Source organism: Chenopodium album, chromosome 11 (assembly GCF_948465745.1).
Source record: "Chenopodium album chromosome 11, dcCheAlbu1.1, whole genome shotgun sequence".
Classification (NCBI taxonomy): Eukaryota; Viridiplantae; Streptophyta; class Magnoliopsida; order Caryophyllales; family Amaranthaceae; genus Chenopodium; species Chenopodium album.
Genome location: NC_137844.1, coordinates 59,603,452 through 59,675,540, shown reverse-complemented (window position 1 = coordinate 59,675,540; position 72,089 = coordinate 59,603,452). Strand labels below are relative to the sequence as shown.

Genomic DNA, 72,089 nt, shown 5'->3' with positions numbered 1-72,089 from the left:
TGTATTTGTTACTTGTATTGGTTACTTGTATTTAGAGTTAATTATATTGATTACTTGTATTTATTTATGTTTTATTATATTTACTTGTATTGATCACTTGTATGGGATTACTGTATTACAGTACCTTTTATAGATTATAATGGGGTTACTTGTATGTATAGTTACTTGATTTATGTATTAAAGTGATGTTACTTGTTTTAATTTGAGTTACTTGTATATATTGTTACTTGTTTTAGGTATTCAGTGGTATTACTTGTTTTAATTTATGAATCTATTTTATTTGTAGGATGTGGAAAAAAATTACATGCTAATGCAGAGGGACATGAAGTTAATGTCTTTTCAATTTGAGCATTACGTTGAGTCAATGAAACAACAATGGAAAGCTGTTGAAGTTAATTCTCAATTACCCGAAAAGGAGAAATCTCCTATGCTTTCTCAGCTAGATCCGATATATAATGATCAGGCATTTTGGGATCAAATTGATAAGATTGTGAAATAGAATCTTGAAATGAAGAAAGTTGTTGATGAAATGCCAATATTTAATCTCTTTTCTTCAACTGATCCTCAACTTGGTACATATGAAAATCTGTTACCTGTTAATAATTTTCAGAATACTATGAAAAATGTTGGTGCTGAACAAATTCCAGTTGAAGAGGATTCTGTTCTTGATAATTCATTGGGTGCTAATAGTGCAAAATTAGTTGTTGAAGATGTTTTAAAAAGTATTAATCTTCAAGAGATTAATGATAGTGAACCAACTAATGATGCACAAGATTTGAATGCAGAAGACGGAACTTCAGATATGCAAGTTGATACAGATTCTGTTGTTCCTAAATCAGATGTTCCTGAATCTTCTTCTGTTCTTGTTGAAGAAAAATCTGTTGTTGCTTCTGTTCCTGCAGTTAATTTAATGGCAATAGTTCCCTTCAGTCCCATTGTCTCAAGCCAGAATCTTGTATCAACTAGCCAAGTTGAGATAAGTCAAGATATTTTTCAGAGTCTTGAAACATTTGCTACCCTTCCAAGTCAAGACATAACTTCAACTAAGATTATTTTGTCAAGCCAGGATGTTTTTCCAACTGAGATTATTGGCGTGTCTAGCCAGGAGTTTAATCCATCTACTCAGGATCTTTCAGAAGTTATTCCTATTTCAACTCAAGATAATAGTCAACAAAATGCTGAAGAAGTGGTTCATATGACAACTGAACAATATCTTGATGAAATTAGGGAAATAAAGAAAAGTGACAAATCTGATTCTCTTCAGAAAAAGGTGTCTGCCAAACCTGCTACTTCTTCTGATGATGCTCCTCAGAAAATGAATACTCAGAAGAATAATCCTCAGACAAAGGCTTCTGATGAAGCTGGGGTGCCTGATGTTGAGGAGATGAGAAGTACTTCTGATGATAGTGCAGTACAATCTGCTGAGATAATTAGCTGTGATATTGACTGTGGTGCACATGGTGCTTATAAATTACAGTTAATATCAAAATTTGCAAGGCTTAACTGCAAGAGATTATCAACTATGAGGAACCTACGGTTGACGGTTGCAGATTATTGTTTTGCTCAGAATTATTCCGGAGTAGATATGTCGTAAGTCATTTTATCATTTTTTCTTTAAATATTGCACTAGGGGTTAGTTGTATATTTTACTAATGTTACTTGTTGAATTAGTGGTTACTTGTATATTTTATTAATGTTACTTGATATATTCCACTAGTATTACTTGTTATAGTTCACTAAGGTTACTTGTTACAGTACCTTAGGATTACTAGTTATATTGCCTTAGGGATACTTGTTATAGTTTTAAGGGTTACTTGTTATAGTTCAGTAGGGTTACTTGTTATAGGTCTTTAAGGTTAGTGCCTTATGGTTACTTGTTATAGTTCACTAAGGTTATTTGTTAAAGTACCTTAGGATTACTAGTTAAATTGCCTTAGGAATACTTGTTATAGTTTTAAGGGTTACTTGTTATAGTTCAGTAGGGTTACTTGTTATAGGTCTTTAAGGTTAGTGCCTTATGGTTACTTGTTATAGTTCACTAAGTTTAGTGACCTACGTTTACTTGTAAGTTTTAGGTGTTACTTTTAATCCTAGAACCCCTTGAGTACTTGTTATGATATTCTAATGCCACTTGTAAGGTTACTTGTAAGAATTTACTAATTACTTGTAATAATTTACTAATTACTTGTAAGAATTTACTAATGTTACTTGTAAGAGTTACTTGTTATAGTTCACTAAGGTTATTGCTCTAGGGTTACTTCTAAGATTTAGGAGTTACTTGTTATTCTAGAATCACTTGTATATTTGTTATGAATACTACTTTTACTTGTAATGTTACTTGTAATAATTTAATAGTTACTGGTTTAAGTATTCATTTATTAGGAGTTACTTGTTATTTCCCTTACTTATTTATTGTTTATGTTGAAACAGGGAGATTCTCGTGTATTATAATGAATTTTACAGTTTGCCTAGAGAAGAATTTTTGACATTGTTCCAGAAGGAATTGATTTCAAGTCGAATTTTGGATTGTTTTTTTATCTTGCTGAACTATGTTGAGGTTAAACAAGATAATGAAAAACCAAGATTCTTTTTTGGTGGTGAACATATGGTAATTTTATATTACTTTGATATAATTTTTTTTTTTTATTTATGTTTCTATTTCAAAGTTTTATATATTTTTTTTTATACAGTTGCCCCTTTTGCGTTGTATCTATAATGGAGAAGGCAACATCTATGATAATGAAATATTTGGGGCATGGGATACGTGGATTGAATCAGTTCAATGTTGTGAACTAGTAGATGCATTGTTGGTATGTTTTCTCTTTTTACTGTTTTCTCACTTGATTGAATTTTGTTTATATTGTTGTATAGGATACTTAAGTTGTGCTGTTTTTTCTTGTGTAGATATTCATACCAATCTACTACGACAATCATTATTCAGTTGTTTGTATAAATTTCTACACTCAAACTGTTGATTACTTGGACAATCAAACATATTCAATGCATGTAGAAGTTGAAAATAAGGAAAAGAAAGGGAAATGTGCAAACACAGTGGGTGCCAAAAAATTCAGAATTTCAACAAATTTTGATGAATTTCACACTGCTTTTTATACTCTCACATGGCACTTGGTAAGATTTTAAAGTAATACTTGAATACTTGTGTTTGGAATTACTGTGGTTACTTGTTCTGGGTATTACTAGTATAATTTTTTTTTTTTTGAGGGATATTACTAGTATGTGTTACTTGTATGGTTTACTTGTCCTGTGTTTAAATAACTGTAGTTACTTGTATTGGGAATTACTATGGTTATTTATACTGGGGATTAGTTATATCTGTTATAGGTTTAGGTGTTACTTGTACTGGGGATTACTTGTATCAGTCATAATTTTATATATGTATTACTTGTCATATGTTTGAATAACTGGGGTTACTTGTACTGGGGATTACTTGTATTTGTTATAGGTTTAGGGGTTACTTATATTTGGAATTACAGTGGTTACTTGTATTTGGATTACTTGTAGCAGTTATAGAACTTATTACATGTATGTGTTATTTGTATCAGTCATAGGTTTAAGAATGTGTTACTTGTATCAGTCATAGGTTTATGTATGTGTTACATATATGGTTTACTTAAAGGGTTACTTGTACTGTGGATTACTTAGTTTGCATCAGTTTTACCAAAACTGTAGTTAATATATATTTTTTTTTTCAGAGACTTTATATGTCAAAATATTTGGTTTCAAAAGGCCATGATAATGGAGAATTTGTCAAGGATTTCGAGATTCGTATGATTCCCCTTGATTCTCAAAAGTGTGCTTCTGAAACAAATGACTGTGGAATTTTTTGTTTGTACCATTGTGCCACTTATGAAGGGAAACCTTTTAAATGTAAAAGTTTGACTCAGGTAAAATATTTATCTTTTACTTTTTGTTTTATTTTATTTTGTTTTATTTGCATTAATACTTATTTATTCTAAATGTATATTGTTTTATAGGCATTGGAGAGACGTCGTTTTAGAGCAGAAATATGTGCATCTCTGGTTTTATGTAATTTGAATTTGTGTCGAATTGATGTTTTGAAAAGTGTGGATGGTTTTTGCGACAACAATCAAGAGATTTATGCTGAAGTCATTCTGAATGAGGAAATTGCAAAAGCTAAGAAGGTTTCTCAGCAAAGTTTGAAGGCTAAGAAGGCTACTCAGAGTAAAAGCAGGAGGAGGAGTTTAATGGCAAAGATGGCTAAACAGGGGAATGTAGCAGAAAAGGAAAAAGAAATCAGAGCCAAAGAGAAGAGAGAAGAAGCAGTTTTGATTGCTGCAACTATAGGTGGAGAGAAAATGGCAAAGAAGATTAAAGATGCTGCTGCAAGAAAGAAGTAAGAACTTCTGAAAAAAAAAATTCAGTTACTAATATTGAACAATTTTTTTTTTATATGTTGAAAACTTTATTTTTAAATTTTTTATAGTAAAGTTTGTAATTACATTATTAAAACTACATTATTTTATGTATATATATAGTTATGGTTACATGTTATGGTTACTTATATTTTTTATTGGTTACATGTTGTGGTTACTTAAATATTTTTAAATTTTTGATTACTGGTATTTTGGTTACTTGTAGATATTTGTATTTTTGGTTACTTGTATTGTTACTTGTTTTCTTTTATTGGTTACTTGTATTGGCTAATAGTATTAGAAGTTACTTTATTACTTGTATTAATGGTTACTTATTTTGCATCATGACTTGTATTATTGGTTACTTGTTTTGCATCATTACTTGTATTATTGGTTACTTGTTTTTCTATTTTATTCTTTTGTTTCTCTCTTTTGTGTTTGCTTTTTCTGTATCCATGAATGCAGGAATTTCTGAATCTGGTAAAGCTTCTTGATGATCATTTGAAGTTTGCTGTTGATTACTTGTTGCTTCCTAATGATCAGATAAGATTTCCTTTCCTTGTTCTTTTGCAATTACTTGTTATAAAATACTTGACTTGTGGTTACTTGTTTTGGGGTAATTGTTCTGTGGTTTCTTTTGTGTATTACTTGTTTGGGTTTACTTGATTTTGGGTTTACTTTTTCAATTTTAGTTAACTTTCTCATGATTTTTGTTGTTTTTGTATAACTTTTTCAGCAATTATTTATTCTTTTCAGATCTATAATTGAATTTTTTCAGAAATAATTTATTTTCCTGACAAATTTGATGTTATTGCTGACAAACAACATGTGCAATAGTATTTATTTTTCAGCAATTGAGGTTACTTGTTTTGTTGTTACTTGTTTTGGGGTTACTTGTTTTGGAATTACTTGTTTTGGGGATACTTGTTTTGGGTGTTACGTTTTTTGGAAGTTACTTGTTTTATGGGTTACTTGTTTTGAGGGTTACTTGTTATGAGTTACTTGTTTTAGGGTTACTTGTTATGAGTTACTCGTTTTTTATTTACATATATAATATGAATAATAGTAGAGTTACTTGTATGTATTAGTTACTTGTATAAGTTATGAATGAGAAATGTTACTTGTAAAAGTTTTGTTAATAGGTTACTTGTATTTAAATAGGATTGAAGTTAGTTACCTGTGATACATATGATTCAAATAATGAAGTTTACTCAATAATTCAAAATGTCTATAATATAAAAATTGAACAAAAACCTGTAAGTCAGTAATTAGAAATATTACATCAGTAGGAGTCTAAAATAACTTTGGATTTTGAATTGGAGTTATTGTTCCAAATTCTCTAGTATTTCCTTTGGCTTGCATAGCTTTTGTTTTTTTTGCTTTAGGTTGTTTGCCCTTCTCAAAGTGCCCCTTTATTCTTTTGCTTCTTCCCTTTGTGTTTGCTTTTTCAGGATCCATGACTGTAGGAATTTCTTCCTCATTTTGCTGATCAGTTGAAGTGTTCTGTGGATTACTTGTAGCTTCCTGTTGAGCAGATAAAGTTTCTTTCTCTTTCTTCTTTTGCAATTCCTTTTTGAATTCATCTGCCTTCTCTATTATCATTCTGAAATGTGCTTCAACCAATTGTCGCGTTTCTTTGTGCTCTTGACATTGTAAAAGTATATTGTAGCTTCTTCTAGCCATTGTATGTCTCCAAGGCATTAATTTGTCTGAGTGAGATTATTTTCCTGCTGCATCATCATCTTTCTTTTTCCAAACATTGCTTTTGCCATTTTACACCATCTTGATGAAATGTATATGCTAGGAATTCTTGTCACATTATGATGATGCAAAATCTTTATACAATGATAACAAAGCCATCCAATTTCTTCAAAATTCTTGCAAGAGCATCCTATTTTGTTTTCAGCTCTGTTAAATGTAACATATTGCCTGCTACTGTCATCATACTCAATCTGCACCTGATAAAGATAAAAATCTCCCACAGTACCATGATGATAGGTTATGCATCCAATTGAGTACATGAATTCTGTTTCAAAATATCTGAAAATAGTTTGTGTGTATACTTCAGAAGCATGTTTAAGTAATCCAATAAAAGGAATACTTGAAGTTGGGTTTGAATTTGAACATTTAAAATCAGCATCAGACTCATTCTTTCTCCACCTCTTCACTGTTTGATTGAAAATTTTGAAGAAATCTGTCAGGCTTGTGTTTTTGTTGGCCTTAAACCCAACTGCATTATTTGCACTTTCACTTCTTTGTGATGATAGTATACCAGCAGAAAAAAAGTCTTTACTTAATGCTGTACACCATTTTTCTCTCAGACCATACAACCTTTTAAACCATTTATTGTTTTCAAGTTTGTATTTGGCAATCATAGAATCCCAGCATATCTGTAAATTCAGATTTATAAGTAATGGTTTAGAATACAAATAATTAAGAATAAAAGTATAATTATGGTTACTGGTTAAAAGTATATAAGTAATAGGTACTTGTTAAAGTTTATGGTTACTTGTTAAATTTATAAGTAATGGTCAGGTCTAAACTATACAAGTAACCATAAAACTATTGTTAAAATTTGTAAGTGTACATCTTACAAGTAACCATAAAACCATTACATGTAACCTCAAAATTATAATGGTTACTTGTATTATGTTACATGTAATAGTTACTTGTTACTTGTAATAGATGGTTACTTGTATTGAAGTTACTTGTATTATATAATTTCTAGTAAGGTTACTTGTATTATATGTGTTGTATTATATTGTTACTTGTATTGAGGTTACTTTTATTATAGTTTCAAGTGAAGTTACCTGTATAATATGATTACTTGTATTGATGTTACTTGTATTATTTATTATATGATTACTTGTATTAAGATTATTATATATGTTACTTATATTAGGAAGATAGTTATAAAATTACCTGAAATTCTTCCTCTGTCACACATCCTGAAAGACATTTGTTGAATGCATCTTTGAATGAGATATCTCTTTTCAGTGCTCCAAATCTTGATACAACATTCTTTATAAGATGCCAAATACATAATCTGTGTCTTGAGTGAGGAAAAACCTACAAAATTGAAATTAAATTATTCTTCTATAATTTTGTTGTCTTTTTTATAAGAATTGATATTGGTGAAATTATAAATTAGTTTATAAATCACCTTTTCAATTGCTTTAGACATTGCCAAGTCTTGATCTGTAAATATTGAAGCAGGTTCACTACCACCCATTGACTTTTTAAATGTGTCTAATACCCATTCAAAAGTTTCTTTTTTCTCATCAGCAATAAAAGCACAGCCAAACATTACATTTAGCCAGTGATTATTGAGACCAACAATAGGGGCACAAATAAGATTATATTTGTTTGTCCTATATGTGGTATCAAACACAACAATATCTCCATAAATTTGAAAATCTTCCTTCATTTCAGAATCTCTCCAAAAAATAGCATTCAATTTATTTTCATTTTCACCACCTCCTAACTTAAATCTGAAAAAGAAATTCAGAAGTTACTTGTTTTTGTAATAGAAGTTACTGGTATAACTTAAATCTGAAAAAGAAATTCAGAAGTTTCTGGTAATAGAAGTTACTGGTTTACTTATTACTATAAAAAGTAGGAGTTACCTGAAGAAGAAATCTTCATCTTCTGCTTGCTTTTTGTATAATTTATCTATTACAGTTTGTGCATCACCTCCTTGAATTTCTTTCATCTTCTTCCTTGAAATGTAATTGTAGTGGTCTGTAAGAGTGTGTCCTACAAGTTCTTCTCCTCCTGCTTCACTACTAATTAATCTATATGCATCTGTTGGTCTTAGTCCACTGTCTGCCATTAAATCAATGACTTTTCCCTTTTCTTCTGTTATCTTTCTCTCTGATCTATGTAAATGCTGCCAAACACTTCTTGTCAACTCATGGTTATGTGCTATAACATGCTGTTCAACTACAAACATTCCTTCTTTGTTTTTTTTTTTGCTCTAATGAATGCATGACATCCTGTCCTAGTTTCAGGAACTTGATGAGTTCTTTTTTTTTTTTGTTATCACTTGGTGGAGGGGGTATTTTTTTTTTTTTGGTACACATCTGAACCCTTCTTTAGAACAAACAAAATCCTTTCCTTTGATTTCTCTGTTTTGTCCTTGTGTATATCTTGTTGTTGAATGTCTTATACTAAATCCTACAACCATAGCATGAAGCCTATATTGCTCATATATTTCATCCAAAGTTGAGGCTGTAAAACCTTGTAGACTTCCTGCGAAATCATTCAATTGTTGTTCAGCTTGATTTCCACTTTCTTCTGTCAATGTACTATGACTTGTTTCTGCAGGACTTGTATTCAATTCTGCATATTGTAAATTGAAGTTAGGAATATACAGCTGGATATTGATACAATACATAGGATTAATAATATGCAGGGTTACTTGTTGCAATGCTTATATGTTATATACAGGATTACTTGTTGCAGTAGTGGATTACTTGTATAATATGAGGTTACTTGTTATTATGCACTAGGGTTACTTGTTGCACTAGGATTACTTGTAAGCTTTTTAAATTAGTGAATTACTTGTTTTTCAATGATTACTTATATATAATCAGGGGTTACTTGTTAGAAAGCACTAGGGTTAATCATAAGTTTTTAAAGTAGAGTTACTTGTTCTTAGTTATTAATGACATTATATGAAGTTACTTGTTAGAGTACACTAGGGTTACTTGTAAGGTTTTTCAAGAACTGCATTACTTGTTATCCAATGGTTATGTGTATATAATCAAGGGTTACTTGTAAAAATTTTCAAGTAAAATTACTAGTTAGTTTTAATCAAGGGTTATATTGATATGAGGGTTACTTCTTTCAAAAAAAAAAAATAAAAATATGAGGGTTACTTATAATCAAGAGTTACTTGTTTTTACTAGTATATAATACGGGTTACTTGTTTTTTACTAGTATATTATACGGGTTACTTGTTTTTAGTTATTATACATTTATTATAAGGGTTACTTGTAATTATAGTTTATTATATATACTAGTTACTTGTACTCCTAGTGTATTATAGAGGTTACTTATTTTCTGTTATTACACACTTATTATAGGGGTTACTTGAAATCCTTGTTTATTATAGGGGGATTACATGTTTTTTTTTCTATTTATTATAGGGATTACTTGAAATCCTAATGTTTTATATGGGTTTATCATGGTCTTGCAGGTGTTACTTGTGACCACACTATATTATAGTGATTACTTGTTAAAGTAGAGTTACTTAAAAACCCTATTTTATTTCTGGTTTACTTATTCATTCATATTTTTTACTTATTATATGATAAACACAATGTAGATTTTACCTTGTATGTCGTTGTTGAAATCAATTTCTTCAATTTGTTTGTATCTGTTTTCATCTTCCAGATCCAATACCTGATTATTGGTTTGGATTTCGAGATTCATCAATGAATCCTCAATTTGCTCCATCTCTATTGATTCCTGCGAATCAGGTAATTGTTCGAATTCTTCTTCCATTGTTATTCTTCAATTTCTGGAATAAAAATGGATCTAGTTTTCAGCTTGATTTTTCTTCGTTTTTATCGATTTTTCTGGAAAAATGAGTGCGCCGCAAATTGCATTGGATGTTTTTTCTGGGTTTTAGGTTTTTAGGGATTTTTGCGCGTCTTTCTTATAGTGCGTGTTTCTTATAGCGCGTGTTGTTCAATCCCGTTATGCGCGATTGGACTCCGTTATTTGGCTGACATGGCAGCAGGCCGCACCATGTGGCCTGCTGCACCAAAAAGGCGCCGTAATTTAAAAGTCTCTTCTTATGATTAACTTTTTAGTGTGGTAGCACTAGGGTTAATCATAAGTTTTTAAAGTAGAGTTACTTGTTCTTAGTTATTAATGACATTATATGAAGTTACTTGTTAGAGTACACTAGGGTTACTTGTAAGGTTTTTCAAGAACTGCATTACTTGTTATCCAATGGTTATGTGTATATAATCAAGGGTTACTTGTAAAAATTTTCAAGTAAAATTACTAGTTAGTTTTAATCAAGGGTTATATTGATATGAGGGTTACTTCTTTCAAAAAAAAAAAAAAAAAAATATGAGGGTTACTTATAATCAAGAGTTACTTGTTTTTACTAGTATATAATACGGGTTACTTGTTTTTTACTAGTATATTATACGGGTTACTTGTTTTTAGTTATTATACATTTATTATAAGGGTTACTTGTAATTATAGTTTATTATATATACTAGTTACTTGTACTCCTAGTGTATTATAGAGGTTACTTATTTTCTGTTATTACACACTTATTATAGGGGTTACTTGAAATCCTTGTTTATTATAGGGGGATTACATGTTTTTTTTTCTATTTATTATAGGGATTACTTGAAATCCTAATGTTTTATATGGGTTTATCATGGTCTTGCAGGTGTTACTTGTGACCACACTATATTATAGTGATTACTTGTTAAAGTAGAGTTACTTAAAAACCCTATTTTATTTCTGGTTTACTTATTCATTCATATTTTTTACTTATTATATGATAAACACAATGTAGATTTTACCTTGTATGTCGTTGTTGAAATCAATTTCTTCAATTTGTTTGTATCTGTTTTCATCTTCCAGATCCAATACCTGATTATTGGTTTGGATTTCGAGATTCATCAATGAATCCTCAATTTGCTCCATCTCTATTGATTCCTGCGAATCAGGTAATTGTTCGAATTCTTCTTCCATTGTTATTCTTCAATTTCTGGAATAAAAATGGATCTAGTTTTCAGCTTGATTTTTCTTCGTTTTTATCGATTTTTCTGGAAAAATGAGTGCGCCGCAAATTGCATTGGATGTTTTTTCTGGGTTTTAGGTTTTTAGGGATTTTTGCGCGTCTTTCTTATAGTGCGTGTTTCTTATAGCGCGTGTTGTTCAATCCCGTTATGCGCGATTGGACTCCGTTATTTGGCTGACATGGCAGCAGGCCGCACCATGTGGCCTGCTGCACCAAAAAGGCGCCGTAATTTAAAAGTCTCTTCTTATGATTAACTTTTTAGTGTGGTAGCACTAGGGTTAATCATAAGTTTTTAAAGTAGAGTTACTTGTTCTTAGTTATTAATGACATTATATGAAGTTACTTGTTAGAGTACACTAGGGTTACTTGTAAGGTTTTTCAAGAACTGCATTACTTGTTATCCAATGGTTATGTGTATATAATCAAGGGTTACTTGTAAAAATTTTCAAGTAAAATTACTAGTTAGTTTTAATCAAGGGTTATATTGATATGAGGGTTACTTCTTTCAAAAAAAAAAAAAAAAAAATATGAGGGTTACTTATAATCAAGAGTTACTTGTTTTTACTAGTATATAATACGGGTTACTTGTTTTTTACTAGTATATTATACGGGTTACTTGTTTTTAGTTATTATACATTTATTATAAGGGTTACTTGTAATTATAGTTTATTATATATACTAGTTACTTGTACTCCTAGTGTATTATAGAGGTTACTTATTTTCTGTTATTACACACTTATTATAGGGGTTACTTGAAATCCTTGTTTATTATAGGGGGATTACATGTTTTTTTTTCTATTTATTATAGGGATTACTTGAAATCCTAATGTTTTATATGGGTTTATCATGGTCTTGCAGGTGTTACTTGTGACCACACTATATTATAGTGATTACTTGTTAAAGTAGAGTTACTTAAAAACCCTATTTTATTTCTGGTTTACTTATTCATTCATATTTTTTACTTATTATATGATAAACACAATGTAGATTTTACCTTGTATGTCGTTGTTGAAATCAATTTCTTCAATTTGTTTGTATCTGTTTTCATCTTCCAGATCCAATACCTGATTATTGGTTTGGATTTCGAGATTCATCAATGAATCCTCAATTTGCTCCATCTCTATTGATTCCTGCGAATCAGGTAATTGTTCGAATTCTTCTTCCATTGTTATTCTTCAATTTCTGGAATAAAAATGGATCTAGTTTTCAGCTTGATTTTTCTTCGTTTTTATCGATTTTTCTGGAAAAATGAGTGCGCCGCAAATTGCATTGGATGTTTTTTCTGGGTTTTAGGTTTTTAGGGATTTTTGCGCGTCTTTCTTATAGTGCGTGTTTCTTATAGCGCGTGTTGTTCAATCCCGTTATGCGCGATTGGACTCCGTTATTTGGCTGACATGGCAGCAGGCCGCACCATGTGGCCTGCTGCACCAAAAAGGCGCCGTAATTTAAAAGTCTCTTCTTAAAATTAACTTTGTTCCCCATAGTTATTTAACATAATAAAATTTACTCAAGTTAATTAACTTGTCGATTTCTTAATTTGGCCAATTATTTAATCAATTTTGTAAGTTCAATTCATTAGTCCGAATTCCTTAAATCCAGGCCATAGAATATATTGTCCATAACCACCTTGTAACTCCAATTTCATCTAACATGCCATCTAGATTCATTCAAACTCAGTCAAAATTACATGAACAATTAGCAAATCATCTAGAAAATTCTAACAACTTATTCCAACAATTCACAAGTCAAAATTTGCAAACTTTTACATAAACATGTCATGAACACTTAGCCATATTTTTCGATTGATTCAAGTAGCTACCACACCAAAAGCATGTATCTCATTTCTTCCTCACTCAAAACGTCCCAACCTATGCTCACTCAAACGCCTAAAATCCAATTTTGAGTATGTCTTATATGCATAATGTGTTTATGGACAGCTAGGTGAAGCTAACTTTGAATTTTGTGGGTTACCTTTGGGGGGTTCACTTTTATCAATTTAGTTTGATTTCGTATGATTTACTTATGATAAAGTGATAATCGTCCAATTGCACTTTCTCATTTATCAATTTAGTTTGATTTCGTATGATTTACTTAAGATAAAATTGATAATTATCCAATTGCACTTGTTTGATAATGTGTTAGAACCTTTAAAAAATAGTTTGCACGTCTATTGGACATACACATACACAAACACAAGGACACTAGCAACAATGTCACCCATACTATTTAGTCCCAACAAGACAACATGATTGTTTATAGCCCCCCCCCCCCCCCCCCCCCCCCCCCCCTTTTTTTTTTTGAGACTACGTGATTGTTTATAGCTAACTACCTTGATATGCACTTTTAGTTAGTATGGATTATGTGATCATGTTTATGATTTCTTACTACACTCTTATTCTTCAAAGAGCAATGTGTATGTAATACCCCAAATTTTTGGGTATATACTAAAATAAATATTAGGTAATTACATCCCTAATAATTCAATTATACAGAGTAACTTATTATTATTACTAATTTTTTTAATATTATATTGTTCCTTAATTTTTATTTTCTTAATCCATAAAGTAATCATAAACATTGAATTGATATTATACATGGAAATTATTTATATCTTTCTTATTTTCTTTATCCCCTTTTCTTTCCATTATGAGAACATTGAATGTGGTATGATTTGCCAACAAGAATTTATGACGTACCTTCCTTATTCCTCTAGCAAGATGAAGGTATGTCACTCCTAACTTGAAACTATTATTTGCAAATCAATCGACCATCATTCTTGGAAATTTACTCCACATGATCATTGGCAGAGATTAAGCACATTCCTCTTTCTCCTCTCTGCAAATTTTGTCTAACACCCAAACTAGAAATTTCCATGAATTTTGCAGTTACCTAACCAGAATTCACTCCGTACGTAGCTAAATCATCTCCATTGTACCACCTTAATAATCTCCATAATGTGCAATCATCTTCACTAATACATCCATGAATCAATCATCATTTCCAAGGGAATGACATTAATCAAACTCATGAGTTATACCTAGGGCTGATTACATTTTTTATCTCACATCTTATTTTCCCATTCAAATAGAAAAATTAATTAGCAAAGGTGACTACATGATTGAACTAAAGATAAGCTTTTATGTTTATCGTCTTACCAACCCTGTTAAATTGTTTTGATGGTGTGTATGAACTTTGTATTGAGCATTTCAAAGTGTTTTAATTATAAATAAGATTTCTAATGTTTTATGCCACCCAATGATTTATGAATTTATGTGTTTTGTTGAGTGAATGTTTGATGGATTTGATTCATTGTTTTACCACAAAGCTATACATTTTGGGTGGTGAACATTGAAAAATTATGTCAAACATTATTAAACCAATAGTACATTAGGCTTATTCTACTTCTTTGGGTTGACATTACCCTTAAGGGGAGTGTGCACTTTGTAAATTGGTAAGTGCTTTCTGGCGGTGGCGTTGCGGTATTCACCATGTTCACTCATTTACCTCTAATCTTTATATGGTGATTTATGCTTAACTGTTATGGTTTATAACTTATTATGAATGTGAGTATGAATGTTCAACTGCTATACTCACCATGATTACGCATGTGAGTATACCTTTAACAAAGGTTATGAAAAATAAAAATGATCTTTTAAAATGAATATAGTTTTACAATTACCTTTTCATAGGGTGAAGTAGAGCTTACAATTTCCACTAATTTTTGTGGTTTTCTTTTTGGATTTCTGTTTTGTTTTTCAGGTATTAGTGGATGATGTGTCAAAAGTGACACGTCGTCGTTCACCTAGTATCTCAAGTTTTAATTAGATAATTTGGATTGTAATTTGGGGTTTTGTTTAGCCTTAGCACTTGACTTGTTATCGAGTGTGACAGTAATACTTCCGATAAAGGTTTAACCTTTCGCAAATTATATTTATTTTTCTTAGTTTCTCTTTTATTTATAATTAGTAATTCGAGGGTGTTGCACAATATTCTAACAATCTACTTCTATTTTCAATTTGGTTACACGCACATGAATAGTAAGTAGTACGTATACCAACAAATAATATTAATAAACAAAATATCGTAACTAGAAATGACAAGTAGTTAAAAGGGGAAAAAAGAGGTACTTGAGATGTGATCCTTTATTTATTGAAGCTTGCAGGAGATTTTGTTATGTACAAGCGAATCAGTTTGCTGTAAGTAGGGGACTAGGGGTCCTAATGAGCTAATCTTACTCGAGCTCGACTCCAAGATACCCACTGCTTGACTACTTGTGATTTTTTTTTTTTTTTTTTGTTACATAGCTCTGTTAATTTTTTTCCCTCTCTTAAAAGTTGTAATTTTCTTTTTAAAGTAAGATAAACGAGAAAGCTAATAGTTGTATCTTGTATATAAACGAGTAGCGGAAATTGAATGACATGTCATACTATTCCCTGTATAATCGACTTGTTAGAAGTGAGTACTTGCAACATTTGAAAACTCATAGCATAAGAGTTTGATGATTTCTGATCCTTGAAACTTGACTTAGTAGTTAGGACCGAGATCGGACATACCTCTCATAGGTGCCACAACTATTACGCCAAGACTCAAGCCTTTACAAGCTGGCGGAAGAACAAGAAGCAATTTCCGTACAATTTGTTAAGGCATATTACCTCCTTCTAAGTCATGCTTAGGCGTATGAAACATATTTAGGGGCTTTTCTATTGAAATTCGTATAGTCCAAAATCTTTCCCCTGATGCATAATGAATAATGATTCGCTTTGCATCGTCCACCTTGTCAACGTCAATGCTCCATTTTTTTCCTTCTCGCTTTCTGTATACTTTTGTATTTTAGTTTGTTTTTGATGTTTTTTAATTCCATCTGACATGAAAATTTTTTTGGGTGCAAAATAAGATAAACTGACATGACAAATTAGAAAGATTAAACCCTAAATAAAAAAAGGAGAACTATCTAATAACCTAAGAGCGAAATGTCCAAGAATAATGCATTACATTATTACTTTACTCCTAATTAATAGACAAATAGTATGTCCATAAGAATTTGCGAAATAGTACCTTTTTTGATTTTTTTGTCACCTAATACCTTAGTTTTAAAAATTAATTAAAATCAACACCTTAACTCAATTTTTCAGCTAAAAAGTCAATTTCTTCACGAAATCAATGGTTGAAAAATTGAGCTAAGGTGCTGATTTTAATTAATTTGTCATGTTAGGTATTAGTTGACAAAAAAAAGTACTAGTTTACAAATTCAAGTAAAAATAAGGTAAGTTTTCACAATTTTACCTTCAATATGTATCTCTCTTATTAATTTACCTTAAGAGTAAACACAATGGTTACCCACAACCATTGTGATTATCACTTATTTAATTAATTTCTCTATCTTTCACCTCATTTATAACCACTCTTATACTCACTTAATAATCAATGTAGCCCAATGGTTGACCATGGTTACACATCTTATCCTCTCTTACTTTTACCCAACCCCACCACACAATCTCCCTTTTTCACTCAATGACCAAGCAAATTGGCCCTACTATTTCACTCAATAACCAAGCTTTATAACCTGGTTATTTCCACAACCAGGTTATTGCTTTTTGTTCCCAAAATTTTCTCTCTCTTCATTTTTTAAATACTTTTTCACTTTCTTTCTCCCCATAACCAAGCCAATTGGTTAATGGTTGGCTTTGCTCTAAGGGGATGTTTGTTTGATGGAAAATGAGGGTGGAATGGAAATTTATTTCCCACCTCATCACACTTTCCATATTTGTTTGATGGGAATGAGAAATGGAGGTAGGTTTGGAATGGAGAATTTTCCCAACATTTTCCATGGTTCATTGTTTAAAGGGGGATAGGTAATTGTGGATGAAAATTGTAAATGAGTTAAATGACTATATAGCCATTAAAGAAAAGGAAGGAGGAAAGGAGTGGATATGGTTATTTTGATAAATTGTATCTATTTCCAACATATTCCTATAAACGTGTCAAACAATGGATTGAGAATTATTTTAGTGTATTCCCAATGAAATTACCATAAACCAATTTCCACTATTATGTGCGTCAATTCTGATTTTCAAATACCAAACGCTCTATAAGTTTAAAAAAAAATAAACTTGGTTAACAATAAATCCGTTGTAGTCTAGTTGGTCAGGATACTCGGCTCTCACCCGAGAGACCCGGGTTCAAGTCCCGGCAACGGAAGAAAATCTTTTTCCTCCTTCTCTTGCTTCAAAGTTTTAGTAGACTCTCCGTTCTCCCCTTTTTACCATAAACGTCACTGTCATCAATGTTCCCTGCAGAAGAAGCTCGCAAAGCCGCCGAACTCGTAAACGACAAAATCCTCGAGAACCGCGAAGAACTCGACAACCTCCGACGCTTTGTCGCCGACAATACTAACCTCATCAACCTCGTACAACGTCTCCCCGATCAACTCCACCGCCACATCCAGGTCTTTCAATTTTCCTTTTCCTTTTCCTTTTATTTTTGGGCTAATTATTTGGTATTGTGAAATTATAAGTTTAATTTTTTTTTTAATCTACTTTTTATTTTTTATTTTTCAGGTTCCATTTGGTTAGGCGGCGTTCTTTCCAGGTCGTTTGGTTGATACTAATGAATTCCTGGTAATTTGGCTTTGTTATTTTGTTTTATTTAATTCGGAATTTGATTGATTAAGTTACTATACTCACGCCTGTATGATCTAATTTGCGGTATTTTTTTCTTAAATATGCGATTTTGCAAAGATTGAGCTTATTGGTTGACAATTTTGATTGATTTGAATAAGGTTTGCAATTATTGTGTGCAAGTTCTCATTTGAGCAAAGTATTCTATATTTTTAGCAAACAAATTCAAATTAAGCTTTAATTTAGAGGTTTTTGATATTGAGTATCCATGAATTGCTGATATATGCAATGAAAATTTGTTGGCCTAGTTTGCTATTACAATGAACCAAGATTGATTTGGAATCGGCAAAGGGTCACTGGTGTATTGTCATTGTTTGTCACCATAAATCACTTAAATTTTAACTTTGCAAAGGGGGACAGTGACTAACCTTGTTGGTACGATAAACCCATTGGATACACGGCTTACTGTTCATTATTGTTGTCGAAGTTTTACTGACCTAATGTTCTTGTAGATGGAGTATATGTGTTCGACAGTGATTAGCAAACCTTTGTTTTTTGTTTTGTTTGTATGAGTTGATTTCCCACCTAGAAGGATAAACTAAGAGAAGCTTGTTTGAGTGGGTATCAGGGTCTCCTAGGAGAGGGTTATTTTGCTGATAGAACAGCCAAACAAACTGTCGACATTCTTAAAAGAAGAGGGCAGACGTTGGAGTCGCAAGTTGGTTCTGTTAAGGCTGTGATTGAAGATCTCAAAGCTGAGGCCTCATTTTTTGACAGGACTGCTGCAGAAGCTGTGGTAAGTTTTTGACTCAGTTGCTTGTGTATTACTTGTTCTTTATTGTTTGTTTTAGACTGATTTGTATCTTCGCAGTTCAGCTTTTCTGTGCTTATTGCAGGAGGGGCTTGTGGAGATCAGGGAAGAGTGTAGTGATGATGAAGTTTCTGGAGGAAGTATGTCCAAATTATGCTAATTATTTTTCTTAAAGTGAATGATTATCTTTGATGGTAGCATCATCTTTTGACATGCTGACTTGCATGCTTCCATAGTTATCTGCTGATTCAACAGTGGCTCACTGCTATTGCCAAAACCTTTCTTGTGCACTATGGGCATTTTTTTTTTGTTCAAACTATAAACACTTCGTATCCTGTTATTGGAAAATTTATTTGTTTATGTTTGTGCTTGACGTAATTTTTTCTAATTATTGAGTAAGTCAACATCATAATTGTTTGAAAGCCTTGTCTATGTGCTCTAACTAAAAGCTGGATGATGTTTCTTCATGTGACCAATTGACCTTTATAATCTGCTACCCTAAAATTAATTTCAACAAAGGATTTTCCTTTATTATCTCTGTCCCTGCCTTTGGTCTTCTGTGTGTCTATGTGTCTGTGTGTGTGGAGTGGCCTGAAATATCCTTTATCTGAGTTTTTAGTGAGTTAGGGATGAAAGTAAATGATTTTAAACCAGACAGTGCAGAACACCTTCAAGTTTTTCGTTTCTGATTAGTTTTCTAAGATTGCATTAGGTACCAGAACATGTTTTTTGAATATCAAACTGGCAATTCTATTCAGATGTATAGTTAATTGAATTGATGCATTTATATTTGCAATATTTTATTTTTTGGTTTTGGTGAATATCTGGATGCTACTTGCTGATTCTTGCTAACAGAGATTCACTGACTTCTGTCATATGAGTTGTATAGTTTGATTCACTACTGTCTCTCCATTGCTTGTTATGCTGATAGTTTTAGTAACATGGAGGATATGATGTGCGTTCACATTTACAAAAAGTACTGTCAATAGAGGGATCACTCATTTTCAATTTGCATGGAATTTCAGGCCCAGAAAAGGCCGATGCACCTAGTGTGTCTGAAATTGGTAATAGTAGTGCTGGGGTAGTTGATGATGAAGAATATGCCCGTATAATGTCCAGGTTGGATGAACTTGAGAAAGAAGAACTTGAAGAAGAAGATATTGAAGAGGATGAAGATGATGCTAACTTGGTAAATCATAAACGGTAAAACCTACATTCAATATAAAAGAAATAGATGTGGGGAAGGATTTGTAAAATTCTTATATGAAAATACTGTTTAATATTTTTCTGACAGAATTATCCTCGTTTTAATTGTTGACCAATCAGAACCAAGGACATTTAGAGGATCATCATCATGCCAAAGAGCTCTCTGATAGTATATCTCAAACAAGTGATGCTGATAAATTAATTGTAAGACTTTGTAGCTTCCTAGTTTATGCATTCCTGGAAGGCTATTTTTTGTTGTGTGTATCAACTCTTCCTGCTAGTTGCTTACATGTTTCATTTGGCACCCCTTGCATGCAGCGTGGAAATTTGAGTTTGCAAGAATTGCAACCTGGGCATAAAGGTACCTTCTTTTCTCTGTTAGAGTGATTATTTTTGTTTACATAAAGGCACCATGCTCCTTGGCCTTCTAGTTTGCAGCAGGTGTGATGGTCTGATTTTGTTGTGAAAGGAAAAACCCTAACTGGCTGCATAATTTTTTAACCAGTCTGTGGTTTTGAGATTGGGCATTGGTGCGGGGAAGGGATGCCTGTTTGAGCATAGGTTGCTATCCTATCTCTGTCTGTTGTTGCCGATGTTTTCTTACACGTTTAATATGATGGTCAGATGAATCCTCTCGTGGCAAAGATGTACTGCAAAACTATGTTGGAAGATCAATGGAGGAAGATTATGTCCCTTCTGTCATGAAGTCAAGTGTTCCATCTGAGGTACACCTGTGCCTTTTCTTTTTAGTTGATACATGCGGAGTATCTTTTTGCTATTTGGCTTATTTCCTGGATTTTTAGGGATATTTCATAAGATATTCCTTTACCTTTTGAAAAATTCATGTCATACCTTGCCAACCTAATTGTGTCCACAGTATACCCCTTACTTTTTATGTTACAAACGATGTATGTGTAACCATAATGTGCTGTTAGTTTGGAACCATAATATGTCGAATATGTGATGTGATTGGAGAGCTTTTTGTTGTTTGACCTATTTAACTTTTTATCATAAGTATTTTGTTAAGTTCTGTTAATACAATGCATGTGGAAAAGTAACATATCAACATTATTTCACGCCATTGATGGAGATGAATAGCAAAACCTTTAAATTAAATTGTCACATAACTAACAAAGAACTCTTCTACCACTTCAACATTATTCGAAAGAAACTAGCAGACCATTGCATTTTTGCATACATTATGCCTACTTTGAAAGTTCAAGGATATACTGTGCGCATAGTTAGATATGAAAGGAGGCATCACATGAAGTTTGCAAAGTACTGAGTTCCCATAAATTCTTCCTTTTTCTCCTGATTCCCAGGTTGAATGCATATAATTAAATCCTTGTCTCTTCAGAGACATCTGATAAAAAAGTTAAAAAAAATTTATACTATAAAGAAGTAGTTCTTGAAATCTGAATACTCTCTGAGTCTCTGATAAGGAATTTAGTTTTCTCAGAAGATGAAGTTGAAGCAAGGGCTTCCAATCGGGACTGTCACCTGCATCCATCTAGTTTAATAGCTAGGCTACTGCCTGACCAAAAAGACTGTCACTGGAGAAAGGAAATTAAATCTCTAGTTTTTTTCTGCTGGGTGTTGGTTGAAATTTATCTATTGCATTTACGCATGTTCAATTAATTGAAAATGAAATTCACAACTTTCCTTTTTCCTTGATTCCCTCCTCTGAGCACATCCTCTTGGCTCTTCCTAGGGTTTGGAAGTCCCCACATATCCAAAACCATAGACATTTGTCTCAGTAAACTTCCAGTACTTTAGTCACAGACTTCAACCCTGTCAGTCACTTGGACCAGCTTCTCCACCACCCATCTGCCTAGTGCCTAACCTCCTCAGCCACCAGGACATTTGAGCTTCACCGCCATAGCCACTCAGCAAGACATTGTCAGTACCACCATAGTCACCTTTTGACATTGAAGCTGTGTTGATCATGATGTCTGTAGTGATAAGGGCTCTAAAATAAAACCTCATGGATTGAATCTAATAATTGGAACAAGAAAATCTTTCAGTCTGTCTTTCTCCTGCCTCTTTTTTCTTGTTTTTGTTGGTACTTGATAGCTGGTGCCTTCATTTCAATCTGTTATTGGATTGGGCCCACCTATACTCAGTGGTCACGTTGAGTGGGTAAATAGCGACGATGCTGTGATGGGTTCGCTAGTCTTTGGCAAGTGAGGGAGAAAATTGGTGGGGGTTGTGGGCAGAGAAAGATGAAGTAATGGTGGTGCTGGTGGCCTGGTGGACATGACATGATTGTGCAGGGAGGTCAAAAAGGGAAGGATGAGGTGTCATAAATATCATAGAGCGGGATATAGGTTAGGTTTTTTTGGCCCAAATGCCTTGGGGGTTTTTCAGTCCTTATCATAGCAAACAACAACCGAAATGATCAAAGGTAGGGTATTTGCATATGGAATACTAGGTTTGACTGTATAGTGTATACCCTGCGTTTCGTTTGCCCATTATTCCCATTTCTTGTACCATTTTCATCGTACTTAACTTGAACCAAACAGCCCCTGAATGAAAGATTTAGTTCTCTCCTTTATGGGAGGACATGCCAGGTGATTAGATGAAAGCAGAGAAGATGCTACATAGTGGAAGCTGACCATACTTATCTGTCCCTCCTGGGGAAAAATTATTGGCCTAGGTGAATGCTCTTGTACATAATTCCGTAAGTACTACTCGTATGTAATAGAACTAGTTGCTCATGTTGAGCTTGCTGATCCATGCAGATGTGAAAGACTGAAAGGTGATAATTTTTCCCATAATTGAATGGTTAGTGTTAGACATTTTGGACAAATTTGTCTTGTCCTGTGCCTGGCTGCATGATGATTGGCATGATTTTTCTTGCTCCATATTTAAAGTTAAAGTTTTATGGAGTAGATCTTAAGTGGATCTGATGATTAAGATGTAATTGATTGGAATTAGTCTGTGTCTGGACTTTGCTTGCATTGAGACTATACCTGAGAAAAAATAATGGCACATGCTATTGTTTGTACCCTTATTTCTTTTACAGTAGTTTTGTTTCACAGAATATGCATAGTGGTAAATTCTATTTTGATAACTGACTATCTTCTCCTTCCATTCTTTTTTTTCCCTCCAGGTTAGTGTTCCTGCGCCTAAACCAGATGCTGGCAATCGATTGTCTAGACCCGCTACAGATAGTCTCAAGGCATGTCTTCTGACTGTTGCTCCCCCTCCCCCTCCCGCTATCAACATTCACACTTCCCTTCCCCCCCCCCCCCCCCCCCCCCCTTCCTCTCCAACTTCCCTTCCCCTCATAAAAAAGAAGGAAAATTTGTGTTTGTAATGTTTTGTGAAGTTCTCTCCAGTATTGCCATATACTCATCTTTCATTTACCGCAGGCCTTCCCTGGATCTATCATAGTATCTTTATCCCGGAGACCCGGATAAAGATACTATTGATCCGGTAACTCTGCCTTCTCTGGTTTTGTTATGATGGTTTTATTTTAATTCCATTTTAATAAGAGGCAAATTTTTGTTTATTTATATATATATATATATATATATATATTTTTTTTTTTTGCAGCCATCTAACCCTCAACCTTCAAAGCCGGTGTCCAGATTTAAGATGCAGAGGAGGGGTTTTTAGAATTTAATCATGCAGTCACCCCAGAGACTATTGTAGTTTGTAAAGGATACAATGTGATAATTATTCTAGATGTGATTAGCATCGCTATGAACTCAGTACTGTTGACTTGCAGTGAGGAAGCAAATTTTGTCGGTTATTATATCTGCTAGAGTAGGATCTTAATTGTATTGACTCCCATATTGTTGACTTGGAAAAAATATTCTTTCGCTCAAAAACATTATGTATAGTTTCATTTTGTTTTTTCGCTCAAAAATATTATGTATAGTTTTATTTTGGGATGTCTAGAGAAAATTACTTCTAATTAATTTAGATAGTCTTGTGTTAGACGGTTTGATAAAAAGTTTTGGTCAGACCAATTAATTACTATTTACCTTCAACATTGTATATTGTTAATCCTTAACTTGGTCTGATGAATTAGTATATTGTTTATCCGTTTTTGACAAGAATTAGCTTATTAAAGGACTTGTAAAAAATTATGTCATTTGTCATATCCTTATCAGATGAGACTTGACTTAGGAGGTGTAGCAGAAAATATGGCTACAATTTGAGCAGTATAAGTTGACAGTGTTGTTGGTATATGCTTCAGTCAAGTCAATTCCCTGAGTCATAGGTCAAGTTTTGAACAAGATAACTAAATTTTCTTCTTTATCTTCCCTTTTCCTAAATATAGTCATTCATGCTTCCTTTGTTTTAGAGTGCTCTATGCGTCTATGGCAAGTCGCATACACTTATGATTTACGGTGATTGGAAAAGTTTTATTTTCTACATAATATAATACTAGTAATTTATGATTAGTTTTCTTAATATGCACTGTCTAGACAAATATAGAAAGCAAACAATAACATGGATCCGATTTGGGCGAGGCACCCTTTAATGGCCATCTTGAACATCTCATTAACCTCTGTAACTTTTTTTTATTAGGCAGCCACCTAAGGGAATTAATGTCCATTAAGTCTATGTATCTAACATAGAAGAGAATAATAATCTTGAATCTCCGTCTCCAATTAGGATTAATTACCACGACGAGATCTAGCCTTCTTGATATTACCATTTTTATCCCTCCAAGGACAAAATTGGGGAGCCTGCAAAGCCAAAACCACAACACTTCCTTGATCATCAGAAGTCTTCCTTTTCTTGACAGGAGGGTGTTGTACACTCTTCTCTTGTACTTTCTCAAGACTTCCAAACCCATTAGGAAAATCGCCAACAGCGGAAACCTTCCTCTTCTCATACATGACAGAACCAGTCTGTCCAAATCCATCAGGAAAGTCGCCAACAACAGAACTAATATTGTTATCATCATCAACGAACTCGAATTCGTACTCAAAATCATCAACATTAACAAGTCCATTAACGAATTCTTCTTCCTGCTCATCCTCTTCCTCCGACATAGCACCAAACCCTTCAACTTCACCAAAATTAATGGCTTCGTAGTCGAAATAATCAACAACTTCGGAAATCACAATCTCGTGATTATTATCTTCATTAACAGCAACATTATTATTATCATAAACAAAAATATCGTCAATGTAACCGGGTTCTTCTTCTTCGGAATAATAAACAACAGGATCATTATTGGGTATTACAATCTGGGGTTTGTGATTGTTGTTATCTTCATCATCAGGAAGATCATCAACGGGACATTCTTCAAAATCACAAGGGTATTGGGGTTCTTCTTCATCGTCCGAAACATCAAAACCATTACCGACCGCCATTTTAAAAATTGTTTTTTGTGCGTAATTACAAGATTAGGTTTATGATGATTGTGAATTTAAAAGTAGGGTTTAGAATTTTGGAAGTGAAAATTGTTGGGGGCATGGCATATATATAGGAAGACAGAGGATGGGCTTCAAAGTAAATTAAACCGACTTGCTAGTTCTACTTCATTGCTTGGGACCCAAGTTTTTGCTTCTCTAATTTTGGAAACACGGTTACCAATTTTATTTGAATCTTCTGGGATTCTGTTTTTGATTTCCTTTTGATTTTTTTAAGTAGTACTCTAAAGTACAAGAATTAGTTAGATCAAATATGGAAAGAGTGGTTTAAGCTTTGAAATGTTAGGTATAAATTTGAATTACCATATACTTGTATCAATGCTCAAATTTATACATATAAAGTAGTACTCCGTACTATAATTGTATCAAACTCTTCTACATTATTTGAGACATGTGTATGTAGTTACTAGTTAGTACGGAGTACTTAATTATATTAGTTATCTTATCTAAAGGTGATCAAAGGGTCGTAATTCATCAAATTCTTCGACATTATTGGACTTGGGTCTAGAGCTGGCAAAAAGTTGTGTCGTGTTCGTGTTCGGTCTCGTGTCAATTTCATGTTGTTTATAAAATCTATCAAAAGCTATGTAAAATATAGGATTGAGTATCAATTCAAACCATTTTAAGGGTTGGGTCAAGATATTTAAGGGTTGTTTATTGATTATAATGTTCCAAAAGGTCAATTAACTCCTTTTCCAAAATCAAAGGAGCTATTAACTTCTACAAGTTTCAGATATAGGGAACCAACTTTGACCTCACATAATTATTTAGTCATTCATACTATTCTAAGTTCACCGATCCTCCTCATAATAAACTATGAGTAGTAAAAAGTAATACATCCCTAAAGTCTCTAACTTTTACGTGATTTGACCTTTGAAAATTCTCATAAGTATTAATTTATAGTAAAAAAGTTTGTTGATGACATATTAGCTTAGCTACTTAATCAATGGTGATATAAGCCAAGACGAATGCAAATTAAAACACTTAAGAATTTTCAACCTCAATTGTTACTATAAATAATTAAATATACATAGTTACATAGTATATAATTATTTGTACACCCAAAAAAGTGAAAAACACAAGGCCAAACATGGAGACATGGCTCATCATCATACTTTCTCTATGCTCCTCACTAATAGTTAAGCCCTTGCTTGTTTTTCTTATACAAGTATTCAACACCAATGTTAATACTAAAAATCATCTCCTTCTTCCACCGGGACCAACTATATCTCCCTTTACTTTACTGTGGAAGTACTCATCCTTACATGGGCCGGTTCCTCTAGTGAAGCGCCTTCGGTCTACTTTTGGCCCAATATTAACTCTATGGGTGGGTTCTCGTCCAACCATTTGGGTATCCGATCCATCTTTAGCACACGAAATACTCGTTAAAAATGGTGCTAACGCGGCCGATAGGTTAGTGTCACATCCAACCCATAGTATGTTCAATAGCAACCAACATACTGTAAGCTCTGCGGCGTATGGCCCTACTTGGCGAGCTTTACGCCGCAACTTGGCCAGTCACTTTTTGAGCCCAGCCCATCTTAAATCATTTTCTAGCGTCCGTAAATGGGCTATGGAAATCCTTATTCACAGCCTTGAGGCCCTTTCTAAAAATGGGAGCCCAATCCAGGTTCGAGAACATTTCCTTCAATCCATTTTCCACCTACAGTTTGCAATGTGTTTTGGGCTTCTTCTCAATGTAGCCCAAGTAAAAGAGGTACAATCAATTAGTAGGCGAGTATTATTGGGCTTGCCTAGTTTGAAGTTCAATATCCTCAATACATGGCCTAAGTTGACCAAGATTTTGCTACCCGGGCGATGGGCCGAAATCCAAAACCTAAGAAAGGAGCTCGACGAGGTGTATCTTCGCCTAATCAAGGCCCGAAAAGAAATAATAAAAAATGAGAAGGAAGAAAAAATGGTACAATATTGTTATGTTGATTCTTTATTAGAGTTAGATATTCCAAATGAAGATGTAGTGGGAGGGGTAAGAGAATTGACGGATAATGAAATGGTAAGTTTGTGCAATGAGTTTATTAATGCTAGTACGGATTTACCTACAACCGAGTTAGAGTGGACCATGGCTAATTTGGTTAAATTCCCACAAGTACAAGCCAAACTTGTGGAAGAGATTAAACTAGTTCTTGGGCCCGAGCAAAGGTCCAATATTCTAGAGGAAGATTTGGATCATATGCCCTTTTTGAAGGCCACTATATTAGAAGTCCTACGATGTCACCCCCCGGCCCACATGGTTTTACCCCATCGGGCCGGGTCAGATATTGAAATTGGTGGGTATATGATACCCAAGAATGCGGCTATTAATGTCTTGGTGGCGGACATTGGGCGTGACCTAAATGTGTGGGAGGCCCCAATGGAGTTTAACCCGGATAGATTTTTGGTGAAGTCGGGTTTGGGTCAGGACGAAAAAATTAGTGTAAGTTTTGATGTGGCTGGGAGGAAAGAGATCAAAATGATGCCATTTGGTGTAGGAAGAAGGATGTGCCCGGGGAATGTGTTGGCTAGGATGAATTTGGAATACATGGTGGCTTATTTAGTTTGGCATTTTGAGTGGAAAGCAATTGATGGTGAAGTTGTAGATTTGGATGAGAAGGAAGTGTTTACAATTATGATGAAGAATCTTTTGAGGGCCTTAATTTTACCTAGAAGTACCTAAATTATGAGACACTTCATTCTTGCTTGTCAACTAAGTCTTAGCTTAGTGGTCAAAATAAGCAATTAGATCAATAAAGAGTGATACATAACGAGGTATTGTGCGTTTGCTTTGGCTTCTAAACATAATATATACTTCAAATGTCATAGTAAATTAAAGAAATCTTTTACTCATGATTTATTATTATACTCAGTGCCGGCTATTAGCATGAGCTGGTTGAGCGACAGCTCAGGGCCCCCCTTTTGTGGAGCCCCCAACTTTTTAAAAAAAATCTATTTTTTTTTTAAAAAAAAAAAAATTAAAGAAAGCATAAAGCTGTTTGTCGGTCAGTAGACTAAAAATTGAACCCATCCATCTTCTCTTCTAAGGAAAACAAGATTATCTTCATTCTCCAAGAAGAAACTCTTACTTATTTTTTCATATTAATCCTCTCCCTTCATTTATTTCTTAAAACTGCAACTCTTAGAATTCTTCACTCAACGTTCATAATTATTTTCCCAATTAAACCATATTCATGGCCTTTAGCAGTGGTATATATACAATGTCCAGAAAAAATTATTTGCAATTCAAGCTTGCAATTGAAATTAAACACCAATTTTCAATAATATCAACATTATCAAGAGCTTATTTCCGCAATCTAGGGTTCAATTGGTCGAATTGGAGCAAAATAAATCAGGTTTTATTGCTCCTACTCATCTTTTCTATAATTGAATTCATACTTTGTATGTTTTATAATTGTTTTTTAATTTTGTTTGATTGAATTTTAATTATTTATATTTTGTTATTCTGTATTATTAACTGTTTTTTTTTATAATTATGAAGCATAAAAGAAAATATGAATCGGGTTGTGAAAAGCGTAAAAAGAAGAAACAGAAAGAAGAGTTAGCTCGATCTCAAAGAGGATCAATTGATAAATTCTTTTCTAAAAAATCAGATTTTTCTACTACTAGAAATGAAAATGTTGTTGATGTCAATGATGTGGTTGATGAAAATGCTACTTTGCCCACTGATGTCGATATATCTGATCATATTGCTACTAGTAATGATGATAATGTTCACTTAGATGATGAAATTAGAAATGATGATGTGGATATGAATGTTAAAAATGTTTGCTGTGATAATGATGAGAATGGTGATTGTGCTACTAATAGTATTTCAATTGATGCTCAAAATGATGATGATGTTTGTGATGATGTCGGCAATCAAATGCCATCAAATGTTTTTCATATGCCTGATATATTTGATCCTAGAACATGGGATGGCTTAGATCGTCACATGGTTGATATTTTGGCAGTAAAAGGGCCTAAAAGAGACTTATCTTTTGAGAAAGGTCGTCTTGATAAAACAGGGAGACATTTTTCTACTTCATTCTACACTAGAGTTTTACCAAATGGGGAGAAATGTGATAGAGATTGGCTTGTATATTCAAAAGAACTTGATAAAGTTTTTTGTTTTTGTTGTAAACTATTTAAGAAAGGGGTTGGTAGAGGTCGAATAGCAAATGAGGGTTTTAACGATTGGACACATCTTTGTGTTAGAATTAGAGAGCATGAAACTAGCATGGACATATCCAAAATATGACCACTTGGTATGAGCTACGACTAAGGCTTGAAAAGGTAGAAGGTATTGACAAAATAGCTCAAAAGCAGCTAGAGAAAGAGAAAGTGCATTGGAAAAATGTCTTGTTGAGAATTATTTCAATTGTGAAGTTTCTTGGAAAACATAGTTTAGCATTTCGTGGTACTAATGAGAAATTGTATCAAAGTAGTAATGGGAATTTTTTGGGATTGATTGAAATGCTAGCTGAATTTGATCCTATTATGCAAGAGCATGTTAGACGCATTACTAATGATGAGATTCATATTCATTACCTTGGCCACAACATTCAAAATGAGCTGATTCTTTTGCTTGCTAATGCTATTAAGTCTAAAATTGTTATGAAAATAAAAGAGGCTAAATATTTTTCTGTTATACTTGATTGTACTCCTGACAGTAGCCACCAAGAGCAAATGTCTATAATTTTAAGATATGTGGATGTTTCTTCTAATTGTGTTAGCATAGAGGAGTCCTTTTTAGGATTTCTGAATGTGAATGACACCACTGGACAGGGACTTTTTGATGTTTTATTAAATGAGCTAAAGGTTCTTGATCTTAATGTAGATGATGTGCGTGGTCAAATTTATGATAATGGATCAAATATGAAAGGGAAAAAACAAGGAGTGCAAAGAAAACTCTTAGATATCAATCCTAGAGCGTTTTACACTCCTTGTGGTGCCCATAGCCTTAATTTGATGTTGTGTGATATGGCCACTAATTCTAGAAAAGCTAGGGACTTTTTTGGTATAATACAATGAATTTACACCATATTTGCTAAATCAACAAAGAGATGGGAGATTTTTCAAAAGAATGTGAAAGAGTATACTCCTAAATCAATGTCTTCAACTCGTTGGGAGAGTCGTGTTGAGAGTGTGAAAGCAATAAGATTGCAAATTTCAGATTTTAGAGAAGCTTTGCTTGAAGTTTCCGAAAATGACAATGATTTATCTATTCAAAGTGAAGCTAAATCTTTAGCTAATAATGAGCTTGGTGATTTTGAGTTTATAGTTGCTATTGTTATTTGGTATGAATTGTTATGCACTGTAAATTCATTTAGCAAAAAATTGCAATCAAAAGACATGCTTGTTGGTGTTGCCATTGAAAATGTGAAGAAGTTGATTGCATTTTTTAAAGAGTATAGAGAAAATGGTTTTTGTAATGCTCTTGAAGTTGCTAAGGAAATTGCAATTGATATAGATGTTGATCCAACATTTCCTCAAAAGCGTCAAATTAAAAGAAAAAAACAATTTGATGAGAGTTTAGAAGATGATGCTGTACAATCTGCAGAGGAGTCTTTTAGTATTAATTTTTTTAATTGCATCATTGATCAAGCTATTGTATCTCTTGATAGGAGGTTTGAACAATACGAACAATATGAAACGTTGTTTGGTTTTCTGTTTTGTTCTGACAAGTTGCATTCATTAGATGATTTGAGCTTAAAATCTTCTTATTGTTGTTTGGCAGAAGCACTTAAGAATGGTGATAATTGTGATATAGATGAGAGTGACTTATATGTGGAGTTGAAGTTGCTTAAACAATTTTTGCCTAACGAAAAGTTAGGGGCACTTGATATATTAAAACTTATAAAACGTGTTGATTGTTTTCCCAATGCTATAATTGCTTACAGGATATTATTGACCATTCCCGTGACCGTAGCAAGTGCCGAAAGAAGCTTTTCAAAGTTGAAGTTGATCAAAACTTATTTGCGTAATTCTATGTCTTACGATAGGCTCAATGGACTAGCTATGGTGGCAATTGAGAATGAGTTATTGGATAATATAGATTGTGAGGATTTGATCGATGAATTTGCTTCCAAAAATGCCCGGAGAACAAGATTTTTTAAATGATTCTTATGTAAATCATAATTTTGGTTAACTTTTTTAATATGAAATTTATATAATATTGGCGATATATTATTTATGAATTACATTTACATTGTTTAGGGCCCCACTTTTATATTTCGCACCGGGCCCCAAAAAAGTCCGAGACGGCACTGATTATACTCCGTAGTTGATTATTGAGATTTTTCTAAATTAGTGTACTATTTTTTCGCCAGTCTCTTAATTCTATGATATATACATACAACGTACTTGTCAGAAACTGAAGTTCTGAGCTCAAACAATCATCAATGGCAGAAAACAGCTAATTTCACCATTGAAGCTTGACGAAAATTAGAGAGAAGAACTAGAGAGAGAAAGTGTATGGGATGATATCTGGGTCTGACCGATATCTTGTGAAAGCACGTGACCAAACCCTGAACAATTGTGAGAGGATGCCGATATGTCTCAGAAGGAAGACATGTCGGCTTGTCGGAATTCAGCACGTGGCAGCAGAAGCTCGACACTTGGCACAGAAGGTACTGCATGGATGAGAGCCACCTGTCAAGGTAGGTCATTATAAATAGTAGGTAAGACCTCATTAATGGGGGCATTAATTACACATTCTCTCTTTCTCTCTCTACCTTCTCTCTCTTACTTATCTATCTCTCTTAAGCACTTTCTGACTTTGTCATCGGAGTGGTTATCCCCGGTCTACCCCGGGGTTAGCTAACTTCTTCTCATTGTGTAGGTTCTCAGCTTGCCGATAGGAGTATCAGAATCTCAGGTCCGAATTCTTGGGAAAGTCAGGTTCAGACGGAAACAATTTGGCGCTAGAAGGAGGGGCATTGATCACTTCTGTCGCCTAAGAACCTCACTTAAAACATACATACAACAACGATAATCATGGCCGGAAACAATGGAATACCAGTAGAACAACCACAGGTAGAAATAGTGGATGAAACCCATACCCTAAGGGGTAATCAGTTTCATATGCCGATAACTCCCCTTACAGGAGGAGAGGAAGCAGAGGATCCTATGGCAGCATTCACTCCAGATGAACTGGAAACGGCCGCAAGGGTGATGAGTGCAATGAGTAGGAAGAGAAAGGAAGCTGAGGCGGCACAGGCTGAAAGGGGGGCCGCTCAGGCCGATAGAGAAACACCGCCCCGCAACCAGGAGGAGCAACACAATCAGTTGATGAACTCGCCGAGGAGACCCCGACATGAGTCGCCGATAAGATCGCATACAACATCACGGCGGGATGAACAATCCTCAAGTCGCACTGTGAGTACCAGAACTCAGCAGCAGAGAAGTTCGCAAGTAGAGGGGCAGGCAGTGCGAACAGTGGTGCATTTAAGAGCGTCCCCATTTGCCCAGCATATCTTGGATCAGCCAATGGAAAAGGTGAAAATTCCGACTTGTAGGTATGATGGAAGAGGGGATCCCGCAAGATTCATAACGTCCTATGAGGGGCACATGATGCTGTACACCAACTCGGACGCAGTCTGGTGTAAAGTCTTCCCGACTGCTTTGATTGGGGCTGCAGCCGATTGGTTTAACAACCTTGAAGTTGGGTCAGTAGATAGTTTTGAAAGATTGACCGAGATGTTTGTGGGTCAGTATGTCAGTAACAGCGTGAGGCAGAGAACCTCTGGAGAATTGATGGCCGTGGAGCAGAAATCGGATGAATCTTTGAGGGATTATATCAGGCGATTTAACAATGAGGCAAACACCATTCCAAAACTGCAACAGGAAATAGCTGTGATGGCTTTAATGAATGGATTGGTTGATTCTGAATTTAAACGGTACCTGACAAGGAAAAACCTGCCGACATTAGCAGCGGCGTTTAGCAAAGCTCATGATTACATAAAGAGTGAAGAATTAATGAAGACAAGTAGCAGACATGTCATTGCCAGAAAGGGGCAAAGTCAATGTGAAGGGACATTGTCTGGAGGAAGTAGGCCGAGAGCTCCTGCCTCGGGAAGGGGAGGAGGAAGCCGGCAAGATACCAGGCCGACAAGGCTGCCAATGAGATATAGCACCTACACTCCCCTGAATACACCAAGGGCAGCAATTTACTCAGTAAACCAGAACAGAGAAGATTGGTCAAGGCCGACTACCATGAAGGCAAGGCCAAGGGATGTGAAGAAGTATTGTATGTTCCATAGGGATGTGGGACACTATACGGAGGAGTGTACACAATTGAAGGACAACATTGAGGAATTGATCAGGAAAGGGCACTTAACACAGTATCGGTTGAATGCAGGTAGGGATCAGCAACCGGCACAAGCAGTTGAGAGGCAACGGATAGAAACAAGACCTGAAAGGACACAAGGAAGAATAGTCCGACAAGGGGATGCAGGAATACCACCGTTATCTACTGGAAGGGTAGATGTGATAACGGGAGGACCAATTCATGGAGGGACAATTAGTGGGGCAAAGAAACATTTGGCGGAGCACCGTCATCTAGTTTGTGCTTTGGACGTAGACAACCGTCCTAGGCCGGCGTCAATTCCCCAGGTAGTGTTTACGGAAGAAGATGCACGGGGTGTAGTGTTCCCGCACGATGATCTGTTGGTCCTGATAACCAAGATAAATGGGGCTGACATCAAAAGAGTGCTGGTGGATGGAGGAAGTTCAGCAAATGTATTGTTTATGCAAGCTTTTAATGAGATGAATATAGGAAGGCAATACCTGAAGCCGGTATCATATCCTGTAATCGGGTTTAATGGGTCGACTGTAAGGCCAGAAGGGAGTATTGTGTTACCAGTAAGGATGGGTGATGGGCCACAAGCAAGAGATGTGATGGCAGAGTTTCTGGTGGTGGATGTTAAGTCGGCTTACAACGCAATTATCGGCAGACCGATAATACACGATATGCAGGCTGTTGTATCAACTTACCATCTGGCAATAGCCTATGTATCGAATTTGGGAGCTGTAGAGAAGGTATATGGTGGTCAGGTTATGTCAAAAGCCTGCTATGTGACAGCTTTGAAGAATCCGGTTGGTAACGTTACGGTACCATGTAATCCGATAAGGCAAGGTGAGCCGACAGTTCAGGATTTAACCATGACAAACTTTGATGCAAGGCCTGAGGAAACGTCAAGGTCGTTACCAGGGGGAGAAATTGTCCAAATTGAATTGCAACCGGGTGACCCGAGTAGAACAGTGAAGGTTGGGGCTGATATGGATGTGGATACGAGGTGTAATCTGATAAGCTTGTTGCGTGAAAACGCAGACGTCTTTGCGTTCTCAGCAAGTGAGATGCCGGGAATACATCCAGAGGTGATGGAGCATAAGTTGAATGTTGACAGAAAATTCAGACCGATAAGGCAAAAGAAACGCAATTTCTCAACTGAGAAAATAGAAGCAATTCAGGCTGAGGTAAATAAGCTTTTAGCGGCAGGGTTCATTGAGCCTTGCACATATCCAGAGTGGTTGGCGAATGTAGTAATGGTGAGAAAGCCGACAGGGAAGTGGCGAATGTGTGTGGATTTTACAGATCTCAATAAGGCTTGCCCTAAGGATTGCTACCCATTACCCCGGATAGACAGGCCGGTAGACTCAACCTCTGGTCATGCCATGCTTAGTTTTCTGGATGCGTTTTCAGGATATCACCAAGTCAGCATGCATAAGGCTGATAGGAATAAAACGGCTTTTGTAGGGAATATTTCAAGCATTATGATAACCCCAAACTTGAACCCCACTGTGATCATACACTAAAGTACGGTGGCGTTCCAAAGGGAAAGACAAAGAGCAAAAAGAGTCGCCAACAAGTTTTAGGAACTTGTAAACCCAAAAGACAATCCAAAAGGACCATCAACTACTCCATAAGGTCTTGAACCAAACAGGGTCCGGGGATGAGGGTACGAATCCAATCTACAAAAGAAAGGACCCGCCCTATAAAATAGGCCTCTACTTTGTTCTACTCGTATTCATGTGCGCTTTTTGAATAACATACAAACATTATATTGAACCTAACCTGTTTATCTACGTTGGTTGAGATTAATGCACAAACAAATCTATTATTGGCGATCACTTGACTTAAAATCACATTAGCCTAAACCAAATTATTAATTATCTTATTAAGCGTGATTTCAAGTACAAATTCCCTTTAACAATCATAAAAGGTGTAATCAAGCAATAACAATATAATAATATCAAGCAACATAATAATAACAAATAAATAAATAATAATGATAATAGCATGATAAGGCATAATAAAGCTCAATAATAATAGCAAGATCCTAGGCATGATACTAACAAGGTTAATAACAAACCCTAGCATGTCACTAAACAATAAAGATCAAAGCTTTAAACCTAACATGGCACTAACATGATATTAGAAAGAATTAAAGGCACCCTAAACATGATACTAGAAATCATAAAATAACATCCTAACATGATACTAGGAATTAATCAATAATAAACATGCTTTCTACATTGAAAGAGAGTAATAAGATTACATACTTTGAAGCCTCGTACCTCTTTCTAATAACAAAATACATAAGTTAGTAACTTCAATGAAAATCAATAAAGAACAATTAAAGAATTAAATTGAAATCAAATTAAATAAAGTTTAGACTAGTTTTGGACCAAACCCTCAGAAAATATCAAACCTTGCACGTCTAGGGCGAAGGCAACTTCGAACTTGGCTAGATGACTCTAAGTCTAGTGAATGCGGAATATTGTATGTAAAAAGCTAGTTTAGAAAAAGAGAGAGAAAGAAAGCATGTATTGCTCAAGAGAGAGAAGAGAGAATTAAGGAAGAGTTAATAAGAATTGATGATTCTGAAAGTTGATGAAGAGTTGATCCTTCTGAAAACAGGAATTCGGACGCTATTTATAATGAAAATAGTCCGGAAAATCGAGGAATTTGATAAGGAATAAAACTCCACGCTGTCGCCAGGAATCAACTCTGTCGCGACGCGACAATGTCTGTCGCGAGGCGACAGGGTCTGTCGCGCGGCGACAGACTTGTCGTTTGGCGACAACCTGTATTAGCGCGTTTTTCTTCACGCGGAATCCGATCTTTAATCAACTTGATCTACGGAATCCGTACAGAAGATAAAATATATATTTTTAAGATAACAAAACAATATTTTATTCCAAATAAAAATCTTTTAAAGATAATTAATTATTAAATCTAACAATATTAGAATTAAAAGGAACTTTCTAGAAATTTCTAGAAAACTATAATTAATCCTAATAATTTTAGGCATAATAATTAATATTGGGCCCTCCTCTAGATCATTGGGCCGTATTAAAATAAAATAAACGGGCCCAGTTTAGTATTTTGGCCTAACTTCCTCAATATTCATCGGAATTGGGCTTATAATATATCGTTGGAAAGGTCTCTTCGAGCCCCATCCATCTACACCATTATTGGACCCTTATCATGGACCAAAATAAACTGAATTGGACGTTTTCAAATAAATAAAGTCATTTTCAAAAACAGAGAGAAAAGAATTTAATTAAAACTAAACCGCAACACTTGGCTTTCCAATCACTTTCACCTAATTCGATAATAACACAACGTGCAAGGCATTCATCACTGGGTTTGGTTTTGGGGAGACAAAAATGGGTGTCTACAGCTTTTATAACAGATGTTGGTGTATATTGTTATAAGGCAATGTCGTTTGGGCTGAAAAATGCCGGGGCAACCTATCAGAAGTTAGTGGACAAGATTTTTGAGAAGCAGAAAGGACGGAATGTTGAGGTGTATGTGGATGATACGATAGTGAAGAGTAAGGAAAAAGGAGACCATATAGCAGATCTGAGAGAAACATTTGAGACTTTAAGGAAATATCAAATGAAGTTAAACCCAGAGAAGTGCGTGTTTGGAGTTAGATCAGGGAAGTTTTTAGGCTTCATGGTCAGTGAACGGGGAATAGATGCGAATCCGGATAAGGTGAATGCGGTACTTCAAATAAAACAACCAAAAACCATTCGTGATATACAGAGACTGACTGGCAGGATGGCAGGGTTAACCAGATTTATCAGCAAGTCAGCTGATAAGGCACTTCCGTTTTTTATGGTATTAAGAAAGAATAAGGCATTCGAGTGGGAAAAGGAGCAAAGTGATGCCCTGGAAGTAGTAAGAGATCACCTAAGATCTCTTCCCACAATTGCCAGGCCCGAGAGAGGAGAAGTTTTGCAGTTATATATCTCGGCATCGCCTAAAACGGTGGCAGCCGTTTTGTTAGTAGAAAGGAAGAAACAACAGCAGCCGATATATTTTGTCAGTCATGTACTGAATGCGGCAGAGCGCAGGTGCCCGGTAATAGAGAAAATGGCGTTAGCAGTAGTAGTGGCAGCTAGAAAGTTGAGGCCTTACTTCGATGCACATCCAATAGAGGTGCTGACCAACTACCCCTTACAGAAGTCACTGCATAAAATGGATACATCTGGTAGATTACTGGCATGGGCAGTTGAGTTATCGGAGTATGAAATAAGCTACAAACCTAGAACATCAATTAAGGCACAAGCATTATCGGATTTCATTGTTGAAACCGCATACACCGATGAAGAGGAAGAATTGGGAACATGACAGGTATCAGTTGATGGATCAGCTACGACAACGGGGGCAGGGGCTGAAATTGTGATAACGGCTCCGGATGAGAAAATGTTTGAATATGCCATGAAGTTTAAGTTCAAGGCAACAAATAATGAAGCCGAATACGAAGCAGCAGTAGCCGGGATGCGGTTGTCAATAGCAGCAGAGGCAAAACGGCTAGTTTTAACAACTGACTCTAAGCTGGTATCAAGTCAATTCAGTGGGGAGTATGAAACCCGAGAGCCGGCGATGGTGAAATATTTGGAGAAGATGAAGCAGTTAGCAGCTCAGCTGCAATACTTTGAGATCAAATTAGTTCCGAGATTGAAAAATGCTCAAGCAGATGCGCTGGCAAGATTGGCAAGTTCAAGTTTCAACGACTTGGAAAGAACAGTCATGGTGGAGGTTTTAAAGCAGAGAAGTATAGATGAGATGTCAGCAGAGGTATTGTGCGTTGATATTGGGAATCAGTGGTATGATAAAATACTGGCATACATCGTTCATAGTGTAGGGCCGACAAATAAGGGGGAGTTGAAAAGATTGCGAAAGGATAGTGTATGGTTCGTCATGTACCAAGGCCAGTTATACAAAAGGGGGTTTTCACTACCGTTGCAAAGATGTATAACGGATTTCGAGTCAGCAAGATTGATAGAAGAATTGCATGAGGGAAGCTGTGGCAACCATCTCGGAGCAAGAGCCCTGTCCAGAGAAGCAATGAGAAGGGGGTATTACTGGCCGACAATGAATGCAGATGCAATTGCTTACGTTAAAAAATGTGAGAAGTGTCAAAAGTTTGCCCCAGTTATCAACTTGCCCTCTAATGACTTGACTCCGATATTAAATCCAATCCCTTTCGCCCAATGGGGAATGGATATAGTAGGCCCGTTCCCATCGACCACGAGTGGAAGAAAATTTCTGATAGTGGGGATTGACTACTTCACAAAGTGGATTGAGGCAGAACCGGTGGCGAAGATAATAGCATCGGAAGTGAAGAAGTTTATATGGAAATGCATCTTCACAAGGTTTGGGCTACCAATGGCAATGGTTTTTGACCATGGAACCCAATTTGATTGTAAACCAGTCAAAGATCTCTTAACGATGTACAAGGTGAAATTTGCATATGCAGCAGTATGCCATCCACAGTCTAACGGCCAAGCAGAAGCAGCAAATAAGCAAATAGTAACGGCAATTAAAAAGAAGATTGAAGATGCGAAGGGTTTGTGGGCAGATTTGATACCAGAGATATTGTGGGCAAACAGGACAACAGTAAGAGAAGCCACAGGTGAATCACCATATACTCTAGTTTTTGGAACAGAGGCAGTTATACCAGCAGAAGTTGGGTTGCCGACATTTAGGATTCAGCATTACTGTGAGGACCAAAATGACTTACTCCTACGACAACAGTTAGATTTTTTGCCAGAACTAAGAGAAAAAGCAACAGTTAAGTCAGCTGCATTTAAGGAAAGAATGTCAAGAGCCTACAACAGAAGAGTATCTCATCGGCCGTTAAGTAAGGGTGATCTGGTACTACGAAGAACAGCAGCAACCGGTAAGGGAAAGGAAGATGGAAAGCTGACTGCAAGTTGGGAAGGGCCTTATCGGGTTAGAGATGTCGTCATCCAAGGGTCGTCTTATCTGGAAACTTTGGATGGGACACTCCTAAAAAATGTATGGAACTCAGCTGTATTGAAGAAATACTATGTGTAATGTACAATTTTTATGTGAAGCTGATATCAAGAAGGGTATCAGTGATGAATGAAGAGGAATTCAGACAACGTGTGTTGGAATAGGCATCCTCCATTTAACAGAACATCGTTAAGTGGGACGGACAGCTCAAAACCGCTTCCGTGAAGTTAATAGATATACAACCTGATCAGTTGTATACGTTAACTCGCAAGGTTGCTGGTTCAAAATATAATACCGGCCACATCATTTCGAGTATACGCCGATATGAGGCGTAGCTCAGAAAGTGATCGCCGAGAGGGTACCTAACTAGCTGAAACAGCAAAGCAGTAGGTGACCGATGTTATAATCTGAACCAACAACGAATGATTACTACTCAGTGTACATAGCTCTAACACGCACTACGTACACTGGGGGAAGTAAGGAATGGTATGATATTTGTGATATTCATAGTACATTGGTAGTTTTTAAAATATAATTTTTTAAGTCATCAGGTAATGACCTGATATCTTCAAAAGATCTTCAAAAGTTGACGATTGTTGAAAGTTGTCGAATATCAGACAAATCATCAGGTAAACCTTTGTTTTTTGCAAATTATCTTTTATATGTTAAAATTTGCAAGGCAATATAGTTATTAAATTCGTTGTTAAAACAAGCAAATTAGAAAGTGATAAGCAAAGATAACACAGTTACGATAAGGGGTGCAAAAATATGCAGACAGTAAACAACAAAAATAAAAATAAGTTTACACAACAAGTAAAGTTGACAATCGACAGGCATCACCATAAAAAAGGGGTATATGCCGATGAAACAGCATTGTCAAAATAAGTGTTAAACACATACAAAAGACAAATAAAAAAGAGTCACAGCTGATAAGGCCCAATAATACAAGACCCACAGGAAGATGTCGGTGATGACTGCCCGCCCCTTCAGGTTTGTGCATTCTCAGGCACCGGGGAGTTTAAAATGCTGGGATCTCGAGGGCCGTCATCAGCACTGGGCGCCAAATTATACAAGTCCTCTTCAGAGAATTGCTGTGTCTCGAAGCCAGAAGGGGTCTTGTAAGCCTCCTCATTGAAAGCTTTTTCAACTTTTTCCCAGTCTTCCTTCCTCCAACCGGCGGCTTGAGCCACACATCTCTGAGCAGCAGTCCAACCTCCATCGAAACGATCTTGGAGCTTGGAGCAGAACTCATCTAAAGTTAAATAACGCCCCACGGCTCTCTGACGAATCCCAGGCTTATCGGCTTCCATTTGCACAACCTTCTCCTCAAGGTTTTTTATTTCAGCTCTGGCATCGCTGAGATCTCTTTCAACCGAGGGAAGGCGCTCAATGGCCTTATTCTTCTCGGTGATCTGAGTCTTCAGACTCTGCACCTCTAGCTCGAGACTTGCGACCCTCTCCGCCTTAATCTTCAGCTCCGCCATCTCCCTGTCATCTTTTTCCTTTATTTTCTTCAAATCATCCAAGGCTCTTTCAGCATTGCTGATGATTTCCTGCATGGCACTTTGGCTGGAAGAGGCCTGATGATGTTTCTCCTGATAGTAACGGTACATCTCAACCAGCTCAGTACCAGACATGACGGCCTAAAAAAAAAATATATAAGTAAATAAAAGTTAAGAGTTAAACGAACAGGATAAGTACATCACAAAGATGAGAACAAAGCATAAAATATATTTAAAAAAAAAAAAAAAAAAAAAAACAAACATAAAACTTGATATGCGTAGCAGTAAGGGGGCCGATTGGGGGCATATGAGGTACCTTCATCATGTTATGCATATGAGTAGCAGCAAGGGGGCCGATTGGGCCAGCAGGTCTGTCCATCGGCAGAGTAAGGTTGCTCAGAAGTCGGTAACCGAGATTCCCACCTTGCGCTGGGTCATCGGTAATCATAGATTCATTCCGGCCGACATCCATATCAGGTTGCCAACGGTCTCCGGAATGGCCAGCAGGGATCGCGAACCCCTTCAACACTTCATCTGGAAATCTTCCAGAGACTCGTTCAATCCATTGATTGGACCGATAAGTCAGGGCCGGAATGCTGGAGTCTGACCCAACCGTAGTAGGAGCAATTGTGGTGGTCGCCTGAGGTTGACGAGGGGATTCGGCAGAAGTGAGATCTTCGATCTCAACACCCTGAATAACCTTCTTCACAATAGCCTCAGGGCTCTTAGCTTTGTTGGTGGGTGGAGTCTTCTCGGACTCCGATTGGTCCTTCTTCTTCCCACCACGCCCTTCAGGTTGTCTAGGGCTGGAGATCACAATTCCACCTCGCCGATTGGCCAGAGATGTCGTCTTCCTCCTCTTGGCGCTGTCATCAGCCATGATCTCAGCTCTTCTCTTGGCACTGATAGTTGGAGCGCGGCCGCAAACGGTAGCAAGAGTGTCATAGGGGCTTGAAGCTTTAGGGCAACGTCTGACAACTCTTTTCCCGTCGGAAGATAAGCCGAGTTGCTTATTGTCCAACTTGTCAATACCTGAGAATAAGGAATGTAAGTACAATCAATTAGATACAGATAAAAAAAAAAGAGAAAGAAAAAGAAGGAAGAGAAATTCAATAAAATAAACAGTACCATAACTGTCAGTCCAACAGAGACCGACACGAGATAACGGCGCGTTGCCCAGAATGTAACTCACATTCGGCACCCACACCTTAGGAACTATACGAACCTTGCCGTCACCTTCATCAAATTCTGAGACGTCAAAATGATTGACGGCTCTCTCTTCGTGCTTACCAAGATCCCTCTCGGGGATTGAATCAAAACGGGGATGAGGCTGGTAAAAGGTTCTTCTTAGAGGAAATTCCTCAGGAACCGACATGAAAAAGAACCTCATTTGCCAGCCCTTACAACTTGTCAATTTGGGGTGGACGGTATATTTGCGAGGTTGGGTGTACAAGGACCACCACCCATCTGACTGACCATCTCTCTTCAAAGTAATCAGTCGTCTAAAAACGTTAAGGGTTAGGGGATAGTTTCGATATAGCATGACCCAGACGGTGGCAATAACGGCCCGTATGGTAGGAGGAGTAACCTGAACTAAACAGACATTCCAGGCTTTTAAGATTTTTGCCACAAAGGGGTGTAGGGAAAGCGAAGGCCGAAGTCTAGATGCTTCATATAAACGGCCACGGAGCCTGCTGGACAATCTAATACCGAGGCTCCAGAAGGGGGAACTGACAGCTCATACCCGTCAGGTAAGTTGAAGAATTTCTTAGCACGGCGGCAGTAATCTTTTTCAATTGCCGTTTTCCTAAAATCATCACTTATTTTCGCCTTGGCCACTTTTCCATCTCTGGCAAGGGTAGTAGGTTGTCGGAATTCAGCTCCGTCAGTCTCGGAGTTATAGCCCTCGTCCAGATTCTCTTCCTGGATAACCTCTGCCGTCAAGTCAACAATGTCATCCCTACTCTCATTGTTGATACTGTCTTCTTGAGTTTCGTCATCTCCTAAAACCGAGTTGACGGCTGAATCATGAACTGGGGATGACGGACCCTCCTGAGGGTTCGCAGGGATATCAGCCACTGGTTCTTCTTCCGAAGAACTTACAACCTGACCTTGCCCAGGTCTTTTGCTGGATTCTGCTGCCTTAGCGGCCTCAGCCGCCTTAGCTTCTTTAGCGGCCTCAGCAGCTTCACGGGCAGCAGCACGAGGCTGATAACTGGTTCTCTGTACCCTTGGCATGGTGTTTATACCTATATTGCCAACGTTAGTGCCGTATTGATTAAAATAGCGTTTCCCAGCAAAGCTGCGTAAGTGATAACGAACACTAACAGGCTCAACGTTAAGAATTTCGGTATCGGCAGGGATATCAGGGTTAGTAGGGTGGAAAGCACTTTCACGGTGAGCAATAGTCTTATGTATCATAAAAGCGCGTTTCTCTTCTTCAGAAGATAACGTCTCAAATGGGTAATCAATATTATCAGAAAGGGAAGATGAATTACCCTGGTTACTGCCAGTTTCTTTGCCTAGGGATTGCCTAATTAAACGACGTCTAGCAGTACTAAGGTTAGGGAAATTCTCTTCGACACTATCTTCAGACATTTAATTCAAAAATGAGAAAATAAAACAAACATGCAAAATCAAGGGGTTAAGGAACAACAATACCTTCGACAAAAGTCGCTGATACGATGAACTTAAACTGAGAAGTGACGAAGAAGAAAAGCACGCCGAATATACTAGGAAGCGTAGACCGAAATCGGGAAGAGTCAGAAAAGTAAACTCTTTCTTGAAGAACAACTGAGACGGAGGAAAAGCTTTGGAAAGATGAAAAGTGAAATGAAAAATGGTGGAATTTTTGATCTAAAAGGAAAAACTGAAGAGTCAGTTGAGGTGAAAGGCGGTTCAGAAATCCAACGGCCCTAAATCGACAATCAATTTCAAAAAATGACGGTAGGATTTACGACATGTGTATTAATTTTCCCGCTTTTTAAAAAAAAACGGTTACGCTTCCATATTGTAATACGTGGACCTTGTCTGCTATCGACATACAAGGTCACTTGGGGGGAAAAACGGGGTTTTTCGCTCCCACATATTTCATAACAAGTAGACCTTGTCTGCTATCGGCATACAAGGTCACTTGGGGGGAAAAACGAGGTTTTTCGCTCCCACATATTTCATAACAAGTAGACCTTGTCTGCTATCGACATACAAGGTCACTTGGGGGGGAAAACGGGGTTTTTCGCTCCCACATATTTCATAACAAGTAGACCTTGTCTGCTATCGGCATACAAGGTCACTTGGGGGGGAAAAACGGGGTTTTTCGCTCCCACATATTTTATAACAAGTAGACCTTGTCTGCTATCGGCATACAAGGTCACTTGGGGGGGAAAAACGGGGTTTTTCGCTCCCACATATTTTATAACAAGTAGACCTTGTCTGCTATCGGCATACAAGGTCACTTGGGGGGGAAAAACGGGGTTTTTTGCTCCCACATATTTCATAACAAGTAGACCTTGTCTGCTATCGGCATACAAGGTCACTTGGGGGGGAAAACGGGGTTTTTTGCTCCCACATATTTCATAACAAGTAGACCTTGTCTGCTACCGGCATACAAGGTCACTTGGGGGGGAAAGAACGGTTAAAAGCCAATAATAATAATGCAAATGGATACAGTACAGGACAATAGTACAAAGATTGTCTTCTTACAAAAATAAAATAATAAAATAGTAATAAAAGTAATAAATAAGAATAAATCTTCTCAGCAAAAGAATATAGAGCTTAAAAGAATATAGAAGCAAATCTTCTCAGCAAAAGATGTGAGTCTCTGAGATATTCTCAGGCTTCGTCTGATAATGTGTCTGAGTATAAGTCAAGCGGGTATAACAAACTGCGGCAACGGCAAGGTCAATAATAAAGTTTTGTTAACGTACAGTGCGTGACAGAATACAATTAATGTTGTCACATGAAATTTCCAACATAAGGTGAAATTTGAGGAATGAGAAGTGGAACCCAAAGTTTGTCTAGTTAGGTTAAGTTGTTGCCTACGTTAACTGAGAACGATGACGCTTGATCATGCGTCCTCACTTGGGGGGCTAACTATATGGGATGATATCTGGGTGTGACCGATATCTTGTGAAAGCACGTGACCAAACCCTGAACAATTGTGAGAGGATGCCGATATGTCTCAGAAGGAAGACATGTCGGCTTGTCGGAATTCAGCACGTGGCAGCAGAAGCTCGACACTTGGCACAGAAGGTACTGCATGGATGAGAGCCACCTGTCAAGGTAGGTCATTATAAATAGTAGGTAAGACCTCATTAATGGGGGCATTAATTACATATTCTCTCTTTCTCTCTCTACCTTCTCTCTCTTACTTATCTATCTCTCTTTCTCTCTCTACCTTCTCTCTCTTACTTATCTATCTCTCTTAAGCACTTTCTGACTTTGTCATCGGAGTGGTTATCCCCGGTCTACCCCGGGGTTAGCTAACTTCTTCTCATTGTGTAGGTTCTCAGCTTGCCGATAGGAGTATCAGAATCTCAGGTCCGAATTCTTGGGAAAGTCAGGTTCAGACGGAAACAGAAAGTGTTTGAGAGAAGTAATTTTTTGTGTATTTAGAATAATGAAATAAATGATTACAGCTGAGTATTTATACAAGGAAGTAAATAGCATTAATTACTTCAACTAATTGGTTATAACAAACTGATGAGCTGGCACAGTTTGTTATAACAGAATTTCTTTACTCTGCTGACGTGGCCTGCTTCTCTTCTAGACTGTTCTCAACAATACTTGTATTTGTAACAATTGAGCCACCCAAATCATACTTGTATTTCTAGACGTAGAATTGAAAGACGCCAACATGAATGCTATTAAATTGAAACTTTATAATGTCTACTAATGAGTTGTCCTACATTTGAGAAATGTACAAAAACTACCTTACAGGCTTAAGAGTTAAATCTTTCTATTAAATTGTATTAATTGAATTTTTTTTGCAATACTAAGGGAGCGTTTGTTAGACTACTTGTAATCAATCTCTGTTATATAAGCCAAAGGCTTATTTAGGTCTTTTGAGAGTGTGAGGTTGAGTCAAATTAGGTGAGAATAGATTAGTTGTTAACTTATTTAAAATGTTAATCCGTTGTTGTACACTTTAACTTGTAAAACTTGATGACAAAGTCAAGTAAAGAAACAAAAAGTGGGGAAAAATGTCGGGGTTAATGACTGCGCCTCAAGCATAAACTGTAGTAAATGTGTCCTGTTAGTCTATCAACTTACTATTTATTTCTATAATATCTTCAAAGTAATTTTTTTTTTTTTTTTAATTTAAATAATGTCCGACATTATTTGATCACTCACTCTCAGGCAAATCATGACGGCCTGATATGTTACATCCCATCTTCAATTATAATGTTTCCATTTATAATTCTTCATACATAAAATCATTTGGTATTTCACTTAGCTTGTTTTTTTCGTACATCAATTTGTTATCAACATACGAAGTACGAATGAATGTATATACTTCGTACTTCTTTGACAGTTGAAACTTAAGAGGTTGTATCTATATTCTAAGACGGATCGAAAAATGTGCATACCATAATCATTTGTATCAGCTAGTATTATTTCTGTCTAATTAGTTTGTTGTGTGTATATGAGTTTAAAAGTATAATTTCATAGACATTTGATTACTCTATTATTTTATCATGCTGATGAAATATGTAAGAAAAATTCATTTTTAAACAATCAACTTTAGTAATTAAACAAGTCACTCCTCAACAATATAACGTATGACAAATTACCGCAATAAAATCAACTTTAGTTAGTGTGCCGTATTCATATAAGCCTGTCCCTAAACAATTGAAGTCTTCAATTTTATTATTAATCCTTCAATGAAGTGTTCAATTATAAAAGTGTATGATTTACTCTTTAGTCTTTACTACAGATACTATGTAATACTATCTATATCAAAAAAGAGTATGTATGTGATTCTTTGGGACTTTACTAAGTGCCAAGTGGATAAAATCGAATTGTATAAAATAGGACGGACCCATGTAATTAGAAAGCTTTGAAGGACATAAAAATGAAGATGTTTCAGGCATTCACATGGAGGTGCTGCTACACATGAGAAAAATCAAATGATATTATCTTTCTTAGTCTGCAAACAATTGCATTCTAAATTAAAACTTGAAGTAACTCCTAATTAATCTTTTACACTCATTTTTTTTTTAACATAATGAGGCTCCTTAACTTTCTAACCCCGTTATAATATACAAGTAATATATATGGCCTCCTATAGCTATAGCATACTTATTAGTGTGTTTAGGTTAATACTTTTCTTTTTTTATGACCATTTGATTTGGGGGTCCTAATAGTTTCCAGTGTAATAATTATGTTCTTTTCATGATACATATTTATCCACTTAACTAACTATTTTTATTTTTAGCTGTTAAATTTGAATGAAATAAATTCTTGAAGTAATCCCAAAAAAAAATTATAAATTAGGCAATTAGCTCTATTGGTGGTTATCAAGGATTTTGCTAGCTAGTTGTTATGGATAATAAATTATTAAGGCCGGATTTTTTTTCTATTAGGTTTACTATTTTCTAATAAATAATATACTACAAATTCTTTTACAATTTTTTTTAAAATTAAACTATCCGATCTCTCAACTCTCCTTGATTTTATCTGCTGGAGTTATATTGACCTTTTGATTTGCTAAAGTGGTACGAAGGTTATGACAACTCTGAGATATCGACTGAGACAACAACCGAGTGTATGTAATTTAACACCCGTTCATATTATCATATATTCTATCCTTCATAGTGCTCATGTGCAAAGACGTAAGGTGGAGAATTTAATTCAGAGAGTATACACATGCATGTAGGATGGACCGATGGATACACACTAGAAAGGTGATGGTATTTTATTATATGCATAGTACATAGTCTATTGGTGACTTGATCATGCCCTTGTTTTTTGCTTTTCCAAATTAATATATCTCACTCCTGTATGCGTGAAACGAAAGGACATAAAATATAGCTAGCTTACTTTCTTTCTTTTCCTTATTCCACAAGTGAGTGTAAAACAAGGGAAAACCCAAAAAATAGCGAAATTGGAACTCAGCTTTGATGGAAATAGCCTAGCAATCAAGCATGCTTGTCAAACTTAGCCATTATGTTTTAAAGATCAAGTTTTAGGTTACAACATCTTATACTAATTTATTGCTAAACATTAAAATGCTACTTGAAAAAATACTCTAGATCGACGTTTATATTTTATGTTCTTGTTTTAATTGTACACATTTGTCAATATACATCATTGACTATTTAAATCTCTATTAATAGAAATTATATATGATGCTTTTCTAAAATTCACTGTGAAATATCAAACAAGACTTCACATGACTACATTGGTTCTTACATATTGTGAATAATTTAGAAATTCTCCCAAAAGTAACGCCCTTACATGCATGAAAACAATCGACTCTAATTAAAACTACTCCGTAACATACTTGGTTATTGTGAAACCACCTCATACAAAATTTTGCCAAAATACAATATTATCCAAAGCTATAAAATAAATATAAATTTAAGAGTTGGAATACTTTATTGCCTAATTAATTAACCACAATGTCTCTGATTTGAGCACGCTCAATGATTGTGTCAAACAGCCAAAATGAGATCGTAGCACTTACATTTAAATTAAACTTTTTTAGTATTAATTTGTCTCACATTGCTTTAAAGCAATTGATTGATTCAGATGCTTGACTTCAACCTAAGTAAGAGGATCCTACTGGGTCTTCTTCTAATAAAGGATAAACAATCATTGTGTTAGCTCATACTATAATCTAATTTTGGCCCACTTTTTTTTTTTTTTCCACAATATTTTCTAGCCATTTATATAAAGTTTGCGGTCCATTAAGAATTTTGGGTCACACATTAAATGCATTTGCATGAATCTATACAGCATGCAATGGTGTATATTTTTATTTTTTCCCAAGTGCCAATGAAATAAAAATATTTAATAGAGTTTGCTAGAGCCTAAAACTTGTGCATATACATGTATATATTTTGTTTTCTAGGAGAAATGAAGCTTAATATTACGAGGACGAAGAGCGAAGATTGTTTCATCGTTCAAGAATCATAACTTCACTCAGGTATGTCGTCGCTCTTCGATCGAACAGTAAAAGAAGATATATGGAGCTTCAGCTTCTTTTTCTTGAATGTATAGTGTACATTAGTTTTTGTACAAACATTATTCCCAAGTATGTATGCCGTTTATAATTTATTTCGATGCCCAAAAAAAACATGTATATATGCTGCACGTTTTAATGTTGTTGTCAAATTAGTCTTTTTTTTTTTTTTTTTTTTGCATTATTCTGCTATAGCTATAATGCTATATCCTATCGTCTTCTTCATTTGGATCAGTAGTACTTGAAGCATGCTAGCTATGGTATGCATTCTTATAGACAATTATGTTGCGCGATAAGACAAACTTTTCTGTAGACCGAGAACCAAATAATGTTGTTGACAACTTGGAAGTAGTCACATTACATACATGTATTATGTATATGTATAGTTGATAGATAATAATAATAATAATAATAATAATAATAATAATAATAATAATAATAATAATAATAATAATAATAAAACATATTCTTAGACCTCAACCATCAGTTTTAGTTTTTGGTTAAATTGGTCCTTTAATAACGGTACAATTTCCAAAGGTTTTATGTTTTTGAAGGACTTGAATGCATGTTGAAATCCAAGCTTCTAGCTTTGATGGGGGTATCAGCTAACCATTAATTAGCGTATGCTTTGAAATATATATATTGCCGAAAACTCAAGAAAATAGAAACCTTTAGCACACCTAATATACTTACTAAAATAATGGCTAGCTATCTGTTGTAGCGAACACATACGTACGTGCACCTAGTGTTCTACTAGATAAGTGCGTGCGAAACCTATACACTTCATTTTAACATATGTATATATATGATCTCAACTAGTGTCGTAATTTAACCAACATATTATTCTTTGGATCTATAGTTTTATATATATATTCGAAACTAGCTAGATACATTAAAGGTGAACATGATGATATAGTACCACATTACATATAACTATATAATTTAAGTCATATATGAAGTATATGAGATTTAGGTAAAAAAACAAAAAAAAAAAGCTAGTATCATATGATTTATGTTTAAAAACTACAGAGTACGAAGGAAAATGGTGCAACTCTAAGAGGCTACAATTAAGCTCATAGGTTTTTTAAATTTTAAATCATAATCATTACATTATAGTTCACAACCTTAGCTTTTTAATACACCGTAGGGAATGTTGACATTCCATATTTATGATTTATTCCTAGATTTCATTGAAATCTTTAACAACACAGGCGTTAAATTTACCTGTTCTCTTTATTCAGGCAATTATTTACTTCTAAATTTATAAATCAACTGCAAAGAGGCAATTTTAAATGACAATTTACTAAAGTTAATTAGACAGGTGACATATATAAACCAAACGAAATGATATAAGTACACCAACCAATTTGTCTTTGAACATCAATATGAGTACAAGTTTGTGTCCCTTGAAACTAAGGCCTTCACTTATGTCTAAAATTAATATATTGACCATTCACTTAAAACTCATAATATATATATGTATGTATGATGCAACCTAATTATAAAAAAAAAAAGGGATTACAACAAAATCAACACCAAGTATTAGTAGATCAGTTTATATAGAATGGAATACAAGGACTAAGAAACAAGGAATTTGATAAAACACTACCTTAGTAAAACATAATAATTCATTTCAAATGTAGGTTAATTAAGTTTGAATAAGAATAAGTACAATCAGATATTCGTTCGTTTTGAATATGAATCCCAATAATACTTGGAAACCTTTCAATCTTCTAAACACAGATGCTATCATCATCCAATAATAATAGGCACCGCATTTCTAAGTTCACTTTGAGGATCGACCAACCCTAAGGTTGATCTCACAAATCCAATACCCTACTAATAATATTGCATTACCATGTTTATTATGTACAAGGAAACTTATCCAAGATTTCTCTTGTATGTAGTAATTGTATTCCCCTATATAATCAGTATGTATATGTATAATAAGATCAGGTTAATTAATTAGAATATAATATGGTAAATGTCGTCTTTGTTCAATTCCACATATCAATTTGGCAGCTCGAATTTGACGTTGAAGCATATTGATCTGATGAGGCCCCTAAATGACCTTGCTTATTTGAGTTAGGGCTTATCACCATGTTCATGTGCTCGGACACAGGAAATATAGGGACATTTGAGTAATTTATCTCCTTATTCGCGGTAGAAGGACCGTGTTGTTCATCTTGGCTAAGTTGAGAAGCAACAAACTTATCAAGCACCCTCCAATCCGTAACTTGATCCTCAAGTACTTGTTCCGACCCACATACATTGCCATACATCGAATCAAATTGTTGTGAATGGATCATTTGGTCTTGAACAAGCAATGACGATGATAAATTCGTGTTTGTTCCATAGGGTGGCATTGAGTTACAAGTTTGCATACTAGCTTGGGGCATTTTAGGGCTTTCTAATTGAGGTAATTGAAGAAAAGGGTCATGGTGAGAAATATTGTAGGGTGCTATTTCAAGCTCTTGTTTGCAAGGGTACATGTTGTGGTGGCGTTGGTGGAAATTAGGTGTATGGTAATTATTGGGATGCTGAGGAATCCTTCTAGGAGAGTCCATATCTGGCATAAAGGAGAGTTGATCGTCGTACCAACACGGCGAGTCATCTAGCTTTCGAACGGTTGCCATTCTCTTCTTAAACACCCTGCATACTACCCATCCTTCCTCCTGATAAAAGTAGTGCACAATTATATATATTAGCCAACAAAGTGCATACTTCAAAATTATTTCTTCTACTATGTACATAATTCTAGATCTTAATCTTATTTTTATATCACTAATATGATTGAATTCGTTCATTTTTCTTTATGCATGCAGTATTATACGAATCCTTCCTTTCAAAAATAATAGGTCGTGTATAGTCTATGACTATATATGTTACCCAATTTAATTTGTGTAAATGTCGTGTAACAAGGTTTTTTTTTTATTATAGTTTACGTATTAAACTTACCTGAGGAGTTCCATTTTCATTAGTTTCAAGACGGTATTCATGCATGATCCAATCAGACTTCTGTCCATTGGGAGCTCGACCTTTATAGAAAACCAAAGTCTTTCTCATGCCAATCAAATTATGCTTAGAGTAAATAGCTTTGTCCCTTCCAGTTGCTTTCCAGAATCCGGCTTTGGTAGCTCGATTAGTCCTGGTTCCTGTTGGATATTTCTTGTCTTTATGGCTGAAGAAGTACCATTCATGCTGCTCTTCACTACTTATTTTGCATAATTCTGTTCAATTTTAAGTCCAAAATTAAAAAAATAAAATAAAAATGTACGTCGTTAAATTAGTAGAGTATGGTTATATGATTACATCGAGTATACTACTTTGGTGCATCTCATACGTACGTAACTTTATATTGTTCAATGAATTGTGATTATTTTTGCTCTATTAGAGTTGGATAGAATTAAAAGAAATAATTTGTATGTATACTTGCAAAAACGAAAAAGATTATAAGTACCTTGAAGATCCCAAGGTTCAATTTTGTAAAGATCAACATCTTTAATGATATCACACATCTTTCTTGCAGCTACTTTCTCACGGAGGTAGTAATCCACAAGTTCTTCATCAGTTGGATGGAATCTAAAGCCCGGAGGAACGTGCGACAATGTATTCATTTTATCCAGCTAGGGCAAGGACCTGCATGTTATTTCCAAATAAAGGAGATTTAGCAATTTAATCCTACATTAGCTTTGTCAAATCATGTTAATTCTAGTTTGTCGTCCCAATTTATGATTAGATTGTCATGCATACATTCAAGTTAAGGTTAGCAACTAACATGCATTGCCATATGAATAAGCAATTATTGTGAAGTTTTATATTAATAATGCATCATATAGTCTTAAAGCATAACCGGACATAGTTACAAATTCACTCTAAAATGACTTAATTAGATGTATATGAACTACCCTATTGCAAGACCAATTTTTCTATGTACCATTTCATAAATATTAGATGTACTAAATATGATATGATATATGGTATTGAACGGACTATTGACTTTTTGATAAAATTAATTTGCCCTACACATCCAATAAAGGATTGATAATCACGTTTCGTACTGTTTTGACATGTGTATTTGTACTAATTCCTTACTAGATAAATTTTTATACAAATATTGCTACTGCTAGATCATATAGCTAGCCCTTTATACAGAAAATGAAGCCACTAAATGAAGCTTAAATAAAGGGGTTTAAATAAGTAATTAAGCCTAGCATTAGGTTGCATAATTCTGTCATAAGATGTGGAAGCAATTCGTGAGACTCAAGTAGTTGGCAGCCACCAATTGCACTAACACTTACAGAGGACCAAACGCATGCCAAACTAAAGCCAAAAAAAAAAAAAAAAAAAGAAAAAAAAAATAGGAAAAAGAAACTTATGAGAGTCAACCTCTTTTTATCTGGTCAAACAATTACTGTGGCAGACAAGATGATGTTGGTGAAACAAATGCAATTATTTTAACGCGCTCACCAATCACTAGTTTGTTGAAACAATCAGACAAATAAATCTTTTTTATTGTGAATATGAACCCTTGATTTGCTTTATTGTACCATAATTTTCAACCATAAAGCTAATTAGTCTCAGTGATGACACCTCTTATGCAACACAACTGTATAAGCCCTTGCTTCACGCCTGAAAGTCAAAGAATTAGCCAATTGCTTTAGCCTTCTCCTATCTTCGATCTTAGTGGATAAAGTGACTGTAACTTAAATGAGATTTAATCTTTAATTTTTATTTTTTAATATTACTCTGCATACTACTGAAAAAAATTACTAAGCATCCATGGTTAATCTTGTACTTCGTATTATATAAATAGCAATATTTAGCTAAACTAGATTACTAGAAATTTTTGCTTGTAATCATCAGCTTTCACTAGTCACTACCTTAGACATCAGCATGCAAGCAATCAAATAGTAACCAATTTTAGTATGCATCAGAATGCCATGTGCAGATAATTGTTAGAGATAATCAACATAGTGAAACATTACTTAACCAAAAGAAGGGGGGGGGGGGGGGGGAATGGAACTATAATTCCTGCTAGAAGACACAAGAAACTTATAGTGATGGTATTTTTTTTGTGGGGGGGGGGGGGGGTGTGGAATAGACACGATTTACAATTAGGCCCGTATATTAGTATTTACATTTCAAAAATGAAGTTATTTTTTTTTTTTTTTTTTTGGAAAACTATATTCCAATAAGCAAAGGATACTGCATGCTTAAATTATTGGTGTGACCTTCACTCTTCAGTGCACTAAGCTACTAGAATATTGAAAATTTCCAAAACCTAAAAAATTAAACACCAATAGTATTTCATGGACCATATGTTTTTCCTTGAATCATAGATGATTTGAAGACGGTAAGTGAAGATTAGTTGATTATTGTTAGAGGACCAACTCAACCAAAAGCTTAAGCTGATACCTGGCGCGAATTAATTCCACTTTGAAGGAGGGGTGGATGAGATTTGAACCGGTGACCTCTATGTTACGTTGGCTTCGATACCATGTTAGAAGACCAACTCAACCAAAAACTTAAGCTGATGATTGAGACCCAGGAATATGTTTTATACTCTATCAATTATAATGTTCTTATAAATAAATTAAGTAGAGTAATGACCTTAAATAGCTTTGTAAGATATAGTTGTTCAAGCATAGGTAAGAGAGAAAAATTATGTTTCATGCTTTAGTATGGCTTGATTGTTGTCCTGCTTTCTGTATGTTTTGGTTTGGTACTTCGTATTATTGACTTCCCTAGATTGTCAAAATTAAATGATACATGTATCGAAAATTAAAGGAAGCATGCTGACACAGATCGAAGGAGTAGTATATCATTTTTTTTTTTTTTAGTTAGTTGGGGGGACCTAATTTAAAGGTATGTTCCATTATTTCTTTATGTATGTTTAGAGCATACACACAAGAGAAAGAGATAAAATTTGAGATGTTCTCTTGTTTAGGGGACATGTAGAAAGATATTTTCAACAAAATAATTAGGTAGTACTAACTTCAATCGGAGAAAGTCTTACATTTATCATATTTTTTTAATTTCATTCTTGCATGAGATGACCATTAACTAAGGTATCATCATCAAAATGAACTATATAGATAAAAAGAATATAAGATCGATTTTTACACATTATTTAGGCTAGAATTTTGGCGAAATGATCAAACAAATTACACAAAAAAACTTTGGCTTCCCATAGAGCTAAACTAAATAAATACAAAGATGTTGATTAAGATTAGATGATTCAATCATTCTAAGTAGTTTGATTTGCATGCATTTTATAAAAATGCATGTCAACATGATTAAGATTTGAAAGTATACCTAAAGCATCAAGATTACCCATGAAAAAAGATGAAAGAGTAAAGCAATGCAATCAAGATTCACACTTTTAAGTGGTTTTTCCATAGTTATCACTTTTGTAGACAAAGTAAAGCAGTATAAAACCAACGTCAATCACAAAAATTAAACCCCATACTATACTACTACATCTCAAACAGATTGAACAAACTAGATCCTTATAGCTTATAGGAAATGTGGAATTTCAAATACAAGTTAAAAAAGGGTTTTATTTATTTATTTATTTATTATTTTTTATTTTTAATGCTCAATGTATAGTATATCTCATTATTTCCATTCTCGGCCCATACCAAGTAATTAATAATAATGCATAAATTTCCATTTAAGGCATATTATGTGATTAGTTAAAAAGATAAATTCACATTCCCATTGAACCAGATAAAAATTACAAAAAGCTAAAAAAAAGGCATTGCAGCCACTCATGAAAGGAACTCAATACAAGAATGCATTTTCAAGTGTTCACCACCATCGTTTGTTGCTAAAATTTAATGATGGACATACTATTATAAGATATGAGTGATTAAGTTAATTAGAAATAATTTTCAAGGACTGTAAAAAAAATAGTCTCACATTTGCTCTTGCTTCTATATTTTCCTTCCCATACATGTATGATATACAGATAGATGGATAGATCGATCCAAGTTTGATTCAAACCTATAGGTGGACTAACGTACTAAGCGATTAACAAAAGAAAAGAAGTGATTCATCTTGCACCACCTATTTATATCCTCATATAAATTTTATCATCTCAAAGAAAATAATGGGACATTTAAGAAGAAGCCAAATAAAAACCCCTTCAGTTTCTTACTCAGAAGACTTCAAGTTTTCATATCATGCACCTTTGAATAAGTGGATCATACTACATACATGAATCAAATATCTTCAAAATAAAAGCCGGTTTTTAAGATCATTTGGTGTGTTTAAGAAAATAGAAATAAAGAAGTAGCAGCAGAGATCTCACAATTGATGATAGAAAATCTTGAAGCAAAAGCAATCACAACTATATATGGTAGAACAAGGGGGGAAAAAAAAAAGGAATCAAACCCAGATTATAATCGTGGTGATTATCAAAAATCTTTTATGTACTTCGTATGATATAAATATGATGCATACAGGTATATAATTAACAAACTAGCTTAATTAGATGATCTATCTAGCTTGATTAAGATGATTATATATATAGGACTAGAAACGTAACCTTTTGATATGATCAGCTTTTGCACTCCACTGTATGTCCTTGAGAAGAAGAATCAAACTTTATTCGTTCAACTGGGATACGATCAATCACACGATGTAGTAACTGAAAAACGACACTTATTTAGAAACGGAGGGTGTAAGTAAGAGTATGTATTGATCTTTTTAGCTTTTTCTTCCTCGGGAATCGAAGTGAGGAAAGTACTGAATCTTGAGCTCTATTGGTGATGAAGAGAGAGAAAGAGAGGAAGCGGGATCAGATCCCGAGGTAAGGATGGGATGGGTAGGGAAAAGAATGAAGAGAAAGAAAGAAGAAGTGAGAAAAAGGAAGAAGGAGGAGGGTTAAATAAGAAGCAAAGGAGTTTTAAAAAAACATATATTATGATAAAAAAAAAAATGAAAAAAGCCCTAATAATAAAAACAAGGGCAGGCCAATCCCTAGGCGAAAGCTAATGTAGTCTCATTATCATTGTCATTGTACTAGCTTAGGTTATTTATATATGTATGATGTATTTGTTTCTCTCTCTTCCTTATCTTAGGATTGATTGCTGCGAAAGCTTTCGCCGCGAAAAATGGGGGATTGTGGAGGCAATGAGAAAGATATGGAGGGTGGGATGGTATGGTATGATTAAGCTTATAAGCTTAGGGCTTATATCATGGAAACATCTCTATCTTTTCATTTCTTCCTCTTACCAGCTACTGATAATGACAATAATACTATTATTATTTATATATACAAGTAATTAATACAACAAATAATAATTAAAAAAAGTAATTTTGGAGGAGAATGAAAAACGTCAGCACAGCTAGAATGGAAGTGGAGAGCTTTAGCCTTGTCAAAGCCTCTTATTAAAATGGTTTGATTTACAGATTTGGAATTATGAGACTTTCAGTTGAGATTTTTTTTGGTGGTTTATTATTATTTAATTGGGATAGATAATAGATGGTGAGTTGAAGTAGAAAGACTGTTTTCCTAACAAAAGCTCCAAACCCACTGGCCCTTCTACAGTCCTTGTCCCATGCCTTAACTCCGCCAGTGGGTTTCCCGCTGCCAGTCCCAAGCCTGGATAAAGGAGGAGGGTTACGGTAGGCCAGTGACAGCCAGTATAAAACTTCGTCACATCCCATGACATGAGCCAAACAGATATTTTCGTGGGGGCGTTCCCTACTCAGCGACGCGCTGCACTTCCTAGACCCGGGTGTAGTGATAAGTATGCAAGGGTTGCTAGGTCGTCGCCCAGAAGCGACGCGCCACATTGCCCGAGTGTGGTGTCAAATGAGCAAGGGCGTGCCATTGGGGCGTTCCCTACTGAGCGACGCGCTGCACTTCCCAGACCCGGGTGCAGTGATAAGTATGTAAGGGTTGCTAGGTCGTCGCCCAGAAGCGACGCGCCATATTGCCCAATTGTGGTGTCAAATAATCAAGGGCTTGGAGTTGGGATCAGGAGGGAGCGTGGGAGAAAAGAATTTAGTTTGCGGATTGGTTCTTGGAATGTGGGGTCTCTTACGGGAAAATCAGCAGAATTGGTAGAAGTAATGAAAAGACGACGCGTGAACATCATGTGCCTCCAAGAGACAAGATGGACAGGAGAAGGAGCTCGAGGCTTGGTTTTGGGGTATAAGGTATGGTATGTTGGGCAAGAAACGAGCCACAGAACAAGGAATGGTGGAGCTAGGAACGGAGTTGGTGTGGTTCTCGATGAGAGGTTGGCAAAAGAGGTGATCGAGATCTATCGGAAGAACGATAGGTTGATAAGGCTGAAGTTGCTATGTGGCAAGGAGATTGTGAATGTTATCAGTGCTTATGCTCCCCAAGTGGGTTTAGATGCGGAAGAGAAACGACAATTTTGGGAGGACCTAGACGAGGTGGTGCAGGGTGTCCACCACTCAGAGAAGTTATATATTGGAGGGGATCTAAATGGGCACGTTGGGGCGAGCCGAGATGGCTATGAGAGTGTCCATGGAGGCTTTGGGTATGGGCAGAGGGACGCCGGTGGTGAAGCTATTATGGATTTTGCCCAATCATATGATTTAATTTTGGCTAATACTTGGTTTAAGAAGAGGGATTCACACTTGATAACTTTTCGGAATGGAGCAAATGCAACTCAAATAGACTTCCTGCTCACAAGGAGCATAGATAGACAAAGTTGCATAAACTGTAAGGTTATCCCAGGGGAGAGTGTGGTCACCCAACACCGGCTATTGGTAATGACTATTCGTCTGAAAGAGAAGGCGAAGAAAAAAGTTAGACAAGAAGAACCAAGGATAAGATGGTGGACCCTAAGGGATGCAAAAGCTAAGGTTTTTACAGAAAAGGTAATTGAAGAAGCGGATTGGGATGGAGAGGTGGATCCGGACATGACTTGGTTACGAATGAAGAACTGTTTCCTAAGAGTGGCCAAAGAGGTCTTAGGGGAAGTAAGGGGAAGAACTTCGGTACAGAGAGATACTTCGTGGTGGAATGAAGAGGTGAAAGCAGTAATTAAGCAAAAAAGGGAATGCTATCAAGCCTTAGGAAAATGTAGGAGTGATGAAACCTTTGCAGCGTATAAGGAGGCTAAGAGTAAGGCAAAGGCAGCTGTTCGCCAAGCAAAAGAAAAGGCATATCAGGAGGTTTATGAAAAGCTTGATTCCAAGGAGGGAGAAAGGATCATTTATAAGATGGCAAAGAGAAGACAAGAGGCAAGGAAGGATATTGGCATGGTGAAGTGTGTCAAAGATAAGAACCAAATGGTCCTAGTGCAAGAGGAGGGCATCAAGGACAGGTGGAAGGGGTACTTCGATGAATTATTTAATGGAAGTAATGGAGTTGTGATAGGAGATACCTCTATGAGTGATGAAGAAATCAACATGGAGTATGTGCGAAGGATTAGGAGAGTAGAGGTGGAGATTGCACTGAGGAAGATGAAACCTAAGAAGGCGGTTGGCCCTGATGGGGTACCGATAGAGGTGTGGAGGTGTTTGGGTAAGATTGGTATTGATTGGTTAACAAACCTTTTCAACAAGATATGGACGGCTACAAGGATCCCACAAGATTGGAGGAAGAGCACCTTGGTCCCGGTTTATAAAAACAAAGGAGACGCTCAAGATTGTTCTAATTATCGAGGAATTAAGCTTATGAGCCATACTATGAAGTTGTGGGAAAGGGTGATTGAACAAAGGTTGAGGGCATGCACAAGCATTTCAGATAACCAATTTGGTTTTATGCCTGGGAGATCTACTATGGAGGCAATCCATTTGATAAGACAAATGATGGAGTTTTATAGGGTAAAGAAGAAAGATCTTCATATGGTCTTTATTGATTTAGAGAAGGCATATGACAAGGTGCCAAGAGAGATACTTTGGTGGGCAATGTTGAAGAAAGGTATCCCACGAAGGTATGTAGACCTAGTTAAGGATATGTATCGGGATGTGTCAACAAATGTGAGGACATGCGGAGGGTTGACAAAAGATTTCCCTATTACAATCGGATTGCATCAAGGGTCTGCATTAAGCCCTTTTCTTTTTGCAACGGTTCTAGATGAATTAAATAGACCAATTCAAGATGAGGTTCCATGGTGTATGCTGTTCGCAGATGATATCGTTTTGGTGGATGAGACTAAGGATGGGGTTAATGTCAAGTTGGAGCAATGGAGGCAAAGGTTGGAATCTAGAGGGTTTAAGCTAAGTTGGAGTAAGACTGAATATTTGGTATGTCGTTTTGGCACTCAGAGGGGGACAAGCAATGAAGTGGTGAGTTTGGATGGAAAGGATTTGACCATGAGTGAATGTTTTAAGTACCTAGGGTCGATCATCCAGAAGAATGGTGACATTGATCAAGACGTGACCCACAGGATTAAGTCAGGGTGGCTTAAATGGAGAGCGGCCACGGGAGTGTTATGCGACCGCAGCATTCCCTTAAAGTTGAAGGGAAAATTCTACAGGACTGCCATAAGACCAGTGTTGCTCTATGGTACAGAATGTTGGGCTTCTAAGAAAGAGCATATTAAAAAGATGGAGGTTACGGAAATGCGCATGTTAAGGTGGATGTGTGGAAACACTTTAAGAGATAGAATTAGAAATGAGGTTATTCGCAAGAAAGTAGGTGTGGCGGGCATTGTAGATAAATTAAGGGAAAATCGTCTGCGTTGGTTTGGACATGTAAGACGGAGACCCGAGGGTGCACCGGTGCGAAGAGTGGAAGAGTGGGACCATGGAGGGATTAAACGAGGAAGAGGGAGACCAAAGATGACTTGGTTGGAAGGAGTGAGGAAGGATATGAAGTGCATGGATTTACGTGAGGATGAAGTTTTGGATCGTAAGGGATGGAGGAGAAAGATTTATGTTGATGACTACACGGAATAATCAAATTTGGTTCATGTTAGCCGACCCCACTTTTGGGATTAAGGCTTTGATTGATTGATTGATTGATTGATTGAATGCTTCAACCAATCAAATTTAAATCTTACATAGCTTTTATTTCATTTTTTGTTGTTACACTTTATTTCCCGCTTTTTTGATCGAGGTTGTGAGATGTCCATTGCACTATAGCTAGTGTTTTGTGTTGTTTCTTGATTATGTACGGAGTAATATATACTATGTTCGTACAAAGTATGGAGTATAAGATAAGGTACAATCACAAAATTACTCGATAATTACTTAGGTTATTGTATGAATCAAGATAGGTTTCAATAAGTCGAGTTGCCTCTAGCTAACATCTAACTAACGATCATACAATTAAGAATCATGTGTTATTAGATAATAATTATACAGACTTGTATTGTGAGACCAAAGGGATATTCAATGAATTGTATTTATCGTTCAGCAAGAAATGGAATTAAGGCAACAATATCATTCTATGAGAAATCCTAATTTGACATTTCTATCCCACAACATGAAAATATTCATCAAGGCCATTGATATCTTTGTACCATTCAAACTTTTTTACATAATTAAAAAAAAAATGTTGAAATATACAAGAAGTTGAGCCGAGTAAACTATAGGCGAAATGACTGACATTAAATTTAGAACCACCTAGGTTGGAACTAGGAAGTGAACAAGACTAAAAGAGTATAGGAGTCAGATAAGCGTGGTGCATAGAATACTTGACCATGACCAAAAGAGTCAGAAATGTGTTGCACGGGCTAATTTAGAATCACGAGTAAATTAGTTCCCACTTAACAACAAACAAACAAACACACACCAAATATTCAGAAACCAAAAAACTAACAACATCAAAAAGTTCCTTTTAGGAATGTTGTTCATTAATGATCCATAAATGAATTTTTAAATATATTATGTTTGGATGTATGTGTGAGAGTGTGTTCAAACATCATGTGCACGCGATCTGTGGTTGGTTGGTCCGCAATTTTATATAAATTTAAATTTAAAAAATTAATATAATCTAATGTCAGTATCATTCACTCTTTGACAGGAATTTAAAGGGCCCCACAAACCGACCCCTTTCTCATAAATTGCGACAACGACTTCTCTCCAAAAATGCTATCATCATCTTACGAGCCCAAAAATAATTTTACTTTTTATTTTGCTTCATTTTTCTCATCAACAAGCTTAGCTTATTAAGAGCTTAAGCCTTTGGCTTAGCTCAGCTTTTAGCAACTTCAACGAGCCATTCTTCTTCAACAGTTTTAGTTTCTAGAATGTCCAACCTGGCATATACTTTATACATTAAAGCCATAAATAAGAAATTAAAAAAATCTCCGAAAAAAAACCCATATATTAATATTTAATTACTAGGAACTTGAAAGAGAAGACATTGCGTTAACACTTTCGGGCCTGTTCTCATTGACTGAACTGAGCTGAATTGAACTAAACTAAACTTATTAGAGCTGAACTGAACTGAGCTGAAATGAATATTTTATGAGAGAAGGAAATTAGGAACTGAACTGAACTGAACTTATTAGAGCTGAACTGAACTGAACTAAATTAAAAATAATCTGATGAGAACAGAGCCGAACGTATTTCCTTTAATATAATAATTTTTCTTTTATACAAAGTATTAATATATTACTCCATATTTAATAATTATTCATATATACTGGTTCAAATAAAACATTTTTAAAAAAAAGCTTACTTAAAAATCATCTACAATATGTAAACAAAAACATTGATAATACACTAACTATCGCCTTGCACAAGTTTAGGCATATTTGGAATTGCCTTAAAGCGTGTAAGAGGAGATCTATTACACAAAGACTGAATCAAAATGAGATCTATTTAGTTTGTGCTTGGTTGAGATTTAATTAGGTATATTTGTTAGTAATATTTGCAGATACAAAATTTCATCTAAGTTTTTTTCAGTATAAAAATGTGTTTCATAACTGGATGATTTTAGATAAGTGTGATTGGTAAAGTTTCTCTTATTTGGAATGCTAACAAGCCATTTTGACGATCAAATAACACTAATTACTACTTTCGAATTCAAAAATTTATGAAAGTGATCATATAGATGATTATTTGAAAAATGTTTAATTTACTATGAAGTTTTTTAAATAAAATTTGAATAAACACATGTATAAATCATTAAGTAGCAAAGTATAATATATGTAGATATTGTACTACATCAATATCTATCATTAATACTAATAGTGAGATTTAGAATTGATCATCAATACATACTTTTGATTAATCGTCTTACTACACATTTTATGGAGGTATAAATTAGTCTAACTAATCTCCAATTCTATGATTAAGCTTGCTCATACAAATCAGTGAATTACCACATAATTAAGCCTCTAGCCATAAGTATAATTACTATTATAGTCTATAGTTTGATTAGAGTAGTGAGAAGTCTTGTTACGGGAAATGATTAACAAAAGAAACAATAGTTTACGGCCCTGTGGAATGTGGAGGCAGGTGGAGAATTGGGCCCACCAACCGGAATAATGATGTACGGGGTGCGTTATTTTCCAGTACGTGGCGGCTGATGGTCCGGCGTGGGCTTAGCCCAAGATCATTGAACCCTCCTCCGTTTTATGTGGGCCCCTTTCCGTTATCCTTAGCCCAATGTGGGGCCCATTCTTTTAAAAATTATTTTATTTAATTATCCTTTGATTATCTCTAAGAGTGCCATGTGTAACCCTTACAATTCTCCACATAACCTCATTTCTATTCCTTTCCTTTCCATTCTCCCCTCGTGTGCTTAAGCGTGCCGATTTGTTAAACCATCTTCACTTTTCTTCCTTTGGTTCGCCCGGTTCATAGCCCCCGGTTCAGGAGAACTACACATAAAATCAATTTTTTATATTCAAAAAATATTTTTATATAACAAAATTAAGGAAATAAAACATCGAAAATGTATGCTTGGTGGTGAGAAGAAGTAGAGAAGTGAAGCAAAAGACTCACACGTGATCCAAGTGTAATGTTGCTCCCCACCATCCTTGTCTATGTGGCATGCCCTTTTCTGGTTTAATATTTTAGATTAATTGCCTCAATCTTTTTTATTAGGCTTGATTATTGGTTTTATTACTCTTATTCTTTATAAATGGGAACCTTTTTGAGCATAAAGTGTTGGAGGTAGGTCAATGTATTGATTAGGAGGTTAATGGTTTGTTTCTTCATGTGTTCAATTTATGAGAGGTCTAATTCTAGAATAATCAACTTAGAACTGATCATTGAACTTAGAAATGATATTTTTAATCCCACTTAACTTCATTATAAAAACAGTAGATCGGATTAGACTCTAAATTCAAGGTAACTTATTTCCCTTTGTAACATTCAATCTACACCAAGGTTAAAGTCTTGTCTAATGGAATATGAAAACTCAAGCCTAGCAAGTTCAGTCCCAACCAACTCAATTCTACTCATGTTAAAGTCTAGTTCAGTATGAATTCCCATCAGGCCAACTTTGAATTACACTAATTTTTCTTTGCTTACTAACTTAAAGGCAATAATTAGTTATCTCATGTATTAGTATCGATAAATCATGAGTTACACAAGCTTTCAAACTTATACAATATGATGCACATACTATATAAACTGATATAAACTGAAGGACACTCTATACATCGACAAAGGTATTTTTTTTTCGGTAAGAAGAATGACCCTGACTGAATCTCAACCCTCACGGTTTTTTAGTCTGGTATTTACAAGTCAAATACTTTGAGAGTGAGGAGAGAAGGGTAAGAAATCGCTACCATATGATGCACGTAGTATATGAACTGATATAAACTGAAGGAGAAGATTCTATATACGGACAAAGGTATTGCTAGCATCCAATCTTAATAACACACATCATTGATAGAAGTATAATTGAATTACACACCACTTATAAAACATAACTTTGGATCACAACCTTGACTGTACTTAAATTAAAAAGTAATCTAAGGTTTATTTTTCTTTTCTTGGTCGAGGAATAAAAAGCAAGGTTATATATATGTACTATAGCAGACATAAAAAGATCAAGGGTGATTAAAGAGAAAGATGGTACAAAAGGAGTACCAAATGACAGAAGCCCAGCACCAAAAATAAAGTATGTTTATTAATTAAGGACAGACAAAGTGGCGTTTATTTTTGTTCATATGTTAAAATTTTATAATCTTATTAAGGAAACAAATAAACAAATCTAAGATTAAAAGAAAGCTAAACAAGAAGAGGCCAGAAAAATGGTGGGCTGATGTTAAAGTGGGGCCCATTTGAAGTAATAATTGTTGATCTAAACTCATTATTGTTTTGGTTCCCACGTTTTAACCCAGGTATAAGTTAGTGGTGGGGACAAAGACAACCTTTTTAACAAGGATTGGACAGCTTCTCTTTTACACCTCTAACCCTACTTTTTCACTTGTTAATTACTCACTAAACAGTTTGATTATCGCATGTTCAACATTATTAACTAACTGCTATAGTGTAAGAACTACCCATCTTGCTGGCGTTATTTCAATTGTTATGCATTTTATAAAGACAATTATAAGCTTTTTACTCATCTAATTCTAAGGACATTATATGACTATGCTAATTACTATTCCGAGTAGTATTATAGTATTTCGTGATTACTAATTGTTGCGATTGCTGTTAGCTGTTGTATCATCTCTTATTTTTTAAGATCAACTATTACAGGTTAATGTTTACAATAGTTTAGTGAAAATAGCCACTATAATACTACAAATTTGTGTTATGAAAGTGCAATTTATGACAAGAAAGATCCTTTACTCGTATAGCTTACTCAGTAGTGTTACCTTAACTAAAACCATGTACCTTGATAAGAAGATTTCTAGGAGGTCTTATTAACTCAATTGTATAATCCAAATATAGTTAGACAAATTAAAATAGTTAAATGAAACAAATATTGAGGAACAACAGGAGTACTATTGCTAAAAGCTCACAACTAGCTAGGTTATTAATACGAATATAGGGAACATTATTATAATATGCAGTTTGTTTCAAGGTGCACATGCACACTATAATGCATATATTTCAACACAAGCACAAATATATAGATGAGACTTCCCAATGTCGGGCCATTGTACTATTTATACACAAGCTCGCTCACTAATAGTCTAGCTAATACAATCTCGATTAATAACCTTCTTAAGGATAGTCAATAAAATAGAGTTCTCATAGCTCAATATTTATCACAATTGAAGCAATCTTGTAACAAACTAGAGTTAGCCCTCAAATCCCTCAATACATAAAACACTACATATGCATGTACATAATGGCTAACCAATTGCAAACTGTAAAAAGTTAGAAATCACACGTATTATCTTAACTGACAAGTGATCGGAGACCGGTCGTATTGGAATACAGGAAAATACAGCATATAATACGTATAATGAAAGATCATGTACATAAAGTAGTATTTGTAATGAAGATATGTCCTACCAGCTGATAGAAGACCATGTACCATTATATGTGGGTAAAGAGTAAAGCTTAGGCAATGTATAGATTAGTATGTAACTAGCTAAATTGTTGGCAACTATACAATATAAGTAATTTGCTTCACAACTTTTATAACTTTCCATTTTTGTGTATTGTGTCCTGTATGATATAATTTTTTATTTGTTATGCATCATAGAAAGGTGACATTTTACCAGCTTTTCTCCAAAAATACTGAAAATATACAAGTATTGACTTTTGATATTGGTACCATACATATGTAGCTAGCTATAATAACAGTGTACATGATTCGATAAATTTCATCAATGTTTGCAGTACGTTTGACTTTATTAAGGCGTAGCCCTCCTTCTCCGTTGCTTTCCAAAGACCGTAGTTATAATCCAATGTTGATGAGTGCCCTAGTTAGCTTGATCCTGGTTTGCTATGAATTATAAGCTGAAAAATAGTGTGTCTAAATAACTACCCCAATTCGTTGATAATTATGTACGAGTATTTGGTGTGTGCAATAAATGAGTTGAAATCAAGGCGAAATGAAAGTTCAATTTATCTTACATTCAAATTTAATTTTATGCTAGAAAGTTGTTTAAAGACTTATTACAGATCGAATATAAAAATATAATAACAATGTAACTTTGTATATACTTTTAAGTGGATTATTAGATTTTTCTTCCTTTTATTAGCTAATGCCCATCGTGTCCATGCCATGCCAGACTTTGCCAATCGGCTCGCTCACATAGTCACATGTAGCAAACAAGGGTGTCTCATTTATGTTCATTGAATTGTGTAATGAAGTTAGGTCAAATTGTCTCTTAATTAAGCCATGCATCCTAGGTCATACTTTGTATATATTATATAGACGACTTATGTATGACATTATAAATAAAGTGAAACTTAATTACAATGCTTAAGAGTATAGTTATACATACCCTGTAGATTTTCTATGGTTTTATTCTTGTTGAATTCATAAACCATGTGGCACTAACACGCGGCAAGCCGCAAGAAAAAGGCAAATATAGTTAATTTAGATGTTATTTAATTAATTCTCAATCACTTGTCTTGTCTTTGCAAGTTACAGTAATCATAATATGACTGCAGATAACGACTTCTTTCCTCAACAAAAATACCTAAATAAGCATGCACTCTTTTTAATTTGGTACAAAATTAAGCATGCTATCTACTTTATACACATACTCCCTATACTATAAACGGAACATTTTCACGCTTACCTCAGCTCACCGCCCCCATATTGCATACTTGTTACGAGTACCTTCTATTATTGATGAAACCCACATCTTAGATTGATCACTATAAATGGATTGCAGTACAAACGGAGTGCTCCATATATCATAAAACTTTTAATTCGTGTTCTTATAAATTTGAATTTTTATTTCAATATGTATAGAAAATTATCCTATTACATTGGCCATCCCTCACATACTCAACATACATCACATAAATATTCAATATATATTATTAGTGGAATATATTGAAATCTCTATTCAAATAAACAAAATAAACAATCTTATATGAAAAACAAAACACTTTGAGTCATAATTAGAAATGTAAATATTTCAACTTGAGCAATCAATTTAAGGCTAAAAGGCTACTTAAATTAATTATGGACCATTATTGTGCATACCCTAAGCCTAGTAGTAAATTCTAATTTTTCACCAAATAGCACTACTTGCAGCATATAATCCTCTACTCATGCTATATGATTATTTTTGTACTAATTGATAAATATAATGTTTAATTTTATATTATTAATTGACATTTGACTTCTAACATATGCTGGTCAACTGCTGGTGTCTAACTTCCAAGCCCCCACACTCCAACATCATATACCTCTTGCTGTTGTTCAACGATCATAACATTGGACTACTAAGTTAGGAAAGGGAAAATATGTTTTGAAATTAATCAACTAAATAAGATGATGAGCTGGATTACTTTTGAAAATTATATTATTCCTCCAAATTATAATTATAATGGTATTATGGTAACAATAATATAGATTAAGAAATGACAACGAATTGAGAATGAAGAAAGTGGAGTTCAAAATGATTAACATCATTCTCCTATATGAATCAATCGGCATGTCCAATATCCCAGGATATTATACTAGTACTTCATACTTCGTATTGTACAAATCTCGAGATGTTCAATTTTTTTTTTTTTTTTTTGACAATAGTGAAGGCAAAGATGTTCAATTCAATGCAAGCATATATAGGTTTCTTTGGCTCAAATTTATTTTCTTCTATATTTTTAGGAATTAGGATCGTTAGGAGTTCAGATCGATTAAGTTGAAAATTTATGTTTTACTATCGATTAAGTATTAAACAATTGTGATGTATGTATACCTTTTGATAGAATATAAATGAATTTTACTATTGGCTTTTTATCGAAATTTTTCTTTGTTATTTATTTATTAATTTTTGGTAATATTATTATTATAATATTTTATGATATAACATGACTTAATGGTTTAGTTGCTTGTGTTATATAGCAAATTTGCATAACGATTCTTTAAATTACTATTCCATAGTATTTTTTTTTGGATGAATGGCCGTAGATCAAGTGCAGTGCGCTTTCATTCCTAGTGTAGTTGGAGGAATTTTCTTTTGGCAATTGACACTCAATTGAGCGTGCTCCTTAGGTATTAAGGACCCCTTTCTATACTTTGTTTTATACACCTTTTTCTACTTTATTTAATTTCAACATAAATTAGCTTCTTTCTAAGATATTTTTCGGTCAAAAAGACTGGTTAATCTAAGATATATGGAGATTGGGCACAAAAGTTCATTAGTCAACAAGACATACTGTTTCAATCAATAATAATAGTGTTGCATGGGACCATTTTCAATTTCTTTCTACTATTTTCCCATCAAATTAAACCATATAAAGTGTTGTTTCTTTTTTTTTTTTTTTTTTCGGGAGAAATGCATGCACGTAGCTAGCTCTATGTCAAAAGTGTCAACACATGCAAGTCTTGTGTCAAAATATGATGTAATTTGTTAAATATTTAATTGGATCTAAGATCAATATACCTTATAATTCGTAATTTGATAAACAATAAACAAATTCATTGGTGACAATTAATTTTGTTGGCCGGGATGAGTCAATTCTAATTTGAATCATGTTCTTTAAATTGGATAAGTTCTAGATTTTATAATCGATCGACTTAAGTCAAGTAATCAGTTACAAAGTGAAATATCCTAGTATATTTAATTATGTAAAAGTATTTTCCGAATGTTTTATTTGCCTGCATAAATAGAATTTAGAATTACTATTTTTTATGAACAGATTTAAATGCAAGCTAATAAAATGTGAAAATGATGTATTACTAATTACTGTCTTTAAGCAATTTAATTAGGTTGCATGCATGCCTAATGCCTTGCAGATAATTGTCTTTGTTTTTTGTACGAGTATAAAGTACCCTTGAACATGAATTGGTTCAACTTTCCGATGCAATGTGAGTGGAAACCTAATTGAGGACGACATGGAATAAATGCAAAGGTTATACGGAGTAATTAACGGGTAAGTACCCTAATTATCGATGTCCTACAAACTAAAAGAGTGATTTGATCACAATCTAAAGGCACATCTGTTGTGGGACATCGTCTACACGACGATAAGACCTTCAAATCTACCATACCCATCTCCACATACCCATTATACTCATTTGCCCAATACCCCATTCACACATGCGGTTGAGTGAGGGGGTTTTCCTTTATGGGACCCCTGACCTTCCTTTAATTAATTACTCCGTACCTTTTAATTCGAGAACCCAAAATATAATCTGATTTGAAGATAAATTTAGTAGATCTCGGTCCACTATATGCTAGTATCAAAATTTAGGCACATAATTATAAACTTTGTACACTATAGTTTTTAACATATCTATCTTACTATCTACAAAGTATATAGTAATCTTGACAGCATAACTTATATATCGAGCAATTACTTACTTATGAAATTGATCTTTTTTTCTAATAAATAATTATTAGAATAGTTTGTGTGATTAATGAGTTCATAATACCACAAGCAGCCTCAACAAATAAAGCATAATTATTAACTCAGGGATTGACATACTTGGAGTGGACCCTCTTCGTGATTACATGCTTGATCTCCAAGTCTTATTAGCCAACAACAAATATGTGCCTTTTTCCAAGTATATATGGACATATGGTGGTATATATAAATAAACATATTTATTTGCACATTTATTCAAACTCTCACCAAATCACCAATTGAATGACTAGTATAATTGTATCATTCCAAAGGTTATAATTAAGTCAATATAATCATACGAAAATACAATTGCAATTAACAACAAAGTTAGTGGTGTATAAAGTGTAATTATACATTACTATAACTACGTGAAAGTTGTAACTTTAATTTTGATGTGTAGTAAAAATTCATCATCACTTACCCGTGCTAAGTTCTTGGGTAGTGACGTTGCAGGGAGTTTTTGGTGGTTTACATAGATCATTATGTTGCTAAATAAAGGTTACATTCAAATGATCATGAGAATGAGAATGATAATGATCGCTGATAATGCTGCTTCTAGATTGTTAGTAATTTTGAGATCTGTTTTTACCTGAAATTATTGTTAGTAATTATGCAAAAATGTAAACATCATACTTTAGATTGCATAGTTGCAAACAAACACTAGAACTCTCTCTTCATTCTGTTTAATTTATCCCATTGCGATGTACAATTCTTTTTCAAATTTTAGTTGATGGGAGTGAATATAAATGGGACCAAATATAATAAAATGAACGCGAGAGTAAATTTGTGGACCTTCATGACCACTAACGAATGTAGTGGAGCAAAGATAGAAACAAAATTGGGCAAACTAAAAAGATGGAGGGAATAGGGTCTGTTCTGTTCAGCTTAATTTCAGTTCAGTTCATAATTTTCTTCTCTCATAAACAATTCGTTTCAGCTCTATTCAGTTCAATTCAATTCAGTTGAATCTAGCTAGTTCAGCTCAATTCAGGAAATCAAAACAGGCCCTAAAACCCTAAAGGAGTAGTAATATCTATTGGATCTTATTAAGAGTTGAAATATGGCTAATGTGCATTATCTTACCTTTAAACCATATAAATGGAAATCGAAAACATCAATCCAAATATGGATCGATCCACGTTGATGAAATCTATCTATGAGCCTAACGGTAAGCCCAACTAATAAGGCCCAACTAATAAGGATTTGTGCGATTCTCTATCATTGATTCATTGACATTTATTTATTTTATTTTATTTTTTATTTTATTTATTTATTTTTTTTTTTTTTTTTGACAAGGATGATTTTATAGATTGTTATTCTTATTTTATAATTTTTAAACTTTGTTTCGTATAAATTGGTTGACAAAAGAATGAATGGTGCAGAAAATTTAAATAAGTGAAAATCAGATAAATAAATACTCCTTTAATTTTTCTAAATTGTAGCTAATTTTACTGAGTTTGAATTATTTCTTAGAATTAATTATAAAACAAAGAAAACATTCTTATAAGCTAAATCATCTCGTCAAAAAAAAAAAAAAAAAAAAAAAA

At 34.9% G+C, this 72,089-nt stretch overlaps 6 protein-coding genes, 1 non-coding gene and 1 pseudogene across 7 annotated transcripts; 6 read left to right on the top strand and 2 right to left on the bottom strand.

Annotated features, from left to right (window-relative positions):
- Positions 1-6,094: 6,094 nt before the first annotated feature.
- LOC145567027 (protein FAR1-RELATED SEQUENCE 5-like) lies at positions 6,095-9,902 on the bottom strand. The gene is made up of 6 exons (XM_081626256.1): positions 9,731-9,902; positions 8,500-8,735; positions 8,021-8,283; positions 7,558-7,885; positions 7,317-7,463; positions 6,095-6,784 (listed from the first exon to the last, which is right to left on the bottom strand). Exons 1-6 carry the CDS (start codon positions 9,900-9,902, stop codon positions 6,095-6,097), a joined length of 1,836 nt encoding a protein of 611 aa, XP_081482382.1.
- A 7,389-nt stretch (positions 9,903-17,291) lies between these two features.
- Positions 17,292-17,364, top strand: TRNAE-CUC (transfer RNA glutamic acid (anticodon CUC)). The gene has a single exon. It is a non-coding gene; the product is annotated as a tRNA-Glu (tRNA).
- Positions 17,365-26,286: 8,922 nt separating this feature from the next.
- LOC145567025 (cytochrome P450 89A9 pseudogene) lies at positions 26,287-27,870 on the top strand (annotated as a pseudogene).
- An 813-nt stretch (positions 27,871-28,683) lies between these two features.
- Positions 28,684-29,448, top strand: LOC145567024 (uncharacterized). The gene has a single exon (XM_081626255.1). It carries the CDS (start codon positions 28,684-28,686, stop codon positions 29,446-29,448), a length of 765 nt encoding a protein of 254 aa, XP_081482381.1.
- Positions 29,445-30,221, top strand: LOC145567023 (uncharacterized). The gene has a single exon (XM_081626254.1). The coding sequence runs from the start codon at positions 29,445-29,447 to the stop codon at positions 30,219-30,221; it is 777 nt and encodes a 258-aa protein (XP_081482380.1).
- A 78-nt stretch (positions 30,222-30,299) lies between these two features.
- On the top strand, positions 30,300-31,310 carry LOC145567022 (uncharacterized). Its single transcript, XM_081626253.1, has one exon. It carries the CDS (start codon positions 30,300-30,302, stop codon positions 31,308-31,310), a length of 1,011 nt encoding a protein of 336 aa, XP_081482379.1.
- A 6,613-nt stretch (positions 31,311-37,923) lies between these two features.
- On the top strand, positions 37,924-39,546 carry LOC145567021 (uncharacterized). The gene is made up of 2 exons (XM_081626252.1): positions 37,924-38,939; positions 39,099-39,546. Exons 1-2 carry the CDS (start codon positions 37,924-37,926, stop codon positions 39,544-39,546), a joined length of 1,464 nt encoding a protein of 487 aa, XP_081482378.1.
- Positions 39,547-50,717: 11,171 nt separating this feature from the next.
- On the bottom strand, positions 50,718-57,279 carry LOC145569490 (NAC domain-containing protein 7-like). Its single transcript, XM_081628830.1, has 4 exons — positions 56,705-57,279; positions 52,613-52,791; positions 52,111-52,382; positions 50,718-51,827 (listed from the first exon to the last, which is right to left on the bottom strand). Exons 2-4 carry the CDS (start codon positions 52,767-52,769, stop codon positions 51,150-51,152), a joined length of 1,107 nt encoding a protein of 368 aa, XP_081484956.1. The 5' UTR covers positions 52,770-52,791; positions 56,705-57,279; the 3' UTR covers positions 50,718-51,149.
- Between the last annotated feature and the right edge of the window lie 14,810 nt (positions 57,280-72,089).

Coding starts and splice junctions, on each gene's coding strand:
- LOC145567027 (XM_081626256.1), bottom strand. CDS start 9,902: ATGGAAGAAGAATTCGAACAATTACCTGATTCGCAGGAATCAATAGAG. Junction 7,886..8,020: donor GATGAAGATTTCTTCTTCAG/GTAACTCCTACT, acceptor TTTCTTTTTCAG/ATTTAAGTTAGGAGGTGGTG. Junction 6,785..7,316: donor TGACAGAGGAAGAATTTCAG/GTAATTTTATAA, acceptor CTGAATTTACAG/ATATGCTGGGATTCTATGAT.
- LOC145567024 (XM_081626255.1), top strand. CDS start 28,684: ATGAAGCATAAAAGAAAATATGAATCGGGTTGTGAAAAGCGTAAAAAG.
- LOC145567023 (XM_081626254.1), top strand. CDS start 29,445: ATGACCACTTGGTATGAGCTACGACTAAGGCTTGAAAAGGTAGAAGGT.
- LOC145567022 (XM_081626253.1), top strand. CDS start 30,300: ATGTCTTCAACTCGTTGGGAGAGTCGTGTTGAGAGTGTGAAAGCAATA.
- LOC145567021 (XM_081626252.1), top strand. CDS start 37,924: ATGAAGTTTAAGTTCAAGGCAACAAATAATGAAGCCGAATACGAAGCA. Junction 38,940..39,098: donor GTCAAAGATCTCTTAACGAT/GTACAAGGTGAA, acceptor GTGGGCAAACAG/GACAACAGTAAGAGAAGCCA.
- LOC145569490 (XM_081628830.1), bottom strand. CDS start 52,769: ATGAATACATTGTCGCACGTTCCTCCGGGCTTTAGATTCCATCCAACT. Junction 52,383..52,612: donor TGAACCTTGGGATCTTCAAG/GTACTTATAATC, acceptor AAAATTGAACAG/AATTATGCAAAATAAGTAGT. Junction 51,828..52,110: donor ATGAAAATGGAACTCCTCAG/GTAAGTTTAATA, acceptor TACTTTTATCAG/GAGGAAGGATGGGTAGTATG.